General features: G+C 41.7%; 1 protein-coding gene across 2 annotated transcripts; it reads left to right on the top strand.

Annotated features, from left to right (window-relative positions):
* Nucleotides 1–2,174: 2,174 nt before the first annotated feature.
* Nucleotides 2,175–49,483, top strand: RAD51C (RAD51 paralog C). 2 transcript variants are annotated; one of them, XM_034408476.3, is made up of 9 exons: nt 2,175–2,466; nt 5,987–6,245; nt 13,508–13,674; nt 15,084–15,217; nt 18,855–18,986; nt 23,064–23,130; nt 32,343–32,403; nt 36,399–36,459; nt 49,268–49,483. In XM_034408476.3, the coding sequence occupies exons 1-9, from the start codon at nt 2,346–2,348 to the stop codon at nt 49,373–49,375; spliced, it is 1,110 nt and encodes a 369-aa protein (XP_034264367.3). In that variant the 5' UTR covers nt 2,175–2,345; the 3' UTR covers nt 49,376–49,483. The 2 variants fall into 2 exon arrangements, with proteins under 2 accessions (XP_034264367.3, XP_034264368.3); XM_034408477.3 differs by lacking the exon at nt 32,343–32,403 and having other exon boundaries at nt 2,215–2,466.
* Nucleotides 49,484–53,427: the final 3,944 nt, after the last annotated feature.

The raw sequence follows: 53,427 nt of genomic DNA, 5'->3' as shown, positions 1-53,427 counted from the left end.
ATCTCCGTAGACAAATAAGAACGGAAGTAAAAATAATAGAAACGACACTAGACCAGAACATGAAAAAGAAAAAAAAAATGTGATTTTTTTTTCCCACCCCACTTTGGATTTTGTGTTTTCATTTTTTGAATAGAAAAATGAGGTGAAATCACGGAACAATAAAATAATGAAAAAAGAACACGAGAATACGTTGAGAATCAAGAATACATCGATTATGACATTTTTATTTATTAATAAATTTGTACCCTAACTTTGCTAGCCAACATCTTTGGCGGTGGAGGCTCAGAACTGGAGAAAGCGTTGAATTATGTTGACGGGAATAGCAAGGCGGGTTGGTGTTTAAATTTAGTGAGCCTCAAGGGTCAGGAGCAGTATATCCCCTGGGATAGACAGTTCCCTAAGGAAGCAACTGGTAGGGGATTACACCTGTGTGTGTGTGTGTGTGTGTGTGTGTGTGTGTGTGTGTGTGTGTGTTTGTGTGTGTGTGTGAGAGAGAGAAGAGGGGGAGGGAGAAATGGAGAGAGGAGGTAGGGAGGGGAGAGAGAAAGATGGAGAGGGAGGGAGAGAAAGAAATGGAGAGAGGAGGAAGGGAGGGAGAGAAGGGAGGGGAGGTGGAGAGGGAGCGAGAGGAGGGAGGGAGAGGAGAGAAGAGGGGGAGATGGGGAGAGGGAGGGAGGGAGATGAAGCGAGAGATGAGGGGGAGGGAGGGAGAAAGGGAGAGAGGTGGAGGGAGGGAGAGAGAAAGGGATAAGGGAGGGAGGGGAAGAAGAGAGAAGGGGAGATGGAGAGAGAAAGGGAAGGAGAGATGGAGAGATGGGGAGGGAGGGAAGGAGAAAGAGGGAGGGAGAGGTGGAGAGGGGGGAGAAGGAGAGAAAGAGAGAAATGGAGAGAGGGGGGACGGAGAGAGAAGAGATGGAGGGAGAGAGAAGGGAGGGAGGGAGAGGAGAGAGAGGGGGGAGATGGAGAGAGAGAGAAGAGGGGGACGGAGGGAGAAAGTGGGAGAGGTGGAGAGGGAGGGAGGGAGAGAAAGGGAGAGAAGAGAAGAGAGGGTGAGATGGAGAGAGAAAGAGGGAGGGAGGGAGAGAAAGGGAGAGAGAGATGAGGGGGAGGGAGGGAGAAAGAGGGAGAGAGGTGGAGGGAGGGAGAGAGAGAAAGGGAGAAGGGAGGGAGGGGGAGAAGAGAGAAGGGGAGATGGAGAGAGAAAGAGAGGGAAGGAGAGAGATGGAGAGAGAGAAGAGGAGAGTGGGAGGGAGGGAGGGAGAAAGAGAGAGAGAGAGACTTAAGTAGAACTTCCATATTCAGGCCAGCTCTATCTTTAAATGCCAGGTTTGGACCAGGCAAGAATTTTGGGCTTTAAAAACATGGGTTATCAAGTCCTGTTGAATAAGAGAACGTGGAAAGGGTTAGACTCCAAACCCTGCTCATTTTTTTCTTTTGCATAAATGGAAGAAGCTTGCGGGTGACACAAGAGTTTTCTCTCTGGAGGAAGCGTTCTGTCGGATTTGAAACCTTGCATATTTTATTGCATTTTGCTTTGTCTGGATTGTTCCTTATCCAGGCGCCAATCCAATTTAGTGCCTCCATTGTCAGCTATTTCGTTTTTTGCACTCACACGCCAAGTACAGGGAGTCCTCGAGTTATGACCATACTTGAGCTCAACCTTTCCGTTGCTAAGCAGCAGCGGTTAAGTGAATTTTGCCCCATTTTACAACCTTCCTTGCCACAGTTGTTAAGTGAACCCCTGCCATTGTTAACTTGGTAAGACCGTCGTTAAGTGAATCTGGCTCCCCCCCCATTGACTTTTACTTTTCGGAACCCTGCAAAAAGGGATCACATGATCCCTGCAACGTGATCAATACCTGCCAGTTGCAAAGCATTCTGAATTTCTGCAACGGCCGTAAGTGTGAAAAACGCCCATCGGTCACTTTTTTTCAATGCCATTGTAACTTTGGTCACTAAGCAAGTGGTGAGCCTGCACCGTTAGCTTGACTTCAACTCCCAGAATCCTCTCTAGTGCGCGCGCACTATCTTTTCCCGCAAGGGTCTGGACTTCAACTCCCAGAATCCTCTCTAGCGATCGCCAGCACGAGTGAGCATGTTGAGAAGCTGTCTTATCTCCGCAAGGGGCTGGAACTTCAACTCCCAGAATCCTCCCCAGCCAGCGCATGCTCGTTCCAGCGGACCCCAAAGGGGAAAGCCCTCCGCCCTCGCGAGTGGCTGGATTCCAACCCCGCCCCCTGAGTTATTTCTTCGGCGCAGGCGCGCTACCCGAGAGTCTTCTGGGAGTTGAAGTCCAGCGCCTCAGGAAGGCGGCGAAGCATGGATGATGCCCGTTCTTTTCCCTCATGGAGCTCAGGGATTTGGGCATCTTCCCCTTACCGCCGGTTTGGCGGGCGAAGCTAACGGCTGCCGGTTTCCAGACGGCCCAAGAGATGCTGGAAGTCGGGCCTTGCCAGCTGAGCAAAGGTATCGCGGCGGCCTGAGGGAAAAAACGGGTTTTCCCGCCAAAAAAAAAAAAACCCAACAACTTCGCCAATTTGGGTCAAAATGAACTTTATTCTTCGGATCTTTCCTCACGACCACCTTAATTTCCACAGAGGGGTTGTCGTCTTTTTTTCCTCCGTCTTTTGAAGCGCTTGATGTCTTTTTTTCCGAGAAAAGTTTTTGAACTCGGATAGGTTGCTGGGCCTCGATAAACCAAAACACCTTTTTCGTGAGAGGATTTAACAATCCCACTTCTTGTCAGACACAGTTTTGTGTGGTGGAGGGGGAGATTTTTTTTTTTTGGAGCCCCCTAAAATGATGTGTATGTGTCCGGGGGGGGGGGTCAGACTCAAAACGAGTGCTCCATCTATTTTATTTTATTTTATTTTATTTATTACATTTCTGTGGCGCCCATCTCGCTCTAAAAAGTGACTGGCTAAAAATAATACCCCGGGTCGATATTAAAAACAATAACTATACACTTTGACATGCATAACTTTATATAACATTCTCTCTTTCCTAAAATTCTCTTAGCTATATTCGCTATAAGTAGAACTCTGTGTGTGTGTTGTATATTACACAATATATGTATATATTTGATTAAATAAAAGTGTGGGTCTATACACAGACATACATAGTAAAGAAAGAAGCAGACATCCTGCGAGCTCCGGAACTTAAAATTTTAAAATAATTAAAATTTTATTTTACTAAGCTTTCGTCAGCCATCTGCTGATATCTTTAGAGTATTAAACTATCATTACAGAGATCTCTGCCTTTTTTAAAAAAAAAAATTATTATAAACTAAAAACAAAAGACAGAAAGAGGACAATAACAAAACAAAATTACATACATACATTTGAGGTTGATTCAACCCCCATATATATACAGTTCGTAAGTAAAATTACATATCGTCATACTATAGCTTCAATTAATTTTATCATATTTCATCTTGTACTTATTAGTCTTCTTGTATCTAATATTACCTTATATATATTTAGCTTACTATTTTCAAATCTGTGCTGTATGCTTTCCTAACATCTACCTCATATCATTTTTACTTCTATCCATTTATACCATTTATACCAGTTTTGATTAAATATTGATTCATGTCTATCTTTAAGAATATATGTTAGTCTATCACATTCTGCACACCGCAAAATTTTGTTAATAATCATCTGGTCCGATGGTACTTCTTTCTCTTTCCAAAATTGTGCATATGCAATTCTAGTTGCAGTGGTAGTATGAATAAAAAGGTACCAGTCTATTTTCCTTATGCCCGCCCCCCCGGGTTTATTCCTAATAGGTAGACCTCTGGTCTCAGTTGAAAGCTAACTCCTGTAATCTCCATGAGCCAGTCCTTTATCTTACTCCAGTAGCTTTGAGCTTGTACACATGTCCACCATTGGTGGTAAAATGTACCCCTGGCTGACCCACATTTCCAACATTCTGCTGGAGTTCCTGGAAACATCTTTGCGATTCTTGCTGATGGCATATGCCTTTATATGCCATTAAAGGCAGATCTCTGCCTTTATATGCCATTAATCAATTTGGCCCTTGCGCGTATAATAGGCCCTTCCAGCCGTCTCCCACTTGTAATCAGCTATGTTGTTTTTGCTGTCGTCATGTTGGATGATGGAGGCTTAATTCCTACTGCAGTGATGGCTAACCTTTTTGCCATTGCGTGCCAAAAGTGGGGGGAGTACAGGGGGGTCATGTATGTGCATGTCCACACTCATAATTCAATGCCCCCTGCCTCCATGCATGCATGCATGACCCCCCCGTGTGACCCCCACTTTTGGCACATGATGGCATAGTAGGCCCGGTTTTTTGCCCTCCCCAGGCTCCAGAGCCTTTCTTGGAGCCTGGGGAGGGGGAAAACCGCCTTCTCCCCACCCCCGGAGACCTTCTGGAGGCCAGAAATGGCCCGTTTCCCGACTTCCAGTGGGCCTGGAATACCTGAAAATCAGCTGGCCAGTGCGTGCATGTGCGCTGGAGCTGAGCTAGGGCAATGCACGCGTGCCCACAGATATGGCTCTGCGTGCCACCTGTGGCACGCCCACCATAGGTTCGCCATCACAGTCCTACTGTTTCCACCCTCCCAGCTTGCTTATCAGTGGGGGATGATGTTAGCCTGTCAACCATTGCAATTTGCTGCCTTGTCCCTGACCTTGTGGTCGGCCAGGTTCGTTTCTCATTAATCCTATCTGTTACAGTTTGAGACAGCCCTGCTGGGTTGCTCTGTGTTTGGTCAGGGCTAACTATGCCTTCACAGGCTGAGTCTGCATGCTCAGAGGTTGGGGGTGGGTGCCTTTGGTCTCTGCTCACTGATGAAAAGCCGTCTCTGCTCCTCCTGCAGGGTCTTTCTTGGTGTCTCAAAGCCTGGTAGGCCGGTGGCAGTTCGATATGCCAGACATACATATATATACACAGACACACATATGGTACAACATGTTTACAACCACATGCATTTGCCTGTGCTGGAGACCAGAGATTTACTCTTCCATATAAATATATGGAAATATATTGTGTACACAATACACACAGACACACACTTATATGGAAGAGTAAATCTGGTCACTGGGACGGGTGAATGAATGTAGTAAACATGTACCATATCTCTCTGTGTGTGTATGTACAGTAGTGGCAAAATTTAAAATGTTTAAACATTTTAACTAACTTAATTAACATGACACGGGAAAACACCCGAGATTTTAATTTTTTGCATATATATATATATATATATATATATATATATATATATATATAATATAGTGTGTGTGTGTGTGCATGTGCGAGTGCACTTCAAATACTCCCACAGTGGATCTGGCCATCTGTTAAAACTCCTGGGTTGTACATGAATCTGAAGCAAAATGCCTCTGTTGAAGGAGTTGATTCCTAACATGAGTTCAAAGAATCTTGTGTCACTTTCTGCATTTTATGGCATTTTATAAACTGTAATGTAAGATACATTTTGTCTAAGATGACAAAATAAATTGGAGAATAAACCCGGTGGGTTTTGCTTTTTAGTGGACAACAGTAGGAATGTAGTATTATCTTTGTCAACCACAAGGTGATGCTATCATGCCATGCTTTAGTTTTCATTAAAAAAAAAACAACAGGTGGGTTTGAAGAAGCATAAATAAAATGAAGAATAAAAGGGATTTTTTGATATATCAAAACCCTAAGAAAATATATGGCAATTATGAAAGCTTCATATTTTTCCTTCATATTGGTTGTTTATTCATGTTCTGCTCTTCTCTTCTACAATTTGTTTATCAATATATAAAAAGTACAGGTATAAGAAACAGATTGAAACATTTCTAGTAATTAAAAAGCAAGTGCCCAGCAATAGCAGTTGTTAAAAAAACCTTGTTAAAAGTTTCAACTACAAGAACATTTCTTATAGGTATTCCCCAAAGAAGGATACCTTTTTAAATGGCTATTAGTTAACTAGTTGTGTCTTTTTAATTATATTAATATATTCTGTGTTTCGATTTTTCAGAGATTGGCATTTCTAAAGAGGATGCTCTAGAAATTTTAAAGGTGATCAAACGGGAACAGCAAAATGATGGAGCAAAACCTTCTGAGGAAGCAGAAACGGTTAAGAAGAGGACAGCCCTGGAACTGTTGGAAAAAGAGCAGACTCAAGGATTCATCGTCACTTTTTGCTCTGCATTGGATGACATCCTTGGTGGGGGTGTGCAGCTCACCAAAATTACAGAGATCTGTGGAGTGCCAGGTGTTGGGAAAACACAATTGTGGTAAAACACACTACTAAGGCTCACATTTCTGTAACTTCCCTGTGTTTATCATTCTCTTTGAAAAATCTTGTTGACTTTATTAACTGTTAGCAATAGCAATTGCACTTAGACTTATATACCGCTTCATGGTGCTTCACAGTACTCTCTGGGTGGTTTACAGAATCAGCCTATTGCCCCCAACAAATCAAGGTCCTCATTTTATCAACCTCAGAAGGATGGAAGGCTGAGTCAACCTTGAGCTGGTGGGATTTGAACTCCTGGCAATGGACAGAGCTAGCCTGCGATACTGCATTCTAACCACTGTGCCACCACAGCTCTTCAAGTTGATACCATCAAATCTTGATGAATTGAAATCACAACTCCATGTTTAGTCTCATTTCCAAGTGCTTGGCATCCAGAAGGCAATTTGGCAACATTAAGACTTCTAGACTTCAAATTCCAGAATTCCCAAGCTAGCATGGCTGGCTAAGGAATTCTGGGAGTTGAAGTCCACAAGTCTTAAACTTGCCAAGTTTGGAGATCCCTGCTCTAGTGATCAAGGCAACAGGCTAGAAATCAGAGGACTCTGAATTCTACTCCTGTCTCTTAAATTTGAAAACGTGGCTGAGTGAATTTGAGCCAGACACCAGGAGTGAGTGAGTTCTAGTCCTGTCTTAAGGTATGAAAGCCAGCTAGGTAACTTGGAGGCCTGTCTCCCTCTCTCAGCCCAACCCACTTCACAGGGTTGTTTTTGTGGCGGAAAATAGGAGGAAGGGATATTATGTATGTTTGCCGCCTTGAGTTATTTATAAAGATAATAAAGGTGGGATGAAAATCTAATAAAGAAGATGGATAGCTATTACCAGCCAGAACAAATAACTGGGAAAGAGTCATAACTGGCTAGATAGCAACAGTCTGACCTTAAAAGACAGCCGCTTAACACTCATAGCATATGTACTACTAGCATTTCTGTCAGTGAGCTCCTACAGTCTGAAAAACCTTGATCAGCTTTTGATCCTGATTTACTGGCTGGCTTTCAGCAAATTCATTTCAACTAGAGTGCTTTAATGTAGATTATAATACTGGCGTCTATCTTAAAAAGATGTAAGAATTCCTATTACGGATATAATGGCTGGATTTCCACACTTGGTTGAACCCGTGTTTTCTTTGGCTTAGCTTAACCAAACCATCATATTTAAAGTACTTGAATACCATACATAGAGCCTTTTGCCATCAGGATTATAGAATACCTAGGAAACAACAGCAAAAGCTCATCTTCCCCAGGCAAAGGTTTTCCTTCCTGTTCATAAAATTAAATATAGTATAATTATGATCAGCTAAAGATTTTTTAGCATTCCGAGAGAAGCCACATACAAAATCAGAAGCTTTGGAGCTTTGCCTTCTCACCATTACAGGCAGTCCTCACTTAAAAATCAGAATTTAAGCCCAACATTTCTGTTGCTAAGCAAGACAGTTGTTAGGTGAGTTTGCTCCATTTTATGACTTTTCTTGCCATAGTTGTTAGCTGAATCACTGAATCAATAACAACTGCAGTTGTTAAATTTGTAACGTAATTGTTAATTGAATCTGGCTTCCCCCGTTGACTTTACTTGTCAGGAGGTTGCAAAAGGGGATCATGTGACCTCAGGACAGCATAATGCATGCCAGTTGCCAAGCACCCACATTTTGATCACATGACCACAAGGATGGTCATAAGTGTGGAAAACAGTCATAAATCAGTTTTTAAGTGCCATTGTAACTTTGAACGGTCACTAAACAAAAGGTTGTAAGTCGAGGACTACTTGTACTGCATTGCCACTCTGTCCTTTTAGAAGATGTACATTCTCTTTACTTTTCCTCTAGTTCTGTCACGTCCATCATCATTTGTGGTATGTTTTGAAAGGCTCACCTCACTCCGAGTTCTTCCTTTTCTGACAGATCCTACAATTTCTGGAGGTAACTTTCTATTCATTTTTTATATTCCCCTCCTTTCATTTCCTATATATGATTCTTTTACTCTTCCGCGTTTTTAGAGAATTCTGCACATATCCACATTGGCCTCTTTCGGTTTCTCTCTTTTTTCTTTCTTGTGGAGATGGTTGGTGTTTGCACTTTCAGTACGTCATTTTGCAAGATTTCCTACCCTTCCTGTTCAATTTTCTTCCTTGGGATTTCAGGGCCATGGGAACCGACCTTTCCTTCCTCAGAGTCCATCAAAATCTGCTCTCGTTCTCGTTTGTCTTTCTCCAGATACCATTAATTCAAGGCTAACAATGTTCACTTTCCCCCCAAGGTACCTTGTCATTTTCACTTCTTTAAACAATTAATCTCTGATGGTGAGAATTAGATCCAGGGTGGCAGATCCCCTTGTTCTTGTTTTTTTTTATTGTTATACCTTCCGAGAAATGAAGTCGGCAAGAGAGAACGAGAATTTGTTCGACCTTTGACTCTTGGCAGATTCCCAGCAGATGTCAGGATAATTGAATTTTTCCATTATCAATATTGCATGCCTCTTTGAAAGACTGGTCATCTAATGCAAATAGATCAGTGGCCATTAACCTTGGTGGCCGTGTGACAGCCACTGAAGGCCATCTGCTGGGAGGCTAGTGGGCTTCCTTGTATGCTTGGTTGGCCACTGTGAGAACAGACCGCTGGACTAAATGGACCCTAATTATGTTCTTACGACCTCATGACCCCATCTTTATCTTCTGCCTGTCCAAATGGTCAGTAATAATCCCTCATAATCATGTCCGGTTTTTGTTTCTCTCTGCATTCTTAGAGATAATATTCTTTAACAATGTAAGCCAACCAGAGTCACCTTGTGGCGAGGTAGGTGGTAAATAAATTTAATAAACAAACAAACAAATAAATAAATAAAGATAGTCGCACATTTCATGCAGGATTTCCATGCTCTGATTCCTGAATTTCTGAACAAGCATATTTGTTCTTTACATTTAATTCAACACTCCCACACACACACACCCTTTCTGTTGAGTTTGTTCCAATAAATTGCTACTTTGCACTGTTATATATGCCAGTGTTAAGTAACATCCTGCCAACTTTCAGCAATGTACCAATAGAAGAAAATATTTGCAGTCACCAGGATTGAACTGTGGGGTCCTTGGTGCTCTCTGAGCTGGGCTGTCTTTTTGCAGACATTTTAGGAATGTCCACCTAAACATATTTGTCTTCCTGATTTAGAATTTCTGTACTCTGTGCATTGGTGTAAAAACTTCAGAAGTTTCAAATTCCACCTACTGATCTCTCTGTTATAGTGTCCTGCAAAACCCCTCATCCTGGTTCCTGCTGCTCCACTGTGTTCAGTTTTCTTGGCCCCAATCTTTGGCTGCATAATTAGGGAGAATCTCGTTTCTTTCCAGGAGTCATTCATGAGGGTAGGAGAGGTTACTGTCATAAAATGCTTCTGATGTAAACAAATTCTTAAAATAAGAACAACAGGGTTGGAAGGGACCTTGGAGGTCTCTTAGTCCAACCCTTTGCTCAAGCAGGAGACCATATACCATTTCAGACAAATGACTGTCGAAGCTCTTCTTAAGAACCTCCAGTGATGGAGTATCCATAACTTCTATTCCGCTGATTAATTGTTCTCGCTGTCAGGAAATTTCTCCTTATTTTTAGGTGAATCTCTTCTTAATTAGTTCCCATCCATTGCTTCAGGTGCTTTGGAGAATAGGTTTTTATTTTTATTTTTATTTTATATCCAATTTATATACCGCCCGTCTCCCTGAGGACTCAGGGCGGTGTACAGCCGAATAAAAACATAAATTACAAACATTAAAATAGTATTAAAAGAATATATATAAATTTGGCCCCGTAATTTAAAAACAATAACAAACCAATAAAAACATTTTAAAAAAAAGTTAAGCCAGCCCAGCTTGCTGAAAAAAGAAGGTTTTAAGGGCACGGCGGAAGGCACCGAGGTCTTGGATTCTCTTTATCTCTGGGGGCAGTTGGTTCCAGAGGGTGGGTGCCCCCACAGAGAAGGCCCTCCCCCTGGGGGTCACCAGCCTACATTTTTTTGGCTGATGGCACCCCAAGGAGGCCCTCTCTGTGGGAGCGCACAGGTCGATGGGAGGCCGTCGGTAGGTTGACCCCCTCTTCTTTGTAGAAATTGGAATAAGGCTATCATGTCACCTCTGGTCCTTCCCTCCGCTAGACTAGACATGCCCAATTCCTGCAACCGTTCTTTATATGTTTTAACTTCCAGTCCTTTAATCATCTTCTCTGTACTCTTTCTGAAGTCTTAACATCAAATGTAAAGCTGAGATTGCAGAACAGCTTCCCAAGGAAAGTGTCTGTTCTAATTCTGTAACAATGCTTTTGTAAAAATCCTGTTCCCTTTTTTTCCGTTACATAATTACTTTGTGAGCCCCAAGTCCATGAGATCGAAATGGTTGCAATAAACAGTATACATGTTTGTAATAAACAGTACACAACATCCTCTCTACTGAATTTTTCTAGTTTTTGTTGCTAAGTGCTTTTAACAATTATGTTGAGGTCCTCCAGATGATGCTATTGCTTGTCCCAGTAAAATATGTCAGAAACACTCTCCCATCTTCCTCATCTATGCAGCAGCAGAGGGGAATTTGCAAGCCCCCGTTTTCATCTTTACAGAACCTGGCATAGTACTGTTATTCTTAACCAGGGTTTGTGTCATGTTTCGTACTACTGTCTTGTTTCATGAAATTGTAGTTTAGGATCACTCTGTTTAAGATTCAGATGTAAGACTAAATTGCTTAATTGAAACAGAAGGAAAGGCTTCTGTTCTTATAGCTGGGCCAGAATGAGAGAGGGAGGTGTTGAAATCTGGAATGAGGCTTGTTCCCATCACAATAAAATTATGTATCTGAGCCCTGCTATTATAAATATATTGGATTGCATAAAATGCTGAATAATAAGGTGCTGCGAGGCTTTTGGAAATAATGCTGAAAAGGTAGCACCTTTCTGTAATTCCTTAAACCAAGGGGCAACGGCAGAATCTCAGGGAAACCACTCCTACACACTCTGGAACACCTTTTCTGAATTATTTCCAAAGCTCTGCACAACCCCACTGAGTACCGTAGGAGTATTTTGTGTGAAGAAGCTGTTCTGGAAAGAAGTAAACCCGAATAGATTACTTAAAATGCACTGCAGTCTTGCTCGTTTGCAAAATGGCAAGGTTCATCTCAAGCCATAAAATGGATGGAGTAACTTTATCCTAGTTTGGGCCATGTTAAACTAGGTCCTGTTGAACAAATCATGTGTCTGAATGATGCATATGCTTTGGGGACTTGGTTGTGTTGATTTTACTGCTCACAGGTTTTCAGTGACTGCCCCAGACTTGTTAATACCCCCTGACATTGAGGTCTTGTTGTAATTAATGGGAGTTCAAAATATAGAGTCTTAACCTATAAAGGATAATATTTGTATGTCAGGGTTGAAATAGTGGACTAGCACTGATGATGTTACCTAGTTTGGGTAATGAATGTGTTATCTAAACATCTGCAAGAAAACAACCAAACTCAGAGCATCAAGGACCCCACACTGTTTTTATGGTGTAGCAGTGAAAGGCACCTAGATAAAAACTGGATGACTGAATTCTGGTCCTGGCTTAGAGCCAGCTAGATGACTTTGGGCTGGTCACCCTCAGGTGTAAGAAGAAGGAAAGGGCAAACCACTTCCCAAAAATGTTGCCAAAACAACTGCAGGGACTTATCTAGGCAGTCACCAGGAGTAAAGTCTTACTACCTCTTCTGTACCAAAGGTGCTTTTTTCAAGAGGCAACTAGACTTTCTGGTTTTCCTTTGAAGACGTTTCGCTTCTCATTCAAGAAGCTTCTTCAGAGCTGAAGAAGCTTCTTGGATGAGAAGCAAAACGTCTTCAAAGGAAAACCAGAAAGTCCAGTTGCCTCTTGAAAAAAGCACCTTTGGAACAACTGTGACCTGGTTGACTGAGAATCTCCATAGACATTTAACTACTACTTCTGCTTTCTCCTCACCCTTCAGACCACAAATCTTAAAAGTTCCTCACCACAGAACGTGAAGTGTTGGTGTTTCCCATTCAATATACCCTTTAAACAAATGAAAGATTGGTTTCTTTGGAGTTAAGGTTTGATTGATTATGTACCGTCGAGTTGACTCTTAATAACCAAATAGATAGATTTTTTTTTCTATGATGATCTGTCTTTCAGACCTTCAAACCATGCACTCATCACCACTGTCACTTGAGTCCTTCTGCTGGTTGTCTTCTTCTCTTTCCACATTTCCCAGCATTAGAGGCTTCTCCACATAGCTAAATCGTTGCATAACAATGTCCACAGTAGGATAATTTGAGTCTGGTCATTTGTGCTTCAGGTGAATCTGGGTTGATTTGTTTGATGATCCATTTGTGTTCTTTGACTGTTGATGGTCTACTCCCAACACCAAAGTTCAGAAGCATCAGTACTTTTCCTATCCTGCTTCAAAGTCCAGCTCTCATTTCCATAAAGGGACAAACATGGCCATATCATGATTGCAAAGTTCTGATCTTTGTAGATATGGACGTATCATGGCTTCTGAATGTATTTTCCAAGACCTTCATTGCTGGTCCACAAAAGTTCTAGTCTACAGCATATTTCTTGACTCTTGACTCCTTTACTGTTGATGCTTGCTCTTAAAAGGAGGACATTATTTAACACTTTGATACCTTCACTATCAATTCTAAGGCTGGTTGTTGTACCTTTGTCATTAATTTGTTGATCTTTATATTTAGAATAAAGAATGAATAACAGAGTTGTAAGGGACTCAGAGGTCTTGAACCCCTGCTCGAGCAGGAGACCCTATACATTTCCGGACTAATGGTTGTCCAATCTCTTCTTAAAAATCTCCAGTGATGGAGCACCCATGTCTTCTAAAGGCAAGTCGTTTCACTGGTTAATTGTTCTCACTGTCAGAAAATTTCTCCTTAATTCTAGTTTGGAGCTCTCTTGAATGCTCTTCCACCTATTACTTCTTGCCCTGCCCTCAGGTGCTTTGGAGAATAGGTCGATCCCCTCTCCTCTATCACAGCCCCATAAATATTGGAAAATTCCTATCATGTCAGCCCTAGTACTTTGTTAGACTAAACATACCCAGTTCCTGCAACCGTTCATCATTGCAATCTCTTGTTTTTCATTGTGCTTTTTAACTTCTGTTACAAGACTTTGCAGACCCTTTGCATTTTCAGCCATCAGGGAGTAAAGCAATGAGTCGATTTGTCATAACCTTTCTCCATTGATGTTTTATTATCACTCTCCTTCTTTCCAGCATGCAGCTAGTGGTGGATGTGCAAATTCCAGAATGCTTTGGTGGACTTGCTGCGGAAGCTATATTCATAGATACCGAGGGGAGCTTTATGGTTGATCGAGTTGTGGATATAGCAGAAGCCTGCATTCATCACTGTCAGCTTATTGCTGAAGTGCACCCAGAAGAAGGTTAATTGCCAAACTATATTTGCTTTCGTGCAAAGTGTGCTTTTTTTCCTGGCTACTTATTCAAACGGTTCCGTTTATTTCCTTAACCGTCATAGATCTATTCAATATTTATTCAAATATAGGAAGTAACTGTATGCGGTACTGAGTGAGAATGTTTTATTCATGCAGAATTAGATTGCAGTAATCAGTGTTTCTCAAACTTGGCTACTTGAAGATAGGTGGACTTCAACTCCCAGAATTAAAGTCTGTACATCTTCAAGTGGCCGAGATTGAGAAACACTGACAGTAATAAACTAATGGACATTCCTAAATTTGGAATAAGAGAAGGGCCATTGGACACTAAGCCTAGACATTTCTTATGCCCAAGCAAAGCACATAAGATGATAAAGACACATAAAGGGGAAAGGCTCAGAAACAGATTCTTTAGCTCTTGATTCTTTACTGGATTTTGCAAAAACTGCTTGGAGGTTGCTGCATTTCAAGGCTTGCTTTTTAAGTACCCTTCTGGAAGGGCTGATTCTTAAGATGGTCTGAAAAGAATAAAGGCACAGATCTACTAGCAGAGTAATATTAGAAAACTGATGGGAATGCTTAGTCTAGTGGTTAAGGCACCAGGCTAGAAAGCAGGAGGCAATGAGTTCAAATCCCGCCTTAGCCACGAAAACTAGCAGGGTAACCTTGGACCAGCCCCTCTCAGCCCAACCCACCTCACAGAGTTGCTGTTGTAGGGGAAATAGGAGGAAAGTGTGTTGGGGATGTTCATCGCCTTGAGTTATTTGTGAAAATAATAAAGGCGGGGTACAAATAAATGAAGAAATAAATAAAAATTCCCCAGAATATCTTCTGACCTGGGGCAGCAGTCCTTGAGAAACCGAATTACGTAGATTGGTTTCATTTCACAGACAAAATTCATTAGGGATTTAACAGCAATCTGAATTGAACCAAAACACAAGCCTCTTGGAAACATTCACGGCTTGGAAAGACATTTGGCAAAATTCTGATTTTATGCAAATTTATGCAATGAGACAGTACAGAAAATTTGGGAACTGCAAATGGGTTTTGTGCAGGTATTTCCTTCTGCTCCCAACACTTTTCCTCTGTAAGAATAGATGTTTTAAGACATGCAACAAGACATTCTTAGTATTTATGTATTATATTTATATATGATAATCTAAATATGGTTATCAGTCTATCATAGTAAGTATATGTTGTATGATTAATCATACGATTATGTGATTTATTATTACAAAAGACTACCACAAGTTATCTCTGGAAGGAACTGATTATTCCCCATACCTTGCTCTGACAACAGCCTCTGTCTCTGAAGCCAGGAAGCAAGAGATGAGGAATAAACAATAAATTCAATACAGGTTTTTATTGGGTTTTTTTTCTTCCCCTTTTTTCTACAGATCATCAAATAGCCTTGGAGACTTTCTCTCTTGAAAATATTCTTTCACATATTTATTACTTCCGTTGCCATGACTATATGGAGCTGCTGGCACAGGTTTACCTCCTCCCAGATTTTCTCTCTGGACACCCAAAGGTAAGGACCAAAAAGAAGCGCGTCCCACAGAGGGGGAAAGAGAATGTATTAGAGTAGCAGGTCAACCACAATTAAGACCAAAATTTCTGTTGCTAAGTGAAACAGTTGTTAAGTCTTGAGTTTTGCCCTATTTTACGACCTTTCTTGCCATAATTGTTAAGTTAATGACTGCAGATGTTAAGTTAGGAACACGGTTGTTAAGTGAATCTGGCTTTCCCATTGACTTTGCTTTTCAGAAAGTCACAAAAGGGGATCACATGATCCCAGGACACTAATCGTCATAAATATGAACCAATTGTCAAGCATCCGAATTTTAATCACGTGATCGTGGGGATGCTGTAATACTCACAAGTGTGAAAAATGGTCATAAGTCACTTTTTTCCCTGCCGTTGTTAACTTCGAATGGTCATTAAACAAATGATTTTAACTCGAGGACTATCTGCAGCAGTTTGCAGCTTCTTCCCACCTTCTTCAGATTTACATAGTCTCTTTTTTTCCTCATTTAAAAATGAGAAAGATTTCGTTTCCTTTCTAGTATTCTATAGAATTTGTAAGAATATACAGGTAGTCCTCACTTGATGATCATTAGAATGTCTGCCACTAAGGATGCAGTTGTAAAGCGTCGTGTTATATGACTCCATCCCTTAGCAATGACAATTCTGGCAGTCCCCAGTTACCGTTGTTCAGGGTGGATAAAATTTGATGTTTTTTTTAAATGGATTTTTTTTATTTAAATCGGATTTTTTTTAATTTTTATCAAATTTATTTTAATAAAATGCTTTTGGAGTAAAAATCTATCTAAAGATAGTTTTCTATTTAAGATATATTAATAATTTATTCAGCATGAAATGGAGCTTAGGTGGCATGAGGCTGTATATTCTGCAATATTGAGACTGTTGGTGAGTCAACAGCGGGTCGTGAGGAGCTGCTGCGGGACAGAGATGACAGTTGCTCTTTAAAAATTACGATTTAAATCAAGCCTTTTTACTAGTGATTTAAATCATGATTTAAATCGACTTGATTTAAATAAAATCCACCCTGCCCTTGTTAAGCAAGGACCTCACGTGATCCCAACATCCGACTTCCTACCAGCTTCCCCATTGACTTGCTTGTGGGAAATCAGTAAGGAGGTTGCAGATCGCAATCACAGGGTGATAGGATGTTGTGAAGATTGGAAATCCAGGCTGGTTGCTGAGCGTCACGATTGCGATCATGTGACCACAGGGACGTTTCGACTGGCAGAGCTTTGAGGATCCATCATAAGTATTGCTTCTTCAGCACCATCATAAATTCAAATAGTCTCTTAACGAACGATTGTTAAATGAGGTCTACCTGTATGTTACAGATCCTTCTGACAGAATGTTCCTGAAAAGAAATCCTTAGTTTAATACAGAGCTCCTAAGAGAGATTCCCCCTTAAGCCCTTGCGGTCCAGATGGGAAAACATTTGTTCTCTTGGAAACTGCAGGCACTTCTTTTGGGGGTGTGGGGGAAGATGCAAGAATTCGTTTGATGAAGTCGAGCAGGGGGAGAAAGAGAGAACTACTGCAAGGTTCTTGGAATTTGTAGGAAGAAAGATTTTTCAAATAACAATCTGGCACAGAGGTAACGTTTCTTCTAACAAGCCCCTACTAGGTAGTAACCACACTGAGTTTTACATATAGAGGATAAAGGGGAGGATGCCGAGCAAAAGCATCCCCTTTTGGTAGCAGCAAGAATTATCCTGCTGCTCCTTGTAGGAGGCAGAGCCGGGGTGTATATTTCAAGAACATTTCTGGGAGAGGAAGTTTGAGGCTTCTATCCTTTCATCCTCTCAGCTCCACCATGCCACTGCAAGAAATGAAAATAATAAATTATTTTCCCTTGACTAAATGTTTCTGGATGCTTTGACTTGCATGGCTGTCAGTTATCTCTATTTTCTAGAAACTGGACATAGTTTATACAACTCCTCGTTCCCTGCCCCATTCACCGATGGAGCTTGGAACTTGCTGGCTTTCCCACTGACACTGGCTGTGGGAAGCTGACGGGAGGTTGCCTTGCCCAATGACTGCAGAATTCAACTAACACTTTACTTTTTCTCTTTTTAAATGAAACTCCTTTTAATGGGTTTCATTTTATAATTGTATTTTACATCCCTATTTTTTCCTGCCCACCTAGCATTTCGAAAGCATGCAAACGCGAGTAGATAAATAGGTACCACTTTGGTGGGAAGGTAACATCAGTCCATATTTTGCCGCATGCTGTGCACTGCGATGTGATGTCATGCTGGCCACATGACCACAAGAAATGTCATGAGACGGTTTCTTGGCTAAGAAATGGAGATGAGCACTGCCCTCTAGCTTTTACCTTTTATTCCTATTTTATTCCATTGTGAGCACCTCGCTCTCAAAATGAGATGGGTGGCATATGAATTTAATAAATAATACATACATAGCAAGAGCACTTAGACTTATATGCTGCTCCGTAGTCCTTTACAGCCCTCTCTAAGCAGTTTATAGAGTCAGCATCTTGCTCTCAACAATCTGGGTCCTCATTTTACTGACCTCTGAAGGATGGAAAACTGAATCGACTTTGAGCCGGTGAGCATTGAATTCTGGCAGTCGGCAGAATTAGCCTGCAATACTGCATTTTAACCATTGCGCCTCCACAGCTCTTACATACATAAACAGCAGCAATGAAGATTGTAGGAATTACTGTCACCAAGCAGTGAGGTTGCTCTTTACGAATTCTGGTCTCAGTTACAATTGTAATTCAAGGACTACCTTGTACAGGGATTTATATGTCACGAGTGTTATCCTGAGAATCTCAGCTTTTGGTTGTAAGAAATAAAAGGCTTTTTAGCGTGTCATTACACAGACAACCTTTTCAACATACAGCCAGACGTTACAAAACAAAAGTTGTAAGAGAAGAGAATTGTGATGCTGTTTAGCTCTTTTTAAACTGCCGCTTTCTGCCTTTAAAGCGGAATCAGAGAACGGAGCCTGAAATAGGTTGAAGGGTCATTATAAACACCTCATTACTTCAGGTGTTTATTATAGGAACTCAGAACTAAACACCGGATGATAACAGCTGGAATTTTTTTAAATTAACTTTCCTATATCATCAGTAATATGACTGGCATTTTTTTCCCATGCAAACTGAACATTTTTCTGAAACAAATCACCTATTTTCATAAAGGTTTTTTTAAATCCTCCAATTCAAAATTATTTAGTAACCGACATCAGTATCTGTTCTGAGCGAATACCCGACCTCTTCTTCATTTCCAGGTCATTGTAATGGTTAAGCACAATTAACAGTCAGAACATCTGAGGATCGTGGGAGGCTTATTAAGATGCTACTGTTCTTATTTTTTTTTTTTTTACATCTGATGGAGAAAAAAACTGCAGCCATTTCCTGTGAGAGTCATCATGGTTTTATAACTTGAAATTCTATAAATAGAATAACGAACTCCAATGAGGCAAAGGGTTAATCCCTTTCAGATTAATCTATACTTAATGTCCCTCAACCATAAAATGACAAGGAGCCCTTTGATTTAATAATGAAGGATCCCTGAGGGGAAAAAATAATAATTTTATTTACAGGCATCCCAGCTTTTCTGATACAAATTTCTGTCTCTCTGTTTTCTATCCGATCATTAGGTACAGTTGATTGTGATTGATGGAATTGCGTTTCCTTTCCGCCATGACTTCGAAGACCTCTCGCTGCGAACGAGACTTTTGAATGGCCTGGCCCAACAGTTGATATGCATTGCAAATGACCATACGTTATCTGTAAGTTTGAGGGAAAATGGAGATACGTGGCTAAGCCAGTAAATGGTGCAGGTAGCCCTCGACTTACGACCTCAGTTGAGCCCATAATTTCTGTTGTTAAGTGAAACATTTATTAAGTGAACTTAGACCCATTTTACAACCTTTCCTGCCACAGTTGTTCAGTGCATCACTGCATTTGTTAAATTAGTAAGACGGTTGTTAAGTGAATCTGGCTTCCCCATTGCATCTGCTTGTCAGAAGATCACAAAAGGGGATCACATGATCCTGAGACATTACAATGGTCATAAGTATGAGTCAGTTGCCAACTATCTGAATTTTGATCATTTGACCACGGGGACACCGCAATGGTTGTTAAGTGTGAAAAATGGTCATAAATCACTTTTTTTCAGAGCCGTTGTAACTTCGAACGGTCACTAAACAAACTGTTGTAAGTCGAGGACTATCTGTATAACTTTGTGACACTCATAGTGAGTAAACATTCGACAGAAAATTCGATGTGCTAACACTGCAATGTATTTTTTTGACATGTTATATAAACCTATCAATTGTGGTTGCTAAACCATAATTTCTAGCTTAATAGATTACTTAAAACCAGTTATTTATTCAACAGGGCATGATTCAACAAACGATAGCTTGACATAATGCAAATCCAGCTATTCCTTTGTTCTTATAAAGCTCATATTGTATGCGTTTTAAGTGGGTTAAGGATTTCCTTGCCTTTTGATTGTCATTATCTTTTTTATAAACATAAATGTCAGTTTGATCTAGTGATTAAGGCACCAGGAGATGATTGAGTTCTAGTCCCACCTTTGGCATAAAAGCCAGCTGGATGACTTTGGGCCAGTCCCCAGGAGACAGTGAGTTCTAATCCCACCTTTGGCATGAAAGCTGATGGGTGTCTTTGGGCCAATCACCAGGAGATTGAGAGTTCTAGAAGAGCCATGGTGCTGTGGTGATAAGAATGCAGTATTGCAAGCTAACTCTGCCCACAGCCAGGAGTTCGATCCTGACCGGCTCAAGATGGACTCAGCCTTCCATCCTTCCGAGGTCGGTAAAATGAGGACCCAGATTGTTGGGGGCAAGAGGCTAACTCTGTAAAACCCGCTTAGAGAGAGTTGAAAAAGCACTGTGAAGCAGTATATAAGTCTTAAGTGCTATTGTTAGTCCCACTTTAGGAATGAAAGCCAGCTGGGTGTCTGTCACTCTCAGCCCCACCCACCTCACCAGGTTGTTGTTGTGGGAAAAATAGGAGGAGGAAGGAGTATTGTGTGTATTCGCTGCCTTGACTTATTTATAAAATAATAAAGGCTGGATAGGTAGATAGAAGTAAAGAAGCTTCGTGGATGAGAAGCAAAATGCCTTCAAGGAAAAATAAAGTCCAGTTGCCTTTTGAAAAAGCACCTGTCGGACAGACAGACAGACAGATAAATAGATAACAGGCAGGCAGAATCTTGTGAAGAGAAAACAAGTCTTGCCGAGAGACAATGTGGAAGAAATTCCTTAGTAAACTGCCTTTCGTCTCCTTTATTGCTGCATCCTTTGACCTCGGCCTAGAGGTGCTGCAGATATAGCTGGCTTCATGCCAACGGATGACACGCTTGAGCTACAGCTATTTATAGGTGGTTTTTTTCCAGCCTACCCAAGTTAGAAAGGATTGTTCCAGAATGAAGCTTAGGCACGTTCTGGAATGTTACTTATTTCCTGTTTCCAGGTAACATAGTTAAGCTGTCATTCTGTATGTACGCTGGGATTTTTCTTTCTTTTCTTTTTTTTTATTGCTGGGCTGCTAAAAATAAGCCTCTCCATGTGTTTTTACTCAGATAGTGTTAGAAGACAACACAGAACCGCCTTAACGGATCAGTCTGTGAGCCTAAAATGTTATTTCCCAAGCTGGCTAAACAAGATACCAATGGGAAGCCTCACGTAGTACATTACCGCAATAACCCCCAGCTAAGAATATTCAGAGGCACCCCAGTTTAATCCATATTTTTATCTGAGGGAATCAATCTATTCTCCAAAGCACCTGAGAGCAGGACAAGAAATAATGGCTGGAAACTAACCAAGGAGAGAAGCAACCTAGAACTAAGGAGAAATTTCCTGACAGTGAGAACAATCAATCAGTGGAACTACTTGCCTCCAGAAGTTGTGGGTGGCTCCAATACTGATGGTTTTCAAGAAGAGATTGGACAACAATTTGTCTGAAATGGTATAAGGTTTCCTGCCTGAGACCTCCAAGGTCCTTTCTAACTCTGCACTGGGTACTGACATCGGATTCTTTAGATCAGGTGCTGGATGAAGAAATCCTTCTTAGTTCCCTTTTTGAATTACTGACTTAAGTGGACCAATTTAGGGGCTTGATGGGCATATTCTGTATTGCTAAGATAATTCAAAATAGCTGTCTTACAGTACAAGGAAGGATGTCTGCTTGCTAAATGTTGGACATGATGAGCAAGTCAAGATTCAAACGATAAAATGCCTCGGAAAGAAAACTAGTGGGATTCTTCCCACAACCTCCTTTAACCCCTAGAATTCTCTCCACCAGTTTTTGTTTTGGTATTGCACCCAAGGCACCTATTACTAGTGGCGCTACCTTTGCTCTCTTTTGCCACAGTGGTTCTATTTCGGCTTGCAGGTCATTGTATTTTGTTGTCTTCTCCAGTTCTTTCTCTTCTATTGGCCTGTCTCCAGGTCCACTATCCAGACTTTTTGTCTTTCTTACCGACAATTGTTATGTCTGGGGGTGGCGCAGTGGTTAGAATACAGTATTGCAGGCTAATTCAGCTCACGGCCAGGAGTTCAATCCTGACCGACTCAAGGTTGACTCAGCCTTCCATCCTTCCGAGATGGGTAAAATGAGGACCCAGATTGTTGGGGGCAAGATGCTGATATTGTAAAGCACGGGTGTCAAACTCGTGGCATAACATTGTAGTCACGTGACATATCGTGACGTTTTCCCCTTTGCAGAGCTGGGGTGAGCGTGGCCTGCGAGTGACGCATCTGGCCCGCGGACCGCCAGTTTGACACCCCTGCTGTAAAGCATGTAGCGGTATGTAACTCTAAACGCTATTGCTATTACAGATAGTCCTCGACTTACAACAGTTCATTTCATGAATGTTCGAAGTTACAACGGCCCTGAAAAAAGTGACTTACGACCATTTTTCACACTTACGACCATTACAGTATCCCCGTGGTTGTGTGATCAAAATTCAGATGCTTGGCAACTGGCTCATATTGATGATGGTTGCAGTGTTCCAGGTCACCTTTCGTGGCCTTCTGTCAGGCAGTCAACGGGGAAGCCATTTAACAACCAGGTTATTAACTTAACAATTGCAGTGATTCACTTAACAGCCGGGGCAAGAAATGTCGTAATTTGGGGCAAAACTCACTTAACAAAGGTCTTACTCAGCAACATAAATTTTGGGCTCAATTGTGGTCGTAAGTTGATGACTACCTGTATTATTATTATTAGTGAAAGTGGCTATACCATATCTATTTGTGGCTCTCCAAAGGTTGATGGGAGCCAACTCCATAAGCCTCTGCAGCAAGACCAGTAATCAGTGACTAAGGGAGCTATAGTCTAACTTAGTGGTTCTTTTTTTTTTTTTTTTTTTTTTTTAAATTTGATTTATATGCCGCCCTTCTCCGGAGACTCAGGGCGGCTTACAGTGCGTTAAGCAATAGCCTTCATACTTTTGTATATTTATACAAAGTCAGCTTATTGCCCCCACAAACTGGGTCCTCATTTAACCTACCTTAGAAAGGATGGAAGGCTGAGTCAACCTTGAGCCTTGGAGAGATTCGAACCAGCAGTAAATTGCAGGCAGCTGTGTTAATAACAGGGTGCTTTAAACCACTGTAGTACCAAGGCTCTTATAGTAGTACCAAGGTTCTTATCCTTGGAAGCTTGAAGATGTGTGAACCTCAACTCCCATGTTGGCTGGGGAATGCTGGGAATTGAGGCTCACAATTCTTCAAGTTGCAATGGTTGAGAAATCCAGGTCTAACTGCTTTTATTTTGCAGTAACTATAAGCACTCATTTATTCGCCGTAGATTCTCTTCTTTTTTGCTTCTTTCAGGTAGTGTTGACCAATCAGATGACCACACGCTTTGAACAGAATCATTCCTCTTTGGTACCTGCCTTAGGTAAGCATTTCTACTTCCTGTTAGAGGAGGTGGTTTTTTTCCCCCCCGTACCTATATTTTACTTTCTCTCTCATGAACAAAACAGTACAGTAATGGTCAATCTTCGTCCCCAAAGAATTCTTTCTGAAGGTATATTCACACAGAGAACATTTTACAGGGACTAAAAGTTCCTTGCTTACAATTCTGTTTTGCCACAGCCTTAGCTGTGATTGCATCTACTGCCTGTAGTCCATTCACTGGCTTCATTGTTTCTCGCCTTGCCTTATGGTGCTTTGGAAAATAGGTTGTTCCCCACAAAGAAGGGGGAGGGGGTGTCGACCCATTTTCCAAAGCACTTGAAGGCAGGACAAAGAACAATGGATGGAAACTAATCAAGGAGAGAAGCAACCTAGAACTAAGGAGAAATTTCCTGACAGTGAGAACTATCCTATCCTATCCTATCCTATCCTATCCTAACCTGTCCTGTCCTGTCCTGTCCTGTCCTGTCCGTGGAATGACTTGCCTCCAGAAGTTGTTGGTGTGTCATTACTGGAGACTTTTAAGAAGAGACTGGACAGCAATTTGTCTGAAATAGTATAGGGCCATGATGGCGAACCTATGGCATGTGTGCCATAGGTGGCACGCAGAGCCATATCTGTGGGCATGCGAGCATTGCCCTAGCTAAGCTCCAACGGGCATGCGCGCACCAGCCAGCTGATTTTTGGGCCTTCCAGGCCCACCGGAAGTCAGCAAACTGGCCTTTTCCTGCCTCCGGAGGACATTTGGGGTGTGTGGAGAAGGCTGTTTTTGCCCTCCCCAGGCTCCTAGAAAGTCTCTGGAGCCTGGGGAGAGCGAAAAACAGGCCTACTGGGCCCACCATGCCATTACGTGTGAAAAGCTGGGGGAGCACAGGGGGGGGGGGGTTGTGCACACATGCACGGGGGGGTAGTGCACATTGAATTACGGGTGTGGGCACGCACACACACGCGACCCCCCCACACTCCCCCTGTTTTTGGCATGCGACGGCAAAAAGGTTAGCTATCACTGGTATAGGGTCTCCTGCTTGAGCAGGGGATTGGACTGGAAGACCTCCAAGGTCCCTCCTAACTCTGTTATTCTAGTCCCATGATGGCAAACCTGTGGCACGCATGCCGGAAGTGGCACACAGAGCCATCTCTTGAGGCACGTGAGCCATCGTCCATTCCGGGTTTTGGCGCGCTGGCCAGCTGGTCTTCACACGTGCGGGAATGCCAGAAACTGGAAGACCAGGTGACCAGGTTCACCAACATTGTTCTAGTTCTTAAAAGCTGATGTAATATTATATTGGCTAGCTTTAAGGTGTCCCGAGAGTCTTAGCTGTTTTTATAGCCAAAGATAAAAAATTTTTCCAGTACTTGTCATCACAGGAACTCTAGAATATCAATTTTAACTATGGAGCTGGTAGCTTAAACGGGGCATTCTTGATATGTAAACATCCGTAGAAATGGAAAAAAAGAAATGGAAAGAGCCTTGGTGACGCAGCAGACTAAAGCACTGTTATTAACATCTGCTGCTTGCAATTACTGCAAGTTCAAATCTCACCAGGCTCAAGGTTGACTCAGCCTTCCATCCTTTCGAGGTAGGTAAAATGAGGACCCGGATTGTGGGGGCAATAAGCTGACTTTGTATAAAATATACAAAAGTATGAAGGCTATTGCTTAACGCATTGTAAACAGCCCTGAGTCTCCAGAGAAGGATGGCATATAAATCGAACCAATAAAATAAATAAATAAATACCAAAGGGGCATCTTAGGAAGACCAAATTTATGGTGTAAGAGAAATAAATCACAGCCCCCTCACCTTCAAATGATAAGAGCGATTAATGATTGTTTGCTAGCCAGCATCTCTTCCCCTCATTTTCCAAGGTCCCCCACACATTCTCTTACAGGTACACTCTGGCTAAAGATATTTTTATTTATTCGTTTATTAAATTTATATGCCGCCCATCTCCCCAGTAGGGGAGGTCAAGGTACCGAAGGTAATAAAACATGAAGAATTTTCTGTGCTGACACGAGATCTGCTGAATCAAACTCTAGAGTTAAGAGCCGGGGAAGCCAAAGAGAGGCCAAAGAAAAGATTTACAGAAAGCACTTTTTTTTTTTTCTCTCCCCCGCTGCTTCCTGCCAAGCAAATCTCTTCTTTTATTTTTAAGCAAAGCGTCCTTTGAGGTGAACTTGACTGCTGGGGACTTCCTGAACACATCCATTTAATTTTCTTGGCAGCTCTTTGGGTGGTTTGCCATCGCTTCATTTCAGGTTGCTTGGGATTTGTTGAGCTTATAGCCTGTGGTTCCTTGATGTGCTCCCATCCCAGTTCTTGCCAGATCCGACACTGTTTAGTTTTCTGAGAACAGCCCGTACTCCAGCAGAGACTTCAAATGCAAATGCGCTGAACTCTCGTCAGACGATCTTCGCTTTTGCATCCATCGATCATCTAAAAATGATTATTTGAATGACAACCATGTTATAACTCTCTGCTCAGTTTTCTTCTTCTTCCTCATCCTTCCCCTCTGCCTTTTTTTTTTGTAAAAAGTTCTTTATATTTTTTAAACACACAAACAATGCATCGTTAATCATTCAATGTGTCATCTGAATACATATTTTGTGTCCTCTACTTCCTCCTCCATCGTCTTGCTATATTTCTATCACATCTTTATATTTTCATTTAATTTGTTACAACATTCTTTCCAAATTTATATTAATTCATTTTATGCCTCGTTCCTCCCCATTTTTCTCACTACAATCCTTCCCCTCTGCCTTTGAGAGCTGTTCTTAGGTGTCTCGACTGCTTTTCTGTATTACGTGACATTGCTGCCGCCAGGAACATATAGAGGAAATCCTAGACTTACAGTTCATTTAGTGACCGTTCAAAGTTACGACGGCACTGAAAAAATATGATTGGTGACCGTTTTTTCATAGTTACAACCTTTGCAGCAGCCCCATGACCATGTAATTAAAATTCAGGTGCTTGGCAACTGATTCATATTTATGACCTTTGCTGTGTCCCAAGGTCATGTGATCCCGTTTTGCGATCTTCTGTCAATGAGGGTAGCCAGATTCACTTAACAACCATTGTTACTAACTTGACAACTGCAGGGATTCGCTTAAGAAATGTGGCGAGAAAAGTCGTAAAATGGGGCAAAGCACACTTAACAACAGAAATTTTGGGCTCAGTTATGGTCATAAGTAGAGGACTACCTATACAGATAGTCCTCAATTTACAACCGCAACTGAGCCCCAAATTTATGTTGCTAACTGAGAAATTTGTTAACTGGGTTTTGCCCCATTTTACGACTTTTCTCACCACAGTTGTTAAGTGAATCACTGCACTTGTTAACCTAGTAACACGGTTGTTAAGTGAATCTGGCTTCCCCATTGACTTTGCTCGTCTGAAGGTCGCAAAAGGGGATCATGTGATCCCGGGAACACTGCGATCGTCATAAATGTGAGTCAGTCATCAAGCAACCGAATGCAAATCAACGTGATCTTGGGGGTTGCTGAAAAGGTCGTGTGAAAAATGGTCATAAGTCACTTTTTTCAGTGCCATTGTAACTTTGAACGGTCACTAAACTGATTGTTGTAAGTCAAGGACTACCTGTATTGCGTTTAACTCTAGCTGCTGCTGGAGTTTACAGCAGCCTGAGCTTTTATCATCAGAGATTCTACTTTTTTTTTTTTTTTCATTTTAAAAGGAGCTCCTTACAATTTTTTTTTTTTTTTTTTAATTTGATTTATATGCCGCCCTTCTCCGGAGACTCAGGGCGGCTTACAATGCGTTAAGCAATTGATTAGAAGAGGTCCAGATTTGGGGAGTGGGGTGTTTTGTCCCCCCACCCCCAAGGGGGCAAAGATCTGGGTTAAAGCCGCATTAGGACGATAACCGCAGAGCCATTCTCTTAAAATAGCTCTTGCATTCCTCCTGCCTCTGAATCACTTAACGGTTCCCTTGATGGTCGGGGCAGGGGCAGCTGTGCAAAGGCCCTTAATGTGTGTTCAGCAGTTCCTTCGTCCGCTTGGCAGAGATGCGAGATAAATTGAACACAATCAAAAACACAGTCCTCGGAGGATGCCGGATTGGAAGCGTGCAGGCAGATTTTAAAAAAATAATAATAATACCTTGCTTTCAAACGCTGACCTATTGTCTCCTGCCCTGCCTTCCCCTGCAGTCTACATGGTTTTTTTTTTATTTTTTGGCAGACAGTCAGACTAACAAAGCAAATTAAAGCTAATCGATTTAAGGGTCGGCAACTGGCGATCCGTGGGATGGGTCCAGCTCCCCGAGGGTTGCCATCTGCTCCCTCCGCTGCCAGTTAGTATTTTCCTCTTTGTTCTTGGAACAGTTCAGGGAAAGACAATAATCTCCAGCAAGCAACAGAGAATTCCTCTAGGTTGGAGTCTCTCTCTCCCCCCACTCTTCCTCTCTCTGTCTCTTCCTCTCTCCCTCTCTCTTTCCCTCCCTCTCTTCCTCTTTATCTCTCCCCCCTCCCTTTCTGTCTCGCCTTCTCCCTCTCTTTCCCTTCCTCTATCTTTCTCTTTCCTTCTCTCTCCCCCTCTCCTAATATAACCCTCTGTCCCCCCTCCTTCTCTTTCTCACCCCCTCTCTTTCCCTCTCTCCCTCCCCTCTTTCTCCATCTTTTCCTCTCCCTCTCTGCCCCTTCTCTCTCTCCCTCTCCCCCCCCCCCTTTCTCTTATTTTCCTGGATTGGACCTGGATTCCAACTTTTATCCAACTGTCACTGTCTCCTTTCCCAAAGCTCAGAGCAGGAGACTACAGGTAGTCCTTGATTTACGATCACAATGGAGGCCAAAATTTCTGTTGGTAGGTGAAATATTTGTTAAGTGAGTTTTGCCCCAATTCTACGACCTTTCTTCCCATGGTGGATAAGCGATTCGCTGCAGTTATTAAGTTAGTAATACTTTAATTGAATCAGGCTTCCCCATTGAGTTTGCAAATCCTGGTTCCTTAAAATCTCATTGAAGTTGGGGCCGGTCAGTTTCAGCCATTCAAGACTGAAAGGGATTATTGGAAATATGGGCCTAATTGGGTGTTAAGCACCCCCCCCCAAAAAAAAAAGACTTGTAAGATGTATTTTGTCATTTTCTAACCTTGGATTGCTTTAAAGCCTGTAAAATGCTTTGCAAACATGGTGCACCGTGCACAAATAGGGAATAAAGGTTGTTCGACCAATTCTGTAACTTGCTTGCTTTATTTGTTAGATTTTTATCCCACCTTGATTACTTTATAAGTAACTCAAAGTAGTGAACATATCTAAGACTTATTTCTCCTCCTGTTTTCCCTACCACAACAACCCTATGAGGTGGGGAGGGCTGAAAGAGCATGACTGGCTCAAAGTCCCTGGGTTGGCTTTCATGCCTAAGGCAGGACTAGAACTCCCAGTCTCCTGGTGATTGGTCCAGTCGCCCAGCCACCTTTCATGCCTAAGGCGGGACTAGAACTCTCAATCTCCTGGTGATTGGTCCAGTCGCCCAGCCAGCTTTCATGGCTAAGGCGGGACTAGAACTCTCAGTCTCCTGGTGATTGGTCCAGTCGCCCAGCCACCTTTCATGCCTAAGGCAGGACTAGAACTCTCAGTCTCCTGGTGATTGGTCCAGTCGCCCAGTCAGCTTTCATGCCTAAGGTGGCACTAGAACTCCCAGTCTCCTGGTGATTGGTCCAGTCGCCCAGCCACCTTTCATGCCTAAGGCGGGACTAGAACTCTCAATCTCCTGGTGATTGGTCCAGTCGCCCAGCCAGCTTTCATGGCTAAGGCGGGACTAGAACTCTCAGTCTCCTGGTGATTGGTCCAGTCGCCCAGTCAGCTTTCATGCCTAAGGCGGGACTAGAACTCTCAATCTCCTGGTGATTGGTCCAGTCGCCCAGCCACCTTTCATGCCTAAGGCGGGACTAGAACTCTCAATCTCCTGGTGATTGGTCCAGTCGCCCAGCCAGCTTTCATGGCTAAGGCGGGACTAGAACTCTCAGTCTCCTGGTGATTGGCCCAATCAGCCAGCCAGCTTTCATGGCTAAGGTGGGGCTAGAATTCACCATCGCCTGATTTCTAAGCCAGCACCTTAACCAAAACACCAAACAGGCTCTCAACTCCTACAGCATGTTATTAATAAATATTTCGGATATTTTTAGGCACAAGGCTTTTAAGATGTGTCAAAAAGAGTCTGTACATTAAAAGGAACCTTGTTTTGCTTTCTCTCACATCTTCTCTTTTTCAAACTGCTTCCAAGTAGGGCAAATTTTGTTGATCAGTAGCAGCATAAACAAATCCATTAGCGAGCACTGCTGTTCCTTCTTTTTCCCTCCATTTTATTTTATTCATGAAAAGATCTTTAGAAATTATTTATTCCATAAAAGTGACTATAAAGACCAGAATGGTTATTTTAGTTTGGATTTTTTCGTGTATTTTTGTTTTAGATGTTTCTTTAGAAAGCCCTATAGATAAAAGCAGAGGGAATCTACCAAGCATTATAAGAATTAGGTTAAGGGCTTTGTTAACAAATCTGTCTTTAACCAAGCTGAATTTCCAAGTTGGCTTATCCTAGAGATGGCTTTTACTTGATATTTCTTAGCAATGAGATCAGATATTAATCTCCCATCAGTATCGTTTAGAAGCAGTGCATTTTGCCACGGAGTATAAAACAGTTTCCCCCTCCATGGGCTGGTTTGAAATGGAAACGGTATTCATCTGTATAATTCGCACGCTAATCTCCACTTGCAAATGTTAAATCTCATGCTAGCATGGTGACGAGAGCTGGCGACGTGCCGCCGGAGTCTAGACATTTAATTTTGAGAATTCCTCTATTAGAATGATAGCGCTTCTCCCTCTGGGTGTGATAATGAAGGAGTGGGTAGAGTTTGCGGTGTACTTGCTAGAGGCCAGCAGATGCCCCATTTTGTGCTTCTGGAGCCGCTTCGAGACAAATTGGGGTGGGCTCTCGGCATTTCCCTTAAATTGTTGCTTTAAAATCCAATCCATCTTCTGCCTACACAGCAGCCGTGTCTAGAATGGTTGAGAGACAGGCTCGATAAATCTGTCTGGAAATCAAACGACATGGTCCAACCTCGGCAAGAATAATTAAGTTTCTTTCCTTCCGAAGCCACCCCAGTTTCTCATGAGCGGAGCGGAGTTCCATTTTGTTTGTACCTTTATTGTTTTTTTGGCACCCCGGCTTTGGCCTTGGCTTTGAAATGATTGCATTCAAATCCTTTCACAGGAAAGTACTGTTACAGAGAGAGAGAGAGAGAGAGAGAGAGAGAGAGAGAGAAACCAGGAAGAAGCTGGAGGAAATTGCTACGGTCTGTTCCACTTTCTTAAGCAATTAAATATTTCGGAGGCAAAGCACATAACAAGGATTTAGTCCCCTTTGGAGAGAGGAATCAGTGGAGAAATTGGTTAGGTTGGGATTTCTCTGTCGAGCTTTTATAGAGGCCCAATTTAACCCTAAAACAGAACAAGCCCTTACTCCAGTGGTGAAATTCAGCCGGTTCTATCCGGATCGCGCGATCCGGTAGCACCAGCAGCGGGAGGCTCCACCCAGACGTCATCACGTCCTGTTTTTGACCCTCTGCACGTGCGCAGAAGGCTCTGTGCATGCATGGAGGAGGCGAGAGCGCACACGCGCTCACATTTGCGAACCAGTAGTGAAGGTAAATAAATACCACCCCTGCCTTACTCCCATATATGGTCTTCTAAAGGAAGAGCCCGCCTCCCCATATTAACTTAGAAGTAGGTATGTTCATGATCACGTGAAGTGTTTAATACCACTTTATAATGCTTTGGTAAGACAGGATTTGGAATCCTGCATCCAGTTTGGGTTGCCACAATATAAAGATGTTGAGACTCCAGAAATTTCTAGAGTGCAGAGAAGAGCAACAGAGATGATTAAGGGACTGGAGGCTAAAACCTATGAAGAACGTTTTCAGGAATTGGGTTTGTCTAGTCTAGTGAAAAGAAGGACCAAAGGTAACATTGATAGCAGTCTTTCAATATTTGAGGGGCTGCCACAAGAAGAGGGGGTGTCAACCTATTCTCTCTAAAGCACCTGAGGGCAGGACAAGAAACAATGAATGGAAACTAAGCAAGGAGAGAAGCAATCTAGAACTAAGGAAAAAATTACTGACAGAACAATTAATGGCTTTGGGCCAATCACCAGGAGCGTCTGAGTTCTTGATCCACCTTTACATGAAAGCTGGCTCAGTGATCTAAGACCAGTCCCTCTCTCTCTCAGCCCAATTCACCTCACAGGGTTGTTTTGGAGAAAAGAGGAGGAGGAGGAGGAAATATTAGGTATGTTCACCACCTTGACTTATTGATAAAAATAATAAAAGTGGGATATAAATCAATGACTAAGTAAAAAATAAAAAGCAAATTACAGTGTAGAATTGCCGTTTGAGTATGGATCATCAAAAGTAACAAAGAAACCACCTGCCCCTTAAGCTGAAACCTGCAGTAGAAGAGAACCATTCCAGGAATGGCTGCATTATATTTCCAGATGCAAAGTCTGGAGAGTTGGAAAGATAAGCGAAAAGTGAAGACTAGTGAATAAAGGGAGGATTGTACTGCATAAAGGAGAAAAAGGCTATCAGTAGCCTTGGCTGTCAGCGGTGTCGAATATAAATCACAGACACCCCAGCCTCACCAGTACTTTGGCAACATTTCTTCTTTTAGACAAGACTGGGGGTCTGCAGGAAAGCAACCTAGCTCAGAGAACGCCAAGGACTCCACACTTCAACCCCAAGCTTACATATATTTTCTTCTATATTTGTGAGGATTTTTTTTTTAAAAAAACCCTGTTTTATCTATTCCCAAATATTTCTAACTCAGTTTTCTGAAAGCCTCCAAGACTCCTGCAAATCATTAAACTGCAAGGCAGAAAGGGAGCAGGGACGACTTAATGAATTGTTCTAGCACAATTAATAGGCATTTTGTCATGCAGGTATTTAGTATCTCAGTGCTCCCTTTTGCATAGGAAACCTGCTTACCTTCTCAAAGCTTAAGAGGGTTTATTTTAGCTTATAATTGCTAATTTTCCGATCATGAGTTCTTTCATTATTTCTTTGCAGCTGGTGCTTCCTAGCTGCGGTATGTACCAGCTGTATACCTTTAAAACATGCTTGAAGAATAATTAGTAACATTCTTTTTTCTTTCTCTGTCTCCCCCCTCCCTCCCTCCCCCCCTCCCAGGGGAAAGCTGGGGTCATGCAGCTACCATACGTTTAATTTTGCACTGGAATAAAAAGCAGAGGTGAGTTAAAAAATGGACACCAATCAATGAAATTAGCCATTGAGTTTGTAACTAAACCTAAGGATACACTCAGTTATCTTTTCTACTTCCCTTCTCATCTTCCCTTTCACATGTACCAGCTGTGGAATGAACATTCCGCCTTTAATTTAAATGCTTACCTAAAAACATGCTACGACAAAGTTCTCAAAATTATTTCAAACCCCAGGTGGTATTCAGCAGGTTCTGACCAGTTCTGGAGAACCGGTAGCGGAAATTTTGAGTAGTTCGGAGAACCGGTAAATACCACCTCTGACTGGCCCCGCCCCCATCTATTCTCTGCCTCCCGAGTCCCAGCTGATTGGGAGGAAATGGGGATTTTGCAGTAACCTTCCGCTGGAGTGGGGAGAGAATGGAGATTTTACAGTATCCTTCCCCTGCCACGCCCACCAAGACACGCCCACAGAACCGGTAGTAAAATTTTTTGAATCCCACCACTCCCCCCCCCCAAAAAAAATAACCAAACAGCCTGTAAGCAGCTAGACAGGAAAAAGTTGTACAAGTAGTCCTCGACTTGCAACGGTTTGTTTAATGACCGTTCAATGTTACAACGGCACTGAAAGTTTTTCACACTTAACGACCGCTGCAGCATCCCCCTGGCCACATGTTCAAAATTCAGATGCTTGGGCAATCGATTCATATTTATGAGAGTTGCAGTGCACCATTGTCACATGATCACCTTTTGCAGCCTTAACAACCGTGAAACTAACTTAACAACTGCAATGATGATTCACTTAACAATTGTGGCAAGGAAGGTTGTAAAATGGGGCATATCTCATTTAACAAATGTCTCATTTAGCAACATAAATTTTAGGCTCATTTGTGATCGTAACTCGAGGACTACCTGTAGTAACTACATAAACCACGAACTAGCCAACCGTGGTATACACTAGCCTAGCCCAGAACAGTTCGTATGTTTTGCTAATAATTAAGTGTCTTGAAAGCCTGAAAACTGAGTCAGGTGTATCAAGTTTGAAATTTTCCAACCGACAAGAAAAGAAGTCCAATTGGCATGATTCAACTTCCAGACTTCTTCAGATATTCTAAAAATAAAACAAAAAAGGCACTTTAAGAAACAAGTAGCAGAATCAGCCTACCTCTGCCAGTTCCTTTTAGTAACATTGAAATTGAGATGTACAGATTTTTGTGGACAAAATACATGAAAACCAGATTTAGAGGCAGGGGGGGAATGAATAGCATAATGGAAATACGAATGACAACTTATCTCAACCTGAAGGGTAAATAAATACTTGAGAGAGACCGTTTCAGGGCCTGTTCTGTCCCTTTAATGTAGCTTGCAATTCTGGGCAGCAACCTGATCTAAAGCACGTAGCTACAAAACCTATCCAAACATTCACATTTTAAAGACAGAGTGTGAGACTGCAAGACAGCAACGTGTTAGCAGAGACAGCCTTTCCTTTTATACCATAGGGGGAAACCTGTAGAAAATGAGAGCTTTGTATTTAAAGACAATAAACCGAGTTAAGCTGTTCCTTTGTAACCTTGTTTTGCCCAGGATCCTGGGTGGATTCTTGCAGTCCCTCTTTGTTTTAGAACTGGAACACAGTGTAGCCTTAGCCGTTATGCAATTACTGTGTTTAAACCTAATATCCCTGTTCTCCTCCCTGCGCTTTTAAGTGTGTCACTTAATTTAGATGGTGGGGTGTCCCTTATTTCAAACACACATATCCATGGCATCTGAGGGGCACCTGGTGGAATTCTATTTGAGAGCCTCTTAAAAACATGACAGGGTATCTCACGATTAAGGCTATTTCTATCAAGTACACCCACCAATTTAAATGTTCTAAGGAATTCCCTATGCAACGAAATGTGATGTGATAATCTTCCTTGGGCAGTAATTACTTGCTTTCTAATAGAACAGCACCGAGAGAGAAGAAAAGAAACCCAGAGCCCTAAAAATAATTAACAGGAATCTTGGCAGGTTATCTCAGAGGAAGGCTGAGTATTTTCCTGGGGTATAGCAAGTTCAGAAGTCCTCCCTCCCTCTGGGTTTTAGCAAGAGGTTCTCGAATTAGTTTTTAGATTGAACCAAGAAAAAAAAAATTTCAGTGCAGTTGCAATTACTTCAAAAGATTTACTCCATCCCTTCGTTTTTCAAAAAATGTCAAGTGCAGTTAAGAAAGTAAAAATTGTGAATCTGAAATAAGTTAAAGAATGCCGAATTGCAAAGCAGGCCAGGTTTCTATAATCACTTCTCTTTTTCAAACCCAGCCGCTATTTTCTGTTCTTTACTGTTCATGTCGGACCATCTGTCAGAAGTTGTAAAATACCATTGACCGTATCTATACTCTTTTAAATTAAGACAGGAGGGCACTGTTTTTCAGCCTCAGCAACTTGAAAATTTATGGATTTCAAATCCCAGAATTCCCCAGCATGAAGTGCATACATCTTAAAGTTGCTGAGGTTGAGAAACAATACTGCAATACAGCAATGATAATACCACGAAATAAAAAAAGATGTTGAGACTCTAGAAAGAGTGCAGAGAAGGACAACAAAGTTGATTAGGACTGGAGGCTAAAACATGTAAAGAACAATTGCAGGAACTGGATATGTCTAGTTTCATGAAAAGAAGGACTGGGAGTGACATAGCTGTGTTCCAATATCTTAGGGCCTGCCACAAAGAAGTTTTGGGGGTCAAGCTATTCTCCAAAGCACCTGAGGGTGGGACAAGAAGTAATGGATGGAATCAAAGAGAGAAGCAACCTCGAACTAAGGAGAAATTTCCTGAACAATTAATCAGTGGAATGACTTGCGTCCAGAAGTTGTGAATGCTTCAACACTGGAGATGGTCAAGAAGAGACTGGATAAGCATTTGCCCAGAATGGTATAAGGTTACCTGCTTAAGTAGGGTTGAACTAGAAGACCTCTAAGGTCCTTTCCAACTCCGTTATTCTGTTAACTTCTAGAAACATCCTCTGTGCAAGCCTGTTAAAAAGGAATAGGAACCATTCCAGCTGTCTAGATCCTTGTTTACTGACCACTAGTTCGGTGACCATTCAAACTTAAAATAATGATGAACGAAGGGTACTTATGATTGGACCCATACCTGCCGTTGCACCGTCCCGTGGTCAGACTTTGTGATCTTCCTGCAAGCAAAGTCAGTGGGGAAGCTAGCAGGAAGTCAGAAATTGTGTCCAGATGAGATCCTTACTTAAACGATAGTAACCAGGATAGCAGAACCGATTTTTCTCCTTAAAAGTGCTTCGCTTAACAGTGGAGTTTTCTGTCTCAATTACCATCTTTAAACAAGGACTACCTACAATTGAGGCCTTTGAACTCTGGTGCTGGAGAAGACTCCTGCGAGTCCCTTGGACTGCAAGGCAATCCAACCGCTCAGTCCTAGAGGAGATCAACCCTGACTGCTCTTTAGAAGGCCAGATCCTGAAGAGGGAACTCAAATACTTTGGCCACCTAATGAGAAGGAAGGACTCACTGGAGAAGAGCCTCATGCTGGGAACGATGGAGGGCAAAAGGAGAAGAAGGGGACGGCAGAGAATGAGGTGGCTGGATGGAGTCACTGAAGCAGTCGGCGTGAGTTTAAATGGACTCCAGAGGATGGTAGAGGACAGGAAGGCCTGGAGGGACATTGTCCATGGGGTCACAATGGGTCGGACACAACTTCGCAACTAACAGCAACAACAAATAACAACAACCTACACTGATAAAAAGGCAAGATATAAAGCTAAAATTAACATGCAGTATTTTTGATCCTACAATATTTTCCTCATTCATTGAATTGACTATGTCCTTTCACTGACTAATAGCAATGATGTAATACTCTGAATTCTCTGACTGTAATAATGAAATAAGGTAACCTAAACACAAATAATTGCCAGTGAAATGCAGTGAGCTTAATGTTGTTTGATTTTTTTCCCACCTCCACACTACTTCCATGTCATTGAAGTAATCATGATTGTTTGTTTATTATTTATTTTCAGGTTGGCAATGTTGTACAAGTCTCCGAGTCAGAAGGAGTCAACCGTACCCTTTTGCATTACGGTAAGTACAATTGTGGAAGAGGCCAAAACTGGGAACAACAAGGTGAAAATGAAATGCTAACAATGAAGGGAATGTAAAACGCTAACATCAGAATAACTCTAGCCAAGCATCTTCCTGATGAACCTGTGATAGTTTACTTATTTGTGTCAGAAGCATCACAATTAAAATAAGGCATACTACCGGTAGTCCTTGACTTACGACCACGATTGAGTCCAAAATTTTTGTTGCGAAGTGAAACATTAAGTGAACTGACCCCATTTTACGACCTTTTGTGCCAGAGTTGTTAAGAGAATCTCTGCAATTGTTAAGTTAGGAGCACGGTTGTTAAGGGAATCTGGTTTCCCTATCGATTTTGTTTGTAAGAAGATCACAAAAAGTAGTCACATGACCCTGGGACACTGCAACAGTCATAAATATGAGTCAGTTTGCTAAGTATCCTAGTTTTGATCACGTGACGGGGTACTGCAACGTTCATCAGGATGAACACTTTTTTCAGTGCTGTTGTAACTTTGGTCACTAAATGAACTGTTGTAAGTTGAGGACTACCTGTATATAATATAAAATACAAGATTAAAATATGTACAAAGTAAACAGATTTTGCCCAGAAATCAGCAACATTAATTACGTTCTATTACGCTGCCATGAGATCCTCAAGTGTACAAAGATTGGGACACGAAGGGCAGGTGTACATATGTGTTGTCTTGTGTATCACCACAATCGGCAAAGAGCAGAAGCCACCAGATAGCCCCATTTGTTCAGAGTGTCTCTGGATTTTGTTGCACTCGCATGCAGTCTATTCAACAATTTCCATGCTTCCCAGCTTTTGCCGGGCCCAGGTGCCGGTTGTGCCATTGGTTCCATCCAGGATTGGTTCTTCATAGCTTTCCATAGGTCCATTCTGTTCTCAGAGAAAAGCAGCAGCATACAGAAAGAGATTCAAATCTATATATATAAAAGCCAAATACCACTTGCTCATCATGAAATCTCCAGAATGGTAAAGCCTACAAACTTGAAATTTGGCACACATGTTCCTCTTGGCTTCTAGGTGCTCGCTAAGAAAGGATTTTTCCAAATGACCATCAGATCATTAGTATTTCATATACAGTATTATATTCACATGCTCTGATGCTAAGGAGTTCTCCCCCTCCCCACCTGAAAGGAACTCTGTCCCAACTGCCAGTTGCCTTATATTAACACTCTGATGCTACGGAGTTACACATTCAACATTAAGTTTCAGGCTTTAAGTGTCAAGTTATCACGCTCGATCACATAGTTTCATAGCGAAGCACAGGCGTCCAGCTAATCATCAATATCTAGAAAACACCCTCTCTGCGGCCTACAAGCAGCTCAGCAAGGACTAAAATTCAGGAAAAGTTTCCTTAGCTCAACCTGTAATAGTCATGTCCCTCTTGGCTTCTTTCAGATGCTGTGCACAGCATGGGTTTGTTGTTTGCTGATTGATGTGGTCATCTAATAACTTTTCATTTTTTGATTTCTCTCAACAAATCATGATTTGAAGCTACCGCTCTGTTTTCATTTCCCATCTGCTCAGCCCTCCCAACATCTCAAGAGGCCAGAGTTTTAAATAATATTGGACAACTCGCAACGTGTTGGGTCATCTTTTCAGAGATATTTCCTTTCCAGCTTCTCCAACGCCTTCAACAATAGCAAGAGATTCTAATTCGGGAACCTACCCAGAGATGTATCTGCCCTAAAAGTAGCCCGTGTCAAACTGTCAAACATCAGGAGTTGACCACTGGAAATGATTTATGACATTTTGAATCATATCATAAAATGGTTTATGATCATTTTTAATGTCATAAAATCTTTTTATAACGTTTGCCGACTTTCAATTCCACGGTGCTCATTCCACAGTTCTGTATTTTTTAACTATTTTATTTATTAAATGTTTATGCTGCCCATCTGCCCTGCAAGGTAACTGGCCATTTTACATGTTATAAAACAGGTAAAAATAATTAAAAGATTAAAACTACACATATTTTGGATGCATTCTCTAAGCGAGCCCCTTTGAGGTACCTTGGTTTAAAAATTGTCGCCCTGCGAAGCACCATTTTGCTCGGTTAAAGGTTACAAAAAGACAAAACAGGAGAGTTTTAATAGTATTCCAAGCATCAAACTAAGGATTAAACAAAGGATGCATTTGTGACCTACTTATGGTTTCTTATTCTGATTTGCAAGTTCACAAATAATGCACGCCATGCAGATACAGGCCATATCCATAATTCGTTTCCTTAGCTACAGCTTGACATTATGTTTGCATTGAGCAATTGTTTTCTGTTCATTCTGCATCCTGTCTCAGACCGTCCCTATTATGAATTATAAATTTGGGAGGGAACATTTAGGTCAGGAGTGTCAAACTTGATTTCATTGAGGGCCGCATCAGGGTTGTGATTGACCTCGGGAGGGGGGGGGCGTGGTCAGCTCGACGTCACTCATATCGGGGGCACCTGTGGAGCCCCAAGTGCTCTGCCAGCAAAAACGAGAGGACCCCGCACGGCCCTCCCAAGCTCCATTTTTACTGGCAAAGGGTTGCAGAAGGCAATCGCAGCCCAAAACACCACACTTCACTATTTCCAGGGCGGCCATGCTGGCCAGATTTGCCCCGCCGGCCTTGGGTTTGACACCCCTGATTGAGGTCATCAGGCATCCTGCTCTTTTCCTTAGTCAAATCCTTCTTCATGGAATGATGATGTTATCCATTCAGTCGAGCCCAACTCGGCAATTCTGTGGGCCAGGTCTCTCCTCGCCTTCCTATCACGAACTATTTTTTGGAGTTTTTCTACGCTCTGGCTGGTGTCAGCTTTGATAGCGCTTCACTGAATAGCTGGTATATTGATTTTTTTTCCTTTTCTTTTAAACCTATTTGAAGTTGCCCTTCTTTTTACTCTTAACTCCTTTTGACAAACTCGGTTTCTTCTGAGCTTTCGCCATTCTTGACACCATCTCAGTAAATCGGGGCTGGCTGTGTCATTAAACCATCTTTGATGTTTTTGATCCTCTTTCCATCTTTTACTTGAATTTTTTCTCAGAATTTCATTCAGGTAATTTTGTGCAGCTACGTTGGCATTTTATACTGTCCTCAATACTTCCTCAGTGCGATTTTTCGTAGTTGTTTTCGTTAAACAAAAGGTCCTACTCAGGGGTGGGTTCTATTTACGTTTACTACCAGTTCACAGCGGGGCCGCGCACACACATGCGCTCTTCTGCACATGTGCAGAAGCATTTTGATGACGTCAGGGTCGGTGGGCGGAGTCTCCCGCCAGTTTTACTACCGGTTCTATAGAACCGCTGCGAACTGGGGGCAACCCACCACTGGTCCTACTTCTTGTTAGTTAATAAGTTAGTTTACAGGTGGTCCTTGCCTTACAACACTTTGTTGACTGTTGGAAGTTACGATGATACTGAAAAAAGTGACATGTCCGTTTTTCACACTTACGGCCGATGCAGCATCCCCATGGTCATGTGATCAAAATTCAGGGGCAAGGCCACTGGCAGTGTCCTGAGGTCATGTGATCCCCTTTTGCGACCTCCTGACAAGCAAAGTCAATGGGGAAGCTGGATTCATTTAAGTTAGCGTTGCTAACTTAACAACGGCAGCGATTCACTTAACACAGGGGTGTCAAACTCACGACAACACCTTGTCACGTGACGTATTGCAATTCCCCCCCCCCTTCGCTAAACCAGGGGTGGGCGTGGCCAGCGTGTTACACATCCATCTCATGGGCCGCGAGTTTGACACCCCTGACTTTACAACTGTGGAAAGGAAGGTCGTAAGGTGGGATAAAACTCACTTGACATCTGCCTCGCTTATCAACAGAAATTTTGGTCTCAATTGTGGTCGTAAGTTGAGGACTGCCCGTACTTGGTTCCTGTAAGTTTCCAAAGCTATCTTCTAGCCAAAATTTATACCTGTGTCACTCCAAAATAATGGACCCCAACATAAGCGATAATGTCCACTTAGTAATAAATGGACCTCATGATCTAAATTTAGGACTTGATGACCTAAATTAAGCAGATAACCTGCTTAATTCCCACATCATTTGGGGGATCATTGTAAGTGGTCTCATCTTATACAGGTGGTCCCCAAATTACAACAGTTTGTTTAGTGACTGTTCAAAGTTACAACGGCACTGAAAAAAGTGACTTAGGACCGTTTTGCACACTTAGGATACACAATGGTGCAGCATCCCCATGGTCATGTAATTCACATTCACATGCTTGGCAATTGGTTCACCTTTATGACGCTTGCAGCATCCCGGGGTCACGTGATCCCCTTTTGCGACCTTTTGACAGGCAAAGTCAATGGGGAAGCCAGATTCACTTAACAACCGTGTAACTGTCTTAACAAGTGCAGTGATTCACTTAACAACTGTGGCAAGTAAATGGGGGCAAAATTCACTTAACAAATTTCTCACTTAGCAACAGAAATGTTTGTCTCAATTGTGGTTGTAACTCGAGGACTACCTGTATAGCCAACCCTGGAACCGGCAGGTAGCACTGAATCAGAATGCCAATTGGAATATGACAGGAACTAGGTGTTAAGTGGACTGAATACGGTACAGAATTACAAAAACCTTCCAGGTATTTTTGATGGCATTTGAAATGTCTTGAGTATAATCCTGAAATAAATATTGTAACTAGCCACATTTTATGGGCCGTTTCTGCAGAACATGGAGCTAAGCCAGAACAATTTTAAACTGCTCTTCAAATGCCAAAAGCGCACAGCTTACCAAACTATAAGTGTTTCCTTGCCTGGGAACATGTTGCCATAGCATTTCCTATGGATTTTTAGAGCTGTCTTCTGAGTTCTGAATGTGTTTTGGGATCGCCAAAGTAGAACTATGAATATTGCGATGACGGGGGGAAAATAAATCCACAAATTCAAAAACAGAAGAGAATGTTTGTACCTTAGCTCAGGGATGAAACGTGGGGTCCTTGGCATTCTCTGAGCTTGATGGTTTTCTTGCAGATGTTTCATTACCAAACTAGGTAACATCATCAGTGCTAGAAGGGAGTGGGTTTTGCTCTTATTTTTATACTAGTAACTTGCCCTATCTGTGTTGGTGGGAGCGTTTTTAGAGATTCCTTGATTAGGCTGTTGTTTATTATTTGATTGTTTATCCGTGTTGGTACCAATTCCTTGATTGGGTTATTGTTTACTTATTGATTGTTTGTCTAGTGTTAATCTTATAAAATTTATAAAAAATATAATTATTTATAAAAAAGAAAGAATGTTCTTTCTGCGCCGACTCAGAAAGCTCAAACTGTACTGTGTGTAGGGTGGTGTAGGGTTTCCTGCCTAAGCAGGGGGTTGGACTAGAAGACCTTCACGGTCCCTTCCAACTCTGTTATTCTATTATAACTGCCCAAAGAGCTGCTGATCCAGTTCTACAGAGGAAGTATTGAGTCTGTCTTCTGCACCTCCATAACTGTCTGGTTTGCCTCTGCAACCCAACAAGACAGGCACAGACTTCAGAGGAGAATTAGAACTGCAGAAAAAACCATGGCTACCAACCTGCCTTCCATGGAGGACCTGTATACTGCACGAGACAAAAAGAGGGCTGTGAAAATATTTACAGACCCCTCACATCCTGGACACAAACTGTTTCAACTCCTACCCTCAAAACGACGCTATAGAGCACTGCACACCAGAACAACTAGACACAAGGACAGTTTTTTCCCAAACGCCCTCACTGTTAAACAAATAATTCCCTCAACACTATCAAATTAACTACAAAGACTGTATTACTATTATTTTTCTCTTCCTTACTAGTATCTATCTCTTCCCACTTATTACTATAACCAAGTTGCTTGTATCTTTTAATTTCTATTGTTTTTATTTGTTTCCTAGTACGATTTGATAGCTTATTAGTAACCTTGACTATCACTAAGTGTTGTATCTTTTTATTCTTGATGAATGTATTTTATTCTCCTTATGTACCCTGAGATCATACGCACCAAAGACAAATTCCTCGTGTGCCCAATCACACTTGGCCAATGAAGAATTCTATTTTATTCTATTCTATCTTGGTGTTAATTTTGGCTCATCTGGGTGTTGACTGCTGGTGAGGAGGTGTTTCGGACTTTTTGTTTCCTTTTGGGCTTTTTGATTGGCATGTAGATGTAGCTCTCTGTGCCTGTTGATGGTCAATTTGAGTGCCAGGCTTGCAGGAATTCACTAGCATTTTTTAATTTAGCTTGGTCTACTCTGGGATGCTCAGAGTTTCCCAGTTGAAACTGTGGTTGAGTCTGTGATGACATGATGAAAATTCCTTAATTTCACAACCTTCGGATGGACCGTTACCTAGTTTGGTAATGAAATGTCTGCAAGAAAACCACAAAGTTCAGAGACCACCAAGAACCAAGTGGAAAACAAATGAGTTTTGTTGCATACAAGCAATTTTCAGGCTCACACAATGTTTGTAATGTTGACCATTTCAGCAATAAACCCTTTAAATCAACTCTGGCAATTCCTTTTCCCATGGCTCCAGAAAGGCATAGAAAGGAAGAGCTGTCCTTGCTTTCTTTTTCATTTCATGAGGGCTTCTTCCATTTGGGAGAAAAACATTGTTTATTTATGTATCATATTTAGAAACCATCTGTCTCGTCATTTGGCCTCTGTGATCTATGTGGAAAATGCCATGTTCTGAATTAGCTTCACTGCTCTGAGTACAGGTGGTCCTCTACTTATGACTACAATTCAGCCCAAAATTTCCATTGCTAAGCATGAGAGTTGTTAAGGGCCTGGTGGCTCAGCAGACTGATAGCATTGTGATTAACACCAACTGTCTGCAATTACTGTGAGTTCGAATCTCACCAGGCTCAAGGTCGACTCAGCCTTCCATCCTTTCTAAGGTAGGTGAAATGAGGACCCAGTTTGTGGGGGCAATAAGATGACTTTGTATAAATATACAAAAGGATGAAGGCTATTGCTTAGCGCATTGTAAGCCGCCCTGAGTCTCCGGAGAAGGGCGGCATATAGATCAATTTTTTTTTAAAGTGACTTTTGCCCCATTTTCTTGCCACAGACCTTAAGTGAGTTGCTGCAGTTGTTAAGTTAGTCACACATTTGTTAAGGAAATCTGGCTTCCCCATGGACTTTGCTTGTCAGAAGGTCTCAAGAGGGGATCACATGACACTGCAACCGTCATAAATACATGCCAGTTTGAATCTTGATCATGTGACCACGGAACCACTATGGTCGTAAGTGAAAAAAGGTCAATTTTTTTTTCCAATGCCGTTGTTACTTCAAACAGTCACTAAATGAGCGGTTGTAAGTTGAGGACTAACCTGTATAGCCTTCTCAGTTATAAAGTCTTAGATCTTCTACTGAAAGCTGCCTCTTGTTTGGTTCTTGGCAAAGCCCGTCGGTCACAGTTTTATTTTAAGGGGCGATGCTGTCGTGATTACCCAGAACAGGAGCTGTATGATTGCTTTTGGCAGAACAGTGAGGGTGGAAATCATAAATGTAAAAATCATTTTCTCAAAGCTCTTCCTGACACAAAAATTAGTCACAGAAAACTGTCAGTTTTACTCTCTCTCTCTCTGCTGAGAAAATACCAGTATAAATAGAATAAACCACCGGAATCTCTAGTGTTGCGACTACATGTAGTCTCTCTCTCTCTCTCTCTCCTTCCTTCCCTCCCTCTCTCCCTCTCCCTCTCCCTCCCTGCCTCTCCCCCACCCCCGCCAGATTTACTTAAGAACTGTGTCACTAATTTAATAACTGCAGTGCAATAGCAACTCTGGAAAGAAAGATTGTAAAATGGGTTAAAATTCACTTAACAGATGTCTCACTTAGCAACATAAATGTTGGGCTCAATTGTGGTTAAATCTAGGATTACCTGTACTTTAATGGCACTTCAGTTTTAATGTAGAGATTGTAATATTTATTTGTCTGAAGTGGTGTAGGGTTTTCTGCCTAAGCAGGGGGTTGGACTAGAAGACCTCCAAGGTCCCTTCCAATTCTATACTATTCTATTCATATCCTATCCTATCCTATCCTATTCTCTATTCTAATTCTGAATTCTATTCTATTCTATTCTATTCTATTCTATTCATATCCTATCCTATCCTATCCTATCCTATTCTCTATTCTAATTCTGAATTCTATTCTATTCTATTCTATTCTATTCTATTCTATTCTATTCTATTCATATTCTATCCTATCCTATCCTATTCTCTATTCTAATTCTGAATTCTGTTCTATTCTATTCTATTCTATTCTATTCTATTCTATTCTATTCTATTCATATCCTATCCTATCCTATCCTATTCTCTATTCTAATTCTGAATTCTATTCTATTCTATTCTATTCTATTCTATTCTATTCTATTCTGTTCATATTCTATCCTATCCTATCCTATCCTATTCTCTATTCTAATTCTGAATTCTGTTCTATTCTATTCTATTCTATTCTATTCTATTCTATTCTACTCATATCCTATCCTATCCTATCCTATCCTATTCTCTATTCTAATTCTGAATTCTGTTCTATTCTATTCTATTCTATTCTATTCTATTCTATTCATATCCTATCCTATCCTATCCTATCCTATTCTCTATTCTAATTCTGAATTCTGTTCTATTCTATTCTATTCTATTCTATTCATATCCTATCCTATCCTATCCTATCCTATTCTCTATTCTAATTCTGAATTCTATTCTATTCTATTCTATTCATATTCTATCCTATCCTATCCTATCCTATTCTCTATTCTAATTCTGAATTCTATTCTATTCTATTCTATTCTATTCATATCCTATCCTATCCTATCCTATCCTATTCTCTATTCTAATTCTGAATTCTGTTCTATTCTATTCTATTCTATTCTATTCTATTCTATTCTATTCATATCCTATCCTATCCTATCCTATCCTATCCTATTCTCTATTCTAATTCTGAATTCTGTTCTATTCTATTCTATTCTATTCTATTCATATCCTATCCTATCCTATCCTATCCTATTCTCTATTCTAATTCTGAATTCTCTTCTCTTCTATTCTATTCTATTCTATTCATATTCTATCCTATCCTATCCTATCCTATTCTCTATTCTAATTCTGAATTCTATTCTATTCTATTCTATTCTATTCTATTCTATTCTATTCTATTCTATTCTATTCTATTCTATTCTATTCCACCTCATCTTAATTTGCCACCCTCTTGAACCATGGAACAATATTTTATTCCAATAATGAATTCATGGTGCTAAAAACGGTTTTAAAAACGTGACAAGTGCTAAAACCGGCGAAGAAAAACCCCTGGAGTAAAAATTTTATGAATATTTTTTTTCCCAATTTTGGCCTCACAGAGCAATGAAGTTTCAGTTTGCTAAATCTGTAAACAGCCAATTCACGTTTATGTTTTGGGCTGATATTCTGCCTCAAATCTAGAACCTTGACCCAAAGGTGCTTTTTCAGGAGGCAACTGGATTTTCTGGTTTTTTCTTTGAAGACATTTCGCTTCTTATCCAAGAAGCTTCTTCACCTCTGACAGGAGAATGGAAGGATTTATATTCATTGCAGACAGCTGATCATTTGCATCCTTTTAGAGAGTCATTGAGGCCACTTGGAGATGTATCTGTGTCTTCAGGGTCACCTGAGTAGACTACAGGAACCATTAGCACCACTCAGGTGACCCTGAGAACACAGACAAACCTCCAAGTGGCCTCAATGACTCCCTAAAAAGAATGCAAATGACCAGCTGTCTGCAAGGAACATAAATCCTTCCATTCCCCCACCATCCTGTCAAAGCTGAAGAAGCTTCTTGGATGAGAAGCTAAACGTCTTCAAAGAAAAAACAAGAAAGTCCAGTCCAGACAACCTTAACCTGGATGACTGAGAATCTCTACAGACTCAAATCTAGAACCTTAATTTTATTTTATTTTCTTATCTTAACTTTTTCTAATTTTGGGTGTGCTGGAGTGTTTTAGCTGTCCATTTTTGGCTTCGGGCGCCCAATTTCCATGATGAGCTGCTGAGGCAACCCTGAAATATTTCTGCTTTATTCTATTCATGGCCGCTTTCGGAGAGTGGTGGTGGCTTTGCCTAAATACTGTGGAAATCAATTCCTCTCCTTATCTGTCCTTTCTTTAAAAAACGGGATCGGTGGCTTTGCAAGCTCTGCTCATCGTCTCCGAGATAAGTCACTTCTCTGTTTGTGTTACAGATCAAGCTGGGCCTTCCTTGTCGTTTTATAGCCCTCGTCCATGCCACAATTTTCACATTCTGCCAGCTTGAGATGCCATCTCTTCTGAAACAAATTTGCTGCTTCCTTGAGCAATTGGTAGCCACCCGCCGTTTGCCATTTTTAAGAGCAGGCAGGAGAACACTGGGGGAATAATTACTTATTAGGGGACTAATTCCGAGCGTCAGAAAAGAACAGAGAGATAGGATTACCCCCACCGATTTCGGCAGAGAAGTTAGCCTTGTCCTTTAACCGTGACTTAGCTGCAGCGATTCCATCTGTCACTCTGCGGGGTGATTCGAAAAGCAAGGCTAACCTTTCGGTTCCTCACAGATCACTTCTTTACAGAGCTTCCTCTTGCCAAATAATTTTTCATGAGAAATTTGAAAACTTAAAAACAGGTAAACATCAGATACCTTTGATATATTTGGCAGCATTCAGCCAAGGTGGATTTTTTTTATGTTACATGCCAGTATGAATGATATATTCTATTTCTTATTCTTCTTCTGCTTTTTGTTTTTTGTTTTAGTACATGTGGATTTTTAAAAATATTTTTATTACTAGTGTCTGATGGTTGGTAGCTTGTTTCCCCTTTTGCTTTACTTTGTATTTTAACGTTGAGAAAAAAAATATTAAAATTAAAAAAAAGAAAAGAACAGATACGTGAATTGCATCTTTGCATTCTCCTATTTGAGTGGGTGAGTGGGATGTGTCTCAAATTGCAGCTTACAATTGAGAAGGTAGTATGTAGGTCTGTTGTGTACAGGTAGTCCTCAACCTATGACCATAATTGAGTCCAACGTGTCTGTTGTTAAGTGAAACGTTAAGTGAATTTGTCCCATTTTATGACCTTTCTTGCCACAGTTGTTAAGTGAATCACTGTTAGTGTCATGGTTGTTAAGTGAATCTTGCTTCTCTATTGACTTGTTCTTGTCAGAAAGTCGCAAAAGGTGACCACATGACCCTAGGACATTGCAACCATCATAAATATGAGTTAGTTGCCAGCAGGGGTGAAATGTAAAATTTGTTACTACCGGTTCTGTAGGCGTGGCTTGGTGGGGGGGGGTAATGTGACTGTGGGCGTGGCCATTTTTTTTTTTTTTTTAACTTTTCAAAGTATTTTTTCTAATGCTTTGAAAAGCCTCTGCCGATCAGGAAACTCAGCTGGGATCGTCAGAGACTTTTCAAAGCATTTTTTTTACCACCTCTTCGGCCAAGAGGTTGCAGAAAAAAATGCTTTGAAAAGCCTCCGAGGATCCCAGCTGAGCAGCACGATCATCAGAGGCTTTTTTTTACTTTTAAAAGCATCTTTTTGTCAGAAGAGGTTGTAGAAAAAATGCTTTTAAAAGTAAAAAAAAAAAATAGCCTCTGATGATCCTGCGGCTCAGCTGGGCATGGAGTGGGTGGCGCAGGGATTTTTGCTACCGGTTCTCCGAACCACCCGCCGCCATCACTACCGGATCAGGCGATCTGGTCCAAACCGGGAGCATTTCACCCCTGGTTGCCAGGCATCTGAACATTAGTCACATGACCATGGGGACGCTGCAATGGTCGTAACTGTGAAAAATGGCCATAAGTCACTTTTTCAGTGCCATTGTAACTTGAACAGTTACTAAATGAACTGTTGTATGCCAAGGATTACCTGTATATGTTTCTTGTGTTTGCTTTTTGTTTGTTTTTTCTCTCTCTAAGAGAGGGAAAAGTCCAAGAAATATAAACTACAGGTAGTCCTCGAATTACGACCACAATGGAGCCCAAATTTTATGTTACTAAGCGAGATATTTGTTAAGTGAATTTTGCTCCATTTTACAACCCTCCTTGCCACAGCTGTTAAGTGAATCACAGCAGTTGTTGAGTTAGTCAGGCGGTTGTTGAGTGAATCTGACTTCCCCATTGACTTTGCTGGTCAGAAGGTCGCAAAAGGGGATCACAGGACCCTGAAACACAGCAATGGTCATAAATATGAAACAGTTGGCAAGCTTCAGAATATTGATCATATGATCATGGGGATGCTGCAAAGGATGTAACTCTGAAAAATGGTCGTAAGTCACTGTTTTCAGTGCTGTTGTAACTAAATGAAAGTTTGTAAGTTGAGGACTACCTGTACTTGCTATACAGGTAGTCCTTGATATACAACAGTTCATTTATTGACCATTCAAAGTTATAATAGCACTGAAAATAGTGACTTATGACCATTTTTCACACTTATGACCGCTGCAGCACCCCCATGGTCACGTGATCAAAATTCAGACACTTGGCAACTGACTTATATTTACGACGGCTGCAGTGTCCCAGGGTCACACGATCATCTTTTGCAACTTTCTGACAAGCAAAGTCAATGGGTAAACCAGATTCACTTAACAACCGCATGTGTAACTTAACAGCTACAATTATTCACTTAACTGTGTCAAGAAATGTCTTAAAATGGGGGAAAACTCACTTAACAAATACCTCGCTTAGGAACATAAATTTTGGACTCGGTTGTGGCTGTAGGTCGAAGTCTACCTCCATTTTCTACTCCTGATTTTCAGACAGTATAATGCCTCCACATTTTAATCAGTTGCAATTGTTGAACAGCTTTGTTACTTGTTTTCACAGTCTCATGGATTCAGAGATGTTCAGCATTCAGATTCAAACCTGAGCCCGGCAGAAAACGAAGCAAATCCTCGTAAAAGGCCAAGAACAGACCAGGTAGAAGAGCAGTGAATCAGAAAAATAAATTTCGGCTATGCTTCCTTTGGAAAATGATAGTACTACAAGATGGATATCAAGGTACCTCAGAGAGTAACATGAATAAAAAGTGTGAATTTCAAAGAATGGTAATTTCCCTTTCATTGCTTCTTTGTTGTGCCTTAATCTCCACTTCAGCGTTTCTTCAGATACAACTTCAGCATTTGTGTGTCTACAGCAGTACATTTCTTATGACATCAGCTTTCCTTAGGGGAAGAAATACAAAGTCTAACTGAATTATCTGGTTGCTGAGGAACAAAACCTGTTGTGAGAAAATTCTTCATGGAACCCAAAACTCAAAAAGTACAGAATAACAGAATAGCAATAGCACTTATCTACCGCTTCACAGTGCTTTACAGTCCTCTCTAAGTCATTTACAAAAGTATGAAGGCTATTGCTTAACGCATTGTAAGCCGCCCTGAGTCTCCGGAGAAGGGCGGCATATAAATCGAACCAATAAATAAAATAAATAAATTTACAGAGTCAGCCTCTTGCCCCCAACAATCTGGGCCCTCATTTTACCCACCTCGGAAGGACGGAAGGCTGAGTCAACCTTGAGCCTGGTGAGATTCGAACTGCCAAATTGCAGTCAGACAGCAGAAGTAACCCTGCAATAGTGCACTCTAACCACTGCGCCACCGCAGCTCAGAATAAGAGTTAGAAGGGACCTTGGAGGTCTTAAGAATAGAATAGAATAAAAACTTTATTGTCATTTTAAAGGTACCTTAAGCAGCATACATTAAAATGAAACTTTATTGCATTCAGCTCTCAAAAAATAACCATGATGCACCCAGATACATTCACACAGGGGTGAAATTCAGCGGGTTCTGGAGAACCGGTAGCACAAATTTTGAGTAGTTCAGAGAACCGGCAAATACCACCTCTGGCTGGCCCCAGGAGTGGGGTGGGAATGGAGATTTTGCAGTATGCTTCCCTTGCCACGCCCACCAAGCCACGCCCACACCGGTAGTAAAAATATTTGAATTTCACCACTGCACACACATATATGTTGGGGACAAGAGGCTGACTCTGTAAACCGCTTAGAGAGAACTGTGAAGCGGTATACAAGTATAAGTGCGATTGCTATTGTTATTGTTGGAAGCCAGTGGGGAAGGTCGCAAATGGTGATCGCATGATCCCAGATCTTTCAGCCATCATAAATATTGCCGGTCACCCTAATTTTGATCATGTGATCCTGGGGATGCTGCAACAGTTGTGAATGCAAGCATGCGAGTACAGGTATTCCACCATTTACATCCACAGTGAAGCCCAAAATTTCTGCTATTCAATGAGACGGTTAAGTGAGTTTTGCCCCCATTTTACGCCACAGTTGTTAAGTGAATCACTGCAATTGTTAAGTTAATAACACGCCTGCTAAATGAATCTGGCTTCCCCCCTTGACTTTGCTTGTAAGAAGATCGCAAAAGATGATCACATGACCCTGGGACATTGCAACCGTCATCAATATGAGTTAGTAGCCATGGGTCCGAATTTTGATCGCGTGACCTTGGAGATGTTGCCACGGTCGTGTGAAAAATGGTCACAAGTCACTTTTTTCAGTGCCGTTGTAACTTTGAATGCTCACTGAACGGACTGTTATTAAGTCGAGGACTACCTGTAGCAATACCAAGAGTGCTTTACAGCTCTAGCCCCCAACAATCCAGGTCCTCATTTTACCAACCTCGGAAGGATGGAAGGTTGAGTCAACCTTAAGCCAGTCAGGATAAAACTTGGTGGCTATGGGCAGAGTTAGCCTGCAATACTACATTATAACCGCTGTGCCACCACGGATTCTTCCTTCCTTCCTTCCTTCCTTCCTTCCTTCCTTCCTTCCTTCCTTCCTTCCTTCCCTCCCTCCCTCCCTCCCTCCTTCCTTCCTTCCTTCCTTCCTTCCTTCCTTCCTTCCTTCCTTCGCAATAGCACTTAGACTTATATACTGCTTTACAGCCCTCTCTGAGCGGTTTACAGAGCCTATTGCTGCCCCAACTCTCTAGGTCCTCGTTTTACCAACCTCAGAAGGATGGAAGGCTGAGTCGACCTTAAGTCGGTCAGGATCGAACTCCCTGGCTGTGGGCAGAATTAGCCTGCAATACTGCCTTCTAAGTTTTTACTGCTTCAGTTCTGTAAGAATGTACATCACCAAAGTGGAGCGAATTTTTCTTACCCCTTACCCTCTTCCATCCACCTCAGCACAGGTCAACAGTTCACTTAGTGACCATTCAAAGTCGTTCGAAGTTACAACGGCACCGAAAAAAGTGACTTATGACCACTTTTCACTCTTGCCGCATCCCCATGGTCATGTAATTTATATTTAGATGCTTAACAACTGCAGACATCACCTTCTGACAAGCCAAGTCAATGGGGAAACCTGTTTCACTGATCACTAATTTAACAACTGCAGTGATTCGCTTAACTGTGGCAAGAAATGTCGTAAAACGGGACAAAACTCACTTCACAAATTTCTCCCTTAGCAACAGAAATGTTGGGCTCCAATTGTGGTCGTAAATTGAGGACTACCTGTATTGCCAGCTGCGAATCCGTTTACGGTCACTTTGCTGGAGTCTCAGGAGTGAAATACTGTATGGTGATGTTTGTATAAAAAGCCTGAACGTAAGTAAAGTTGGAAATTAAGGATCCTTGCAATATAGAGAAATTGTTCTAGGTTTTCTTAGTTTTTGTTTGGTAATCTGGAAGCAAGATGAGCAGCAAACAAATCTATTGAAAAAATAAAAGAAAGGTTGAGAGGCAGAATGCAGATCTCACAGGACACAAACTACCTTTGGAAGAATTCATATTTTGCTAAAAAAGATACAATTCGGGCGAAGGAAGGAAGCTTTTTCGCTGCTGCTGATTCACGTTACACCTGACCTACTAATAGTGATTTGTGACATCACAAAATATGCGGATTAAAATACGTGCATCTCTCGAGAAATTCACAGAGGCGGGAAAGAAAGTAAATGCTGCCCCGAGAAGCATCTGCATTTTTTCACTTTGACGTTTTAAATTCAGGATGGCCTTGTGGTCAAGGACTCCCGAGCATCGCCAACCCCAAATTCTCTCTTCCTTTCTTCCAAAACTCAATGGATCCAGCCTTTCGCGCCCCCCCCCCCGAGCGCGATCAAAAAAAAGAGAAAAAAACCACCTCAAGCCCAATCTGCATAATAAAATATTCAAGAGTTCCATTTCGGGAGTGAGACGTGATCCAATTTTGGAATCCGTGAGTCAGAAGGAGCTTTCCTGCCAACGTGAAACAAAAGCAAGGGGAGCATCGGCGAGGAAGAAGAGGAGGAGGAGGGGAAGGAAAGGGAGCTGGACGCGATGATTCAGACAAAACGTTTTGGCGCAGGAGACATCGACAAACAAAAGGGACCGACTGTGAACAAGCAAATGCTTCATTTGGGAATAATAGCTGCTTACGTCTTTGCAATGCCGGTTAAGAGCGTTGGGGGTGGAGGTTGACATACAGAACACGCCTGCATGGCTATATGGAGGAATGAGGGTGCGTGTTGTGATGTCTTGCCTTGAACCTGGGTTTGTTACGGATTGACGCGGTGCTTCCTTTGCCAAGCTGCAAATCTGAAAATTGATCTTTTTCTGATCAATCCAAATTACTTTGGTATGTCACGGCTTTGATTTACAGTATCTTCGTCAAAAGTGGGGCATTTTTTTCTTCTTCTTAAAAACAGCAAACGTTTAACGTATTACTCAGGTGACTTCCTTCTCGGTAATACAGGTAGTCCTCTACTTACAACAGCTTATTTAGTGACCCGGAAGTTACAACGGCACTGGAAAAAAAGGTGACAGGGCCGTGTTTCACACTTACGACCGTCGCAGTATCACCATGGTCACATAATTTACATTCAGGTGCTTGACAACTGGCTCATATTTATGACGGTTGCAGTGTCCCGGGGTTATGTGAGACCTTTCCGATGAGCAAAGTCAATGGGGAAGCCAGATTCACTTAACAACCCTATTCCTAATGGAACGACTGCAATGATTCACTTAACAAATGCGGCGAAGAAAAGTCG

The sequence above is a fragment of the Pantherophis guttatus genome, chromosome 1, assembly GCF_059756535.1.
Source record: "Pantherophis guttatus breed Tessera chromosome 1, ASM5975653v1, whole genome shotgun sequence".
NCBI lineage: Eukaryota > Metazoa > Chordata > Lepidosauria > Squamata > Colubridae > Pantherophis > Pantherophis guttatus.
The sequence above is the reverse complement of the archived record's forward strand: the minus strand, read 5'-3'. Positions and strand labels throughout refer to the sequence as shown.

What these genes read in the sequence shown, in the direction of transcription:
- RAD51C (XM_034408476.3), top strand. Translation starts at nt 2,346, where the DNA reads ATGGAGCTCAGGGATTTGGGCATCTTCCCCTTACCGCCGGTTTGGCGG. An exon ending in GTTGGGAAAACACAATTGTG is followed by an intron (nt 6,246 to 13,507) that starts GTAAAACACACT and finishes CCTTCTTTCCAG; the next exon opens with CATGCAGCTAGTGGTGGATG. An exon ending in CTCTTTGGTACCTGCCTTAG is followed by an intron (nt 23,131 to 32,342) that starts GTAAGCATTTCT and finishes CCCCCCTCCCAG; the next exon opens with GGGAAAGCTGGGGTCATGCA.